Source organism: Aythya marila, assembly GCF_965140915.1.
Source record: "Aythya marila genome assembly, chromosome: W".
Lineage (NCBI taxonomy): Eukaryota > Metazoa > Chordata > Aves > Anseriformes > Anatidae > Aythya > Aythya marila.
This window is the reverse complement of record NC_139081.1, coordinates 17,427,393-17,499,481: the sequence shown is the minus strand read 5'-3', so window position 1 is coordinate 17,499,481 and position 72,089 is coordinate 17,427,393. Positions and strand designations below refer to the sequence as shown.

General features: G+C 45.7%; 1 protein-coding gene across 1 annotated transcript; it reads right to left on the bottom strand.

The window, feature by feature from the left end:
• Nucleotides 1–39,230: 39,230 nt before the first annotated feature.
• LOC309889413 (immediate early response 3-interacting protein 1-like) lies at nucleotides 39,231–54,042 on the bottom strand. The gene is made up of 3 exons (XM_082782228.1): nucleotides 53,915–54,042; nucleotides 43,557–43,658; nucleotides 39,231–39,551 (listed from the first exon to the last, which is right to left on the bottom strand). Exons 1-3 carry the CDS (start codon nucleotides 54,003–54,005, stop codon nucleotides 39,496–39,498), a joined length of 249 nt encoding a protein of 82 aa, XP_082638354.1. The 5' UTR covers nucleotides 54,006–54,042; the 3' UTR covers nucleotides 39,231–39,495.
• Between the last annotated feature and the right edge of the window lie 18,047 nt (nucleotides 54,043–72,089).

Here is a 72,089-nt window from a genome sequence, read left to right as displayed (position 1 = left end):
TCCTACCTCTTTACAATAGGCACACTGTTCAGCCTGCAAGGGGAGTCGCATCATCCTTCCCCCCCCCTTCCCCTGCCTCGAAAAGGAATGCATATTTAGAATCTGTCCAAATATTTATTTTCCTTCCTGCTGCTAGTTCCAGTGCTCGCGTAAGAGCAATTATCTCTGCTTTCTGGGCGGACGCCCCAGGGGGTAATGGTTTGGCCTCGATTATCTGTTGAGCAGTTGTAACAGCGTATCCTGCCTTACGTTGTCCTTGTTTTACAAAGCTGCTCCCATCAGTATACCAAGATTCATCAGCATCTTCTAAAGGTTCTTCCTTAAGATAGGGTCAACTAGAATACACAGCCTCCACTGTTTCATCCACTGGTTCATCCAGAGTTCCGCTAAGGAAAGAAGCTGGATTTACGACGTTAGTGACCACAATTTCCACATCATCTTGTTCCACTAATATTGCTTGATATTTTAAAAATCTCTGTGGTGAAAGCCAATGGTTTCCTTTTTGTTCCAAAACTGTTGAGACCGTATGGGAGACTAACACTGTCATTTTCTGTCCCATTGTAAACTTCCGAGCTTCTTGTATATTGATAACAACAGCTGCAACAGCTCGAAGGCATCCGGGCCATCCTTTACTTACTTCATCTAATTGTTTAGAGAAGTAAGCTACTGCTCGTTTATAGGGACCCAATCTTTGTGCTAGTACTCCCAAAGCTATCCCTTGTCTCTCATGAGAAAACAACCAAAAGGGTTTCGAGAGATCCGGTAATCCCAAAGCCGGAGCTTGCATCAATTCTCGTTTAAGTTGTTTAAAGGCGTTTCGTGCTTCTCCAGTCCAGACTAACTTTGACTGGTTACTCTTTATCAATTCATATAGAGGCTTTACCATTAGTCCATAATTATAAATCCAAAGGCGACACCAACCTGTCATTCCTAAAAAGGTTCGTAGCTCCTTTACCGTTTGGGGTTCTGGAGACCGGCAAATGACTTCCTTACGTTCAGTTCCTAGTTCTCGCTGACCTCCCGAAATTTCAAATCCCAAGTAGGTCACGTGTTGTTGAACCAGCTGGACTTTCTGTTGAGAGACTCGATATCCATTTAAACCCAGAAAATTAAGGAGACTTATAGTCCATTGAATACAACTCTCTTTAGTCTTGGTAGCTATTAAGAGATCATCTACGTATTGTAACAAAGCCCCTTCAGTGTCTGGAGGTATCCAAGTTTTAAGTTCCTTTGCTAATTGGTTTCCAAAAATGGTGGGGCTATTCTTGAATCCTTGAGGTAGCACTGTCCATGTAAGCTGTGTCTTTCTGCCTGAGTCGGGGTTTTTCCCATTCAAAGGCAAATAGGTTTTGGCTTTCAGTGGCTAAGGATAGGCAGAAGAAGGCGTCTTTTAAATCCAGTACGGTAAACCAGACTTGACTATTCTTTAATTTAGTCAGCAAAGTATAAGGGTTTGCCACTACTGGATGTATATCCTCGGTGATCTTATTTATGGCCCTCAGATCCTGAACTAGCCTATAGCTTTTTCCATCTGCCTTTTTAATTGGCAATATGGGTGTTTTGTATTCTGATTCGCATTCAATCAATAATCCATACTGTATAAATTTATCAATTATCTCTTTAATTCCTTTCCTATCTTCTATCCTCAAAGGATATTGCTTAACCTTAACGGGTTTCTCTCCTGGCTTTAATTTAATAATTATTGGGGTCACATTTTTAGCTCTTCCAGGAACTTCAGTGGCCCAAACTCCTGGATATACTCGATTTATGATCTCTAAGGGTATTTCATTTTTAGGGTCTGTTTATATTAGTGCCAGGCTTAACACATTTATTAGTTGTTCTTCTCCTATCCTTAATTCCATTTTCCCTTTTTCAAAGATAATTTCTGCTTCTAATTGTTCTAACAAATCTCGACCTAATAGAGATTTTGGAGATCCAGGTAGGTATAAAAATCTATGTATCCCCATTTGTTTTCCCAATTTATATTTCAATGGTTTTAAGAAAAAGGCTTTTTCTTGTTGGCCAGTGGCTCCCATCACAGTCACAAAGTCTTTATCTTCTGGTATTAGTTCCTGGTTCAGCACTGAATAAGAAGCTCCTGTGTCTATTGAAAATTCCATCTCCTGTTCCAATTTCCCTAGCTTAATTTTAACCAGTGGATCTGCTAGGGTAGAGTCCCCCGGTCTCCCTCATTGGTTCATAACCATTACTAGCTTGTTTCCCTCTTGCCGCTTCGGGCATTCCTTTTTCCAATGTCCTACCTCTTTACAATAGGCACACTGTTCAGCCCGCAAGGGGGGTTGCATCATCCTTCCCCCCCTTCCCCTGCCTCAAAAAGGTTCTTCCTGCTTTCGTAGGGCTGCAATCGTCTCACCTAACTTTTGTCTTTCATTGCCCTCGCGATTTCTAAACACCCTCCAGGCTTCTTCTACTAATCTTTCTAAATCCCTTACGTCTGGTTCTTTCATTTTCTGAAGCTTTTGTCTAATATCTTCTGCCAATTGACCCAAAAATAGAGATACTAACTGAATCTACCCCCCTCTGAGGAAGGGTCTATAGTGGTAAACTTCTGCATTGCCGCCCTCAGCCTTTCAAGAAATTCGGACGGGGTTTCTGAGGTCCCCTGTTTTATTGTATATAGTCTTGACCAATTCACAGACTTTGGTATCGCATTTTCTAAAGCAATCCTAATCCATTCTTGATATCATTTTAGCATCCTATAATCATTCTCATCATTATAATCCCAATTAGGGTCCGCCCTAGGCACATGTACTTCCACTGTGCCAGGCAGGGCTCCCGAGGCTACCTGGATTTGTACCTGCGTTCTAGCAGCTTTAACTATTAACTGTTTCTCAGTTTCTGATAATGCAGCCAACATTATCTCTATATCCTTCCAATCCGGGTTTAAGTTTTTCACAATCAATTCAAATCTTTTAGCCACCGCCTCTGGATCATCTTGATACCCTTTCGCCACCTCTTTCCAAGAGTCTAGTTCATTAGTTGTGAAGGGTACTTTAATTCTAGCAGGTCCATTAGCTCCCATAGCCTGCCACAGAGGGGCTTGGATTATTGGTCCTATTTTACTCTGTGTATGAGCAGTTATCGGAGTAAACCCCTTAGAGTTTATGTCATTTTCAACTCCTTCAACTTCTATTCAAGTACCTACATCACCATTTATAGGTGGTGAAACATAATCTTCCATCCTTTCTTCTGGCTCCTTTAATTTTAAACATCTCTGCCCAATGCTACATGCCGAACAAAACCTCCTTATCTTCACCGCTCCATCCCTCCTCATATCCTTTTCTATTGATAAGATTAAAAGGGTCTTGTGGGGCCAGATAAATGCCACACTCCTTCTGCCATTCTGTGTGGTTTCTCAGAGTAAAAAACATATCTGCATATGAGACTTCATCCCACTTTCCTTCCCTCCTTAAAAAACCCTACTATTATCACCAAGAATATAGCCAAAATCACAGTAACAATAACCAGAGTTAAATACCACATTCCATGAGTCAGAAAACCGAAAGAGGCAACACAATTCCAGATGAACCTTAAAGCGAGCTCTTCCCTTAAGGTCCCCAAACATATACTTATGGTGCTAACCACAAAGTATATACCAAATACTGCCTTGCAGAAGATCACCTTCCGACCTACAGACAGTTCCAAATGACCGGTCTACCAGACAAACAAACCAGAATAAAGAATATACTCACTTACAATGATGGGGTCCTTGTCTGCCTCCACAGTGATCCGGTGAGTCGAGGAGTCCCTCCAGGAAATCCCAGGGGTATCCTAGGGAGTCCTGTCCCCAGCGGGTCCTGCAGTCCGGCAGAGAGGTTGTCCCACCTGGGTCGCCAGATTGATTCAAAGATCGAAGCTGAAATTTCTTTAAGTGGTATATTCTTTATTGCAGTGCTAGACGCACGGGGGATCTCTCCACCTATTGTGCATGTTTGAAGTAACAAACTATCTCATATTTATACAGCAAAACAATGAATATTCTATTAACACCTATACATATTCATTACCTAAACACGCCTAGTCTCGCTTCGTATGCTAATTAGCTTATCAGTCCTTGCGCTTGCCCAAAGCCTTCCAAGAATTGTGGGCCGGGGTCTTCGGGATGTGGGCAGTGGTCTTTGGGAGGAAGACCGTAGGTCTTCCTTGTGATGCACTTTTCACCTTTTGCTTAAAAAATGCCAGGTAGGATGAATCAGTTGTTTTCCAAGCTGAGTTGGCTTTTGGCCTAACTGAGGGTCGGCAGATAACGGGATGTCTCAGTTAACAAGACGTAACAGAAGGTTGACTCAAGTTATCTCAAGTCTCAGCCTGACTGAGGGTCGACAGATAACGGGATGCTTTAATTAACAAGAAGCTTCAACATAACAAAAGGTCGACAGGTAACAAGATGTCGTATATTTTGTTCTCATTAATTTTTAACCACAAGATTTATTCTATCCTAAAGTGAGTCTATACAATATCACCAGGTATGAGTCCACCCTTTCTCAGCCGTTCTTACTGTCGTCTCAGTAGTCAGGAGCACTTGGAACAGTCCGTCCCACTCAGGTTGCAGTTTCGATTCTCTCAATGTTCACATCAGAACCCAATCTCCTTCTCGGAATGGATGGATCAGGGCTACCGAGGGTGGGTTTGAGCTAACAGTCCACGGGTCCTGAGAGATGACAAAGAGGACGACAGCCTGAGTATATAGTTCTTAAGAAAAGCATCTTTTGTCTCAAATTGAGGTAATTCATTCCCTTTGTACAGCAATCCAAATAATATTTCACATGGTGAAACTCCCACATCGTTTCTTGGTGCAGTTTGAATTCAGAGAAGTGCCAAAGGTAAGCGCTTTGTTTGGGGAAGCCGAGTTTCCAGAACTTAGTCAATTGCTTCCTTACTGTCTGGTCCTCTCCACCCTTGCAGAAGAGGAAGGATGCCAAGGAGTGTGAAGTTTCCACTTGATTCCTAGAGTCCACATTAGCCCTTGCAATATTTCTGACATAAAGTGATTTCCTCGATCAGAGTCGGTATTTTCAACAATTCCATACCTGGTAGTTATTTGTTCTAGAATTATTTTAGTTACCATGTTCGCAGCAGCAGATACTGAAGGGAAAGCTTCCACCCACCCTGACAAATGATCTACTGAGACTAATAAGCATTTAAATCTACCTACTCTAAGGAGTTCTGTAAAATCTACCTGTACATTTTGGAAGCGTTGAATTCCTGGTTCTCGCCCCCTTTGGGCTGACTGTGGATAATTTTCCTATTTACCTTTTGACATACTACACAACTCCTGCGTACTCGTTCAGCCAGAGCATATATATATATTCCTACACATACATATTTCCATAGCACAGCGTCACACACTGCTTGAATTCCCCAATGACCCTCTTGATGCAAAACAGTTAATATTTGCCTCGTTAGCACTTTCTTTAGCATTTCTCTCCCTTCAGGGAGTATCTATTTTCCTTTGGAGTTTGTGACTCCTAATTCCTTAGAAACCTCTTTCTCTTAAAACTTTTTAGTTCTTTTTAGTTTTGGGTAGGGGTAGCTCAACAATTCCCTGAATCCCCTCTGGATTTATTCTTCATTCCCCCTCAGACACTAGATGCCCTAAATACTTGACTACTCTTTCTACAAATTTAATTTTAATTTCCAATATTTTCAATCCCTGTTTTCCCAGAAAGCTGAATAGCTTGTTAGTGGCTTCCTTCACAGATGTTTTCTCCTGTCCTGACAATAAAAGATCATCCACATATTGTAACAGTAACACCTCCTGTAACTTGATTATCTCCAACCCAACCAACACATCCTGTTGAGCAGACAATTGTGATAACTACCTGCTGCAAGATAACAATTGCAGTAACTGAAATGCCCAAATAAGGAAAGGACGATCAATCCGCAACGCAGAGGAAGACTATGACCTTCATCCCCGTGACCACCAGAGAGCCCGTGACGACCCCCTAGCAACTGGTTGCGCAACCGCAGAAGAAACCAGGATGTGCCACTCAACCCGGGACCACTAGACAATAAAAGGGGACCCTGGCAGGGGTAAGATGTGCGTCTTGGTGGAGCAGAGACTCCCGGCGCACCCAGCGCTGTTTGCTTACCTCTATTCATTTAATAAATTGTAAACTTTGATTGTAACCCTATTTGGGACTCAGTCATTTATAACAATATGAAGGAGTTCGATCTGCTTCGGAGGTGGTCGATACTGAAGCTGGTCCTGCGGATGGACAAGAGCCAAGGAGCAACTGAGTCTGCGCAAAGACAAGATGTCAACCATCAGTGATGAGGAAGAGTCATCAGTGATGAGGAAGAGTCATCAACCATCAGTGATGAGGAAGAGTCATCTCCTGGAAGAGCCAGGAGACGCTCTGCTCGGCTGTGGGATTGACTGCGGAGTGGACGCTCCTAGGTGCATCCGGAGTATTTTCCTCGGAGGAGCCTCCACTCTCAGCCGCTCACCGCGGAAGCAGACAAAGACCTCCTGTTTATGGAAACTTATGGAGTTTATGGAAATGACTCCTTGGAACTAAATTTAATAAAAATTAGTTCGAAGAAGTCATTTCCATAAACTCCTCCCCTCTGCGCTTGCGCGGTGCCTTCTGGTGGTGGGCGCTGAGGGTCGTGAGGATGAAGTAAGATGTCTTCATCAGGGTTGAACTTTTCACATTGTCTCCTTGCGCATGCTCTCTGAGCCCCTGGTCACAATCTGGGCCATAAGGTTGCTTTGGTCCGGTTCTCTGGGTCTGAGGGGCCCCTGTTATCTCAAGGCCTTGCATGTTTTACATCCTCTTTTAAGAACAGTCCTCCTTATCTCTGAGCCCTTTTTCACAGTCCAAACCATATGGTTGGTTCGATCTGGTTCTTGGGGTCCCAGGGGCTCCTGTTATCTGGAGGCCTAAGCACAGCACAGGCACATCGCAAATGTAGCACATATTAAGCAATGAGTGTTGCCTACTGTCGTGGTTTAACCCGGCCGGCAGCTAAACACCACGCAGCCGTTCGCTCACCCTCCCCCCTCCCTCTCTGGGATGGGGGAGAGAAATGGAAAATGAAGCCCGTGAGTTGAGATAAAGACAGTTTAATAAGACAGGAAAATAATAATAACAAAATAATAATAACAATAATAATAATAATAATACAATGGTGATAATGGGAAAATTATAATAATATGTACAAACAAGTGATGCACAATGCAATTGCTCACCACCCGCTGACCGATGCCCAGCCTAACCCCGAGCAGTCCGTCCCCCTCCCCCCGGCTAGCCACCCCTATATATTGTTTAGCATGACGTCAGATGGGATGGAATACCCCTTTGGCTAGTTTGGGTCACCTGTCCTGGGTCTGTCCCCTCCCAGCTCTTACTGCACCCCCAGCCTGCCTGTTGGCAGGACAGAGCAAAAGGCTGAGGTGTCCTTGGCTTGGCATAAGCACTGCTCTGCAACAATTAAAACATCGGGGTGTTATCAGCACTCTTCTCATCCTAAACCAAAACACAGCATTCCACCAGCTACCAGGAAGAAAATTAATTCTGTTCTAACTGAAACCAGGACATCTATCCACCCCTTATTCCATACCATTTATGTCATGCTCAGGTTACACTCTTTTCCATACATTCTAATTAGTCACCTATAGTAGTCATGGTAGTGATAACATACAGTATTATATAGTAATTAACATGGTACAATTCAGTTCATGGGCTATTCTCACCCAGTATTAAATCTCCTTGAGGTACACACCGGACCTCTCCGTTCTTTTGCATCACCCACCAAGTGTATCCAGGTCGCTGAGCGAAAACAATTCCACGAATGGGTTTGCCTTTTCCTGAGGCAGAAGTAGCCCAGACTGTTTTACCCAGCATATTTCTTACATGCACTACAGGAACTTTATCCCCTTCTACAGTATGTAACAGGTTTGATTGGGCAGGTCTAGCTCGGTTGGCAGATCCCCTAGTATTGACTAACCAGGTGGCCTTCGCCAAATGCGTATCCCAATTTTTGAATGTCCCAGCGCCCATTGCTTTCAATGTAGTCTTTAACAGTCCATTGTATCGTTCAACTTTCCCGGAGGCTGGTGCATGATAGGGGATGTGATACACCCACTCAATACCATGTTCTTTGGCGCAAGTGTCTATAAGGTTGTTTCGGAAATGAGTCCCATTGTCTGACTCTATTCTTTCTGGGGTACCATGTCGCCATAGGACTTGCTTTTCAAGGCCCAGGATAGTGTTCCGGGCGGTGGCATGAGGCACAGGATATGTTTCCAGCCATCCGGTGGTTGCTTCCACCATTGTAAGTACGTGGCGCTTGCCATTGCGAGTTTGAGGGAGTGTGATGTAATCAATCTGCCAGGCCTCTCCATATTTATATTTCAGCCATCGTCCTCCATACCAAAGAGGCTTTGACCGTTTGGCTTGCTTGATTGCAGCACATGTTTCACAGTCATGAATAACCTGTGCTATAGCGTCCATGGTCAGGTCCACCCCTCGATCACGATTCCATCTGTATGTTGCATCTCTACCTTGATGGCCTGAGGTGTCATGGGCCCATCGAGCTATAAATAATTCACCTTTATGCTGCCAATCCAGGTCCACCTGAGCTACTTCAATCTTAGCAGCCTGATCCACCTGCTGGTTGTTTTGATGTTCTTCAGTAGCCCGATTCTTGGGCACATGAGCATCTACATGGTGTACCTTTACATCGAGGTTCTCTACTCGAGCAGCAATATCTTGCCACAATGCAGCAGCCCAGATGGGTTTGCCCCTGCGCTGCCAGTTGTTCTGCTTCCATTGCTGTAACCATCCCCACATGGCATTTGCTACCATCCATGAATCCGTAGAGAGAGAGAGAACTGGCCACTTTTCTCGTTCAGCAATGTCTAAAGCCAGCTGAGTGGCCTTCATTTCTGCAAACTGACTCGATTCACCTTCTCCCTCAGCAGCTTCTGCAACTCGTGGTGTAGGACTCCATACAGCAGCCTTCCATCTCCGATGCTTCCCCGCAATACGACAGGACCCATCAGTGAACAGAGCATATTTCTTCTCATTTTCTGGTAACTGGTTGTACAGTGGGGCTTCTTCAGCACGGACCACCTCCTCCTCTGATGATATCCCAAAGTATTTGCCTTCTGGCAAGTCCATAATCACTTCCAATATTCCTGGGCGACTGGGGTTTCCTATTCGAGCCCGCTGAGTAATCAGTGCAACCCACTTGCTCCAGGTAGCATCAGTTGCATGATGCGTAGAAGAGACCCTTCCCTTGAACATCCAGCCTAGTACCAGCAATCGGGGTGCTAGGAGGAGCTGCGCTTCAGTACCGACCACCTCCGAAGCAGATCGAACTCCTTCATATGCTGCCAATATCTCCTTTTCAGTTGGAGTATAGCGAGCCTCAGTCCTCTGTATCCCCGACTCCAAAACCCCAGGGGCCGACCTCGAGTTTCCCCAGGTTCTTTCTGCCAGAGGCTCCAGGTGGGGCCGTTCTCCCCGGCTGCGGTGTAGAGCACATTCTTTACATCTGGTCCTGTTCGAACTGGCCCAAGGGCTACTGCATGGACTATTTCCTGCTTGATTTGTTCAAAGGCTTGTCGTTGTTCAGGGCCCCATTCAAACTCATTCTTCTTACGGGTTACTTGGTAGAGCGGGTTTACAATCAGACTGTAATTTGGGATGTGCATTCTCCAAAACCCCACAACACCTAGGAAAGTCCGTGTTTCTTTTTTGCTAGTTGGTGGAGACATAGCTGTTATTTTGTTGATCACATCCATTGGGATTTGACGACGTCCATCTTGCCATTTTATTCCTAAAAACTGGATCTCTCGTGCAGGTCCTTTAACTTTATTTTGGTTTATGGCAAAACCGTCTTTCAGAAGGATTTGGACTATTTTCTTCCCTTTCTCGAAAACTTCCTCTGCTGTGTCACCCCACACAATAATGTCATCGATGTACTGCAGGTGTTCAGGAGCTTCCCCCTGCTCCAGCGCAGACTGGATCAGTCCATGGCAAATGGTAGGGCTGTGTTTCCACCCCTGGGGCAGCCGATTCCAAGTATATTGGACTCCCCTCCAAGTGAAGGTAAATTGTGGCCTGCACTCTGCTGCTAGAGGGATGGAGAAAAATGCATTAGTGATATCAATTGTGGCGTACCACTTGGCTGCCTTCGATTCAAGTTCGTACTGAAGTTCCAGCATGTCCGGCACTGCAGCACTCAGTGGTGGCGTCACTTCGTTCAGGCCACGATAGTCCACTGTTAGTCTCCACTCACCATTAGACTTTCGCACTGGCCATATGGGACTATTGAAAGGTGAATGAGTCTTGCTGATCACTCTTTGGCTCTCCAATTGACGAATTAGCTTATGGATGGGAATCAGGGAGTCTCGGTTGGTGCGATATTGCTGCCGGTGCACAGTTGTGGTAGTAATTGGCACTTGCCATTGGCACTTCGACCCTCAGCAACCCCACAACAGAGGGGTCCTCTGAGAGACCAGGCAAGGTAGATAAGTGTTTAATGCCCTCTGTCTCTACGGCAGCTATACCAAAAGCCCACCGGAACCCTTTTGGGTCCTTGAAATATCCTCTTCTAAGATAGTCTATGCCAAGGATACATGGAGCATCTGGGCCAGTCACAATGCGGTGCTTTTCCCACTCATTCCCAGTCAGACTCACTTCAGCCTCCAATACAGTCAACTGCTGAGATCCCCCTGTCACTCCACAAATACAGATGGGCTCTGGTCCTTTATAGCTCGATGGCATTATAGTACATTGTGCACCGGTGTCTACTAAAGCCTTATACTTCTGTGCGTCTGACGTGCCAGGCCATCAAATCCACACAGTCCAATAAACTCGATTGTCCCTTTCCTCCCCCTGGCTGGAGGCAGGGCCCCCCTAATCCTGGTCAGAATCTTCTTCGTTTCTGTGTTTGAAGGACTGTCTGCTGGAAGTTGGAGCAGCAAACTTTTCAGAGAATCCCTTTTTCCTGATTGTTTTCTTTTGCAACTCACGTACCCGTGCCTCTAGGGTCGCGGTAGATTTTCCATCCCATTTTCTCATGTCCTCTCCATGGTCTCGTAAGTAAAACCACAGGGTGGCACGGGGTGAGTACCCACCATATCGTCTTCCTTGTGTGGATGAACGCCTACCCCTGATAGCTGAGACACTGCTTTGTACAGGTGCGGAGGAGAATAATCTCTCTTCAAGTTGGTGAACCTTTTCAGAAAGTTTCTCCACAGCTGAGATGCAGGCCTGTAAGGAAGAGGAGAGACTTTCTTCGTACTGCCGGAGTTGTTTAGCCACTTCATCCACTGTGGGTTCCTCATCCTCTTTCCAGGCCATTATTGCCAATGAGCTGGCATATGATGATGGTGCACTCTGTACAAACTTCCGCCACATGGGTCGTGTACACCTGACTTCATCTGGATCTTTGGATGTTTGTCTGAGGTCTGGATCCTCATAAATCACCTCCCGTACGGCTAATTCCCTCAGGTACTGGATTCCCTTCTCCATAGTGGTCCACTTGCCTGGTAGACATAAAAGTTCTTCCTTGAAGGGATACCTTTCCCTCACAGCTGACAGGAGACGCCTCTAGAGGCTGTGAGATTGTGCTCCATCTGCAATTGCTTTGTCAATGCCTGCGTCTCTAGCAAGGGATCCCAGTCGCTTGGCTTCCCTGCCTTCTAATTCCACACAATTGGCTCCAGTGTCCCAGCATCGGAGCAGCCAGGTGACAAGCTGCTCACCTATACAGCGACCAAAATCTTTTCGCACATCTCATAACTCACGCTCGTTTAGGCTTCGGGTAGTTACTGTTGATTTTTCGGCATCCTCATCTTCCTCCTCCTGAACCCTTGATGGCCCAGCGTCGTCGTCGTCGTCTCCGTCGTCTCTATACCTAGATTTGGCAGAAGACTCTCTGCGTTCTAAACGACCTGAATCTCTATACCATTTTTTCACCTTCTCTACAGGGGCAGCTTGCACTGCTACTGCTCGTTTCTCTGACCTTGTTACAGGGTCTGTCACAGAGGTTGGAATACCCTCTGCAGGGTCAACTTGCACTGCTACAGCTCGTTTCTCTGACCCAGCCACAGGAACTGGAGCGGCTGCAGGAGCTGGAGCAGCTGCAGGAACCGGAGCTGGAGCAGCTGCAGGAGCTGGAACTGGTGCGGCTGCAGGAGCTGGGACTGGAGCGGCTGCAGGAGCTGGGACTGGAGCGGCTGCAGAGTCCACCGTAGGGGTCACAGTGGCCGTTGGATCTGTCACGGGACTTGGAGAGGCCGCAGGGTCTGTTACTAAGTTGATAGCAGTATCCATGGCAGCTCGATAGGCATGAGCCAGGCCCCAGCATGTTACAATGATTTGTGTTACTTTGGAACTGCCAGAATCATGACACCTTTTTTTCAAGCATTCTGCCAGTTTTTTAGGATTTTGCAGTTGTTCAGGGGTGAATTTCCAAAACACTGGGGGTGCCAACTGCTCTAGATGCCTGCCCATATCCTCCCATACTCCCTGCCACCCACAACTATACTGCCTCCGGGCAGATCTCCGGATGAGCTTCCTAAGTAGTTGTTCAGTTCCCAGTTCAAACTTGGAATGGAATCGATCTAAGAGGATTATGGGAGGGGGCTTTATGGGCAGTGATTGGTTTGCGAAAATAAGGATGGTTGTATTGGGGATATGTGGAGGATTGTTAATAATTCCATGTTTAATACCTTGTATTACCAGACTAATACACTCGGTTATACAAGGAATGCAAATATCTGCGGTACCTGTTGACCCAGAACCAGGGAAAGAGAAAACCCATTCCCTGATGATAATAAAAATAAACAAAGATCCAAAATTGGTATCAATTGGTATCAATTCGGCAAGTATTGACTTGATTAGAAAGGAAAACACGAATCAATGCCATGAAAAAGGAGATGGGGGATTGTGAAATATGTTCATCTGATTCGTCTCAGTATGGAACAATGCTAGGGCCGCATGGTATGATGAATGTGACCTTCTGTGTTACATACCCTTGTATAACCACAAGTCTAAGAAATACAGAGTGGTTAATGTATATAATTCTTGTATCTTGCAAAGGAATGTTTGAGCAATTCGTGTCAATAGAGAGCTCGAAGGGAAATGTATTTGTAGGCTTTTCCTTGAAGTCTCTGATATCTGGGGGGTTTCAGAATAACTGCTAACTATTATGACTATTGCATGGGACACTATGCAAGTCTCTGATATCTGGCCAGGAGATTAAGGAGACGGGGAGAGCTGAAGAACAACTAAAAGACAAAGCTTGCAGGGGATGCTGCACAAGTCTCTGACATACAGCCAAGTTGGACAAAGGAGAAGGACAAGAGGGAGGAAGACTATGAGCCTTCAGCACGAGAGACCCCCAGAGGGACCACTGGAGACTGATACGCATGCTCCAGTAGGAGGGTTTGGATTCCGGAAGCTAATTATGATAACCCTGTTTTTTCTAGAAGTAGTACTGAATATGTATTAGCCTAGGAGCATAAAAATCAGCTGCTTGATGTAACTGGCGTGCGTCTTGGTGGAGCAGAGACTCCCGGCGCAACCAGCGCTGTTTGCTTACCTCTATTCCTTTAATAAATTGTAAACTTTGATTATAGTCCTATTTTGAAGACTGAGCCATTTATATCAATGACTTACAAGCAGCTCCCCTCTCCCTCAGGAGCCCAGGTCACCAGCTCAGATACAGACATCTACACTGTAGGTATCTGCATTTAATCAGGTTCACCTTAACATTCTGCACACTGCAAATCCCAAGGGACTTAATTAGCTGAGCAGTAAAGGACAAGGCATATGGACATGACATAAGGCTCAAGAAGAGAATGCAGCCAGTAGTTAATGCTTCCTTTAGACCAAAGGAGACTGACACCAGCAGCAGTTTACTCACCACTTAGTCTACAGACAAACAGCGTTCTAGATGTAAAACAGACCAGATGAAGTCCATAGCCCAACATCCTGTAATGGCCGCTCCTGAACACAAGATGCTTCAGAAACAATTGCATTTCCTTCCCTCTAAGCTGCGGGCCCTGAAGAGTCAGCTTTGAACACAGCAGCAGTCTTTCCTCTTGAAGCACTGCTAACTCGTTTCACCTTGATGACAACTAAGGCTGCACTTTTGTAGGTTGATTACAGAATGAAAGCTATGAAACCTGGGGCCAGACTGCCTGAAGTTCACAGTTAAAGCCCCAAATGCACAAAGGTTCTCTCAGACACAGGGGAATACACCACAATCCTCACTATGTAATGGCAATACCGCTCCCAGCCTCTTCTCCCCACATGGAAGGATTTCCTTGCACTGTAGGGATGCAGCACAAGACAGCCACCCTTCAAAAAGTCACAAGGAGAGGCTGACTTCCCAAAATGCCTCATTCATCATCTTGTAGTGAAAGTGCTCAGGAGACAGTCTTATGACCACTGCATGCAATGGGGTCATCAGTGGCTATCCCTGGAAAATCAAAACATGGTACCAATGGTTATTCTGAGTGAAGTGAATCTTGGTCATACTTAGCAATGCACAGCCAGCGAGTGCAACAAGAGCAATTTAATCACTTTACAGCAAAAATGAGCATTTTCTGTCACAGACATCTTGTAGATGAGATTTATCTATGTTAGAAACAAGGTAAGTCTCTGTGGAAAAGGTGTTGATGTACACAGACTGTACCATCCTTCACAAAGCACACATCTGTGTCTAGATGGTCAGTGACTGTCTAGCAATGATTCTCCCACTGCCCCCACCGAGATGCTGCAGACTATAAACCACTTTTTTCACTGAACAACTTTTTGTGAGAGTCTCTCTCTCTCTTTCCACATACATTCATAGGCATTGCAAGACAGTAAAGCAGGAACATTAGTGAGTTCCACCCAGTTCTCTCACGTTTGCCATTTGCCGAGGCGATCGGCTCCGGGGCAGACGCGTTCTGCAGCGGAGCGGGGGATCGGGCCAGGCAGGGCTAATTTTTTCCGGCATCGAGCCTACTTGAGGGAGCCGCCAGGACCCGGCAGCCCTCGTGAGGGAGGCTGACGAGGCGAAGGCGGAGCCAGCAGCGCCCCCTCCCCAGCCGTTCAAAAGCAGCCCCTAGGGAGCGCGAGCGACCAGGAGCGCGGCGACCAGGGCGTGGCGCGTCAGAAGGGAGTAGCGCGGCAGTTAGCGCAGGCAGGGCGCGCAGGCAGGGCAGAGCGCTCCCCCTACACACAAACAACACCTCCTTAACAACAGCCGTAACTAGGTGATAATGGTCGCCACCAGGCACGGCGTGCACTCCAGAAAGTCGGTACACACGCAGACCGACTACCCGTTAAAAAATGCCGCAGTTCAGGTCACCGGATGCAAGGAGTGTCTGAGCCTGTTGCTGCCATCGGCGGGAGGCAGAGAAACTGCGTGCGTGAGGTGCGAGCAGGTGGATGACCTGGTCCGCATGGTGGCGGAGCTCAAGGAGGAGGTGGAGAGGTTGAGGGCCATCAGGGAGTGTGAGCGGGAGATAGACTTCTGGAGTAACTCCCTGCAGGGCCTCAAGGGGAGGTGCCGAGGTGAGACTCCTCAAATGGGGGCGGACCCCCTGCCCTGTCCCCGTCGGGCAGAGGGAGGGGATCTGGGAGCTGAGGAGGAATGGAAACAGGTCCCTGCTCGACATCGCAGGCGATGCCCTCCCCTTCCGGCCCCACCTTCCCAGGTGCCCTTACACAACAGGTTTGAGGCCCTAGAGATTGAGAGGCCGGTGTGTGAGGAAGAGGTAGCAAATGTTCCCAGGAGGATGCCTGGGGCGAGGAGGTCGACTCCGCGCCTCAGGACTGCCTCCACCAAGAAAGACAGGAGGGTTATTGTTGTTGGTGACTCGATTCTTAGGGGAACAGAGGGCCCTATTTGTCGGCCTGACCCTACCCGTAGGGAAGTCTGCTGTCTCCCTGGGGCCAGGGTCAGGGACGTTGCCAGGAAGCTTCCTAACCTGGTACGCCCCTCTGACTATTACCCCCTTTTGATAGTCCAGGCGGGCAGTGATAACATCGAAGAGAGAAGCCTCAAGGCTATCAAAAGGGACTTTAGGGGACTGGGTCGGTTAGTGGATGGAGCGGGAGTGCAGGTGGTGTTTTCGTCCATCCCTATGGTGGCAGGGAGGGGTACAGAGAGGACACGGAAAGCCCACCTGTTAAACACGTGGCTCTGGGACTGGTGCCAACGCAGAAATCTTGGGTTTTTTGATCATGGGGCACTTTACTCAGCACCTGGCCTGATGGCCGCAGATGGGTCCCTATCTTTTAGGGGAAAAAGGATCCTGGGCCAGGAGCTGGCAGGGCTCATTGAGAGGGCTTTAAACTAGGTAGGAAGGGGGATGGGGCTGAAGCAAGGATTGTTGGGGCTGTGCCAGGGGGAACAATGGCAAGGCCGGAGGATAAGGCAATGGCCCAGCTGAAGTGCATCTACACCAATGCACGCAGCATGGGTAACAAACAGGAGGAGCTGGAAGCCATCGTGCGGCAGGCAGGCTACGACTTGGTTGCCATCACGGAGACATGGTGGGACCAGTCTCATGACTGGAGTGCTGCAATGCCTGGCTATAAGCTCTATAGAAGGGACAGGCAGCATAGAAGGGGTGGTGGTGTGGCTCTCTATATTAGAGAGTCTTTCGAGGTTGTAGAACTCGAGGCTGGGAATGACAAGGTCGAGTCCCTTTGGGTTAGGATCGGCAGGGACAACAAGGCTAGTGTCCTGGTCGGGGTCTGCTATAGACCGCCGAACCAGGATGAGGAGACGGATGAGGAATTCTACAGGCAGCTGACAGAGGTTGCAAAATCATCAGCTCTTGTACTCGTGGGGGACTTCAACTTCCCTGACATATCCTGGAAGCACAACACAGCCCAGAGAAAGCAGTCTAGGAGGTTTCTGGAGAGCGTGGAAGATAGCTTCCTGACGCAGCTGGTTAGTGAGCCTACCAGGGGAGGTGCCCCGCTAGACCTTCTCTTCACAAACAGAGAAGGACTGGTGGAGGACGTGGTCGTCGGGAGCTGTCTCGGGCAGAGTGACCACGCAATGGTGGAGTTCACTATTCTTGGCGAGGCCAGGAAGGGGACCAGTAAAACCGCTGTATTGGACTTCCGGAGGGCTGACTTTGAGCTGCTCAGGACACTAGTTGGTGGAGTCCCTTGGGAGGCGGTTCTGAAGGGCAGAGGGGTCCAGGAAGGCTGGGCGCTCTTCAAGAGGGAAGTCTTAATGGCGCAGGAACGGTCTGTCCCCACGTGCCCAAAGACGAGCTGGCGGGGAAGAAGACCGGCCTGGCTCAACAGAGAATTGTGGCTTGATCTTAGGAGGAAAAAGAGGGTTTATAATCTTTGGAAAAGTGGGAAGGCCACTAAGGAGGACTTTAAAGAAGTAGCGAGGCTGTGCAGGGACAAAATTAGGAAGGCCAAAGCTCATCTGGAGCTCAATCTGGCTACTGCCGTTAAAGATAACAAAAAATGTTTCTATAAATACATCAACACAAAAAGGAGGACTAAGGAGAATCTCCATCCTTTACTGGATGCGGGGGGAAACTTAGTTACAAGAGATGAGGAAAAGGCAGAGGTGCTCAATGCCTTCTTTGCCTCAGTCTTTAGCGGCAATACCGGATGTTCTCTGGATACTCAGTACCCTGAGCTGGTGGAAGGGGATGGGGAGCAGGATGTGGCCCTCATTATCCATGAAGAACTGGTTGGTGACCTGCTACGGCACTTAGATGTGCACAAGTCGATGGGGCCGGATGGGATCCACCCAAGGGTACTGAGGGAACTGGCAGAGGAGCTGGCCAAGCCACTATCCATCATTTATCAGCAGTCCTGGCTATCGGGGGAGGTCCCAATCGACTGGCGGCTAGCAAATGTGACGCCCATCTACAAGAAGGGCCGGAGGGCAGACCCAGGAAACTACAGGCCTGTCAGTTTGACCTCAGTGCCAGGAAAGCTCATAGAGCAGATCCTCCTGAGAGTCATCATGCAGCACTTGCAGGGGAAGCAGGCGATCAGGCCCAGTCAGCATGGCTTTATGAAAGGCAGGTCATGCCTGACGAACCTGATCTCCTTCTATGACAGAGTGACGCGCTGGGTGGATGAGGGAAAGGCTGTGGATGTGGTCTACCTTGACTTCAGCAAGGCTTTTGACACCGTCTCCCACAGCATTCTCCTCAAGAAACTGGCTGCTCTTGGCTTGGACTGGCGCACGCTTCGTTGGGTTAGAAACTGGCTGGATAGCCGGGCCCAAAGAGTCGTGGTGAATGGAGCCAAGTCCAGTTGGAGGCCAGTCACTAGTGGCGTCCCCCAGGGCTCGGTGCTGGGGCCGGTCCTCTTTAATATCTTCATCGATGATCTGGACGAGGGCATCGAGTGCACCCTCAGTAAGTTCACAGATGACACCAAGTTAGGTGCGTGTGTCGATCTGCTTGAGGGTAGGAAAGCTCTGCAGGAGGATCTGGATAGGCTGCACCGATGGGCTGAGGTCAACTGCATGAAGTTCAACAAGGCCAAGTGCCGGGTCCTGCACCTGGGGCGCAATAACCCCAAGCAGAGCTACAGGCTGGGAGAGGAATGGTTGGAGAGCTGCCAGGCAGAGAAGGACCTGGGAGTGATGGTGGATAGTCGGCTGAATATGAGCCAGCAGTGTGCTCAGGTGGCCAAGAAGGCCAACGGCATCCTGGCTTGTATCAGGAACAGTGTGACCAGCAGGGCTAGGGAGGTGATCGTCCCCCTGTACTCAGCTCTGGTGAGGCCGCACCTCGAGTACTGTGTTCAGTTTTGGGCCCCTCGCTACAAGAAGGACATGGAGGTGCTTGAGCGGGTGCAGAGAAGGGCGACAAAGCTGGTGAGGGGCCTGGAGAACAAGTCCTACGAGGAGCGGCTGAGGGAGCTGGGCTTGTTCAGCCTGGAGAAGAGGAGGCTCAGGGGCGACCTTATCGCTCTTTATAGGTACCTCAAGGGAGGCTGTAGTGAGGTGGGGGTTGGCCTGTTCTCCCACGTGCCTGGTGACAGGACGAGGGGGAATGGGCTTAAGTTGAGCCAGGGGAGTTTTAGGTTAGATGTTAGGAAGAACTTCTTCACTGAAAGGGTTGTGAGGCACTGGAACAGGCTGCCCAAGGAAGTGGTGGAGTCACCATCCCTGGAGGTCTTTAAAAGACGTTTAGATGTAGAGCTTAGGGAAATGGTTTAGTGGGGACTGTTAGCGTTAGGTCAGAGGTTGGACTCGATGACCTTGAGGTCTCTTCCAACCTAGAAAATTCTGTGATTCTGTGATTCTGTTCCTCTGGTCACTTAAGATACAAAGCCTGACCATTGTTCTATCTTGTCTGGTTATGGTAGCAAAGATGGTGTTGCAGCATGGCCTAGCACAGTTGTCTCACCAGGTTAGTTTTGGCTCTTCTGGAAGGTTCTGGAAGGCCTGTTTTTAATGCAGGCCAGTCCCCTTGAGAACAGCTTGCACCTCCTGTGTCCCTCACTAGGGGAGCATGATTGTTTTACATAGAAGTGTCTCCTCTGAAGGAACTAGATACAACCCTAAAAAGCCTGTGAAGAACTAAACCAGCAGTGAAAGAGTATCTGCAGAGTAGTATCTACAGGAGAAACTTAACCTGCTGTAAATAAATCTCTCATACTCTTGTAATAGCTGCATTTCTGCTAACACTTTTGGTCTTCCTTCACACAGCATATCCCCTACACCTTTACTATGACAGCTAAAGCTCCCAGGTCTCCAGAGAGTGTCATCACAGCCTCCTGGCTGATGTCTCATGCCACATGGCTTTCAGTTAGCTCAGACAGCAAAACGTTACATGCAGAGATGTCGTGGGGATTTGCGACACCACCCAAAAGCATCTGGCTCCATTAACTACGAATGGATTACATTCATCTATCTGTGACCAAATTTACAGAGAGATTATCCAAGACTAATTCAATAGCAGTCACTAACAGGAATTTAAAACATTCTTCAGCATACTTAAATGTTTCAAGAGCAGCACTGAGAGAGTGTGAGCCAAACTGTTTGCAGAAAAAAAAGAAACAAAACTATAACAGATCCAAGCAATGCAGAAAATGCCACCAATGTATTCTTCTGATATCTTTGCTGTTTTATACAGAATTAACATCAGCTACTGTGAAACTGATGGAAAGATCAGAAATATATAAGAGATTAAACTGATTTAACTTCAGTAAAATCAGCTGCCATCTCATCTGTTTCTGACCCAAGAAAGCCTTCCTGAGAACACAAGCACAGAATATTGCTGGGGGCCTATTTCTCTGGATACAATATCAGGTGGAACAGATTATCAGGCGTTATAGCTTTCACAGCACACAGAGGCTTTTCCCTTGAATACCTATCTGTCCAAAGATTACTGAATAGAGCATGGTACTAAAATTTAACAGGAAATGTTCAATTTTATGCATGTCTTGCTCCTAGAAAGAGTAGAACCTACTTAACACAACAGTGAGGATTTCAGTTCATAAGGCAAGAGGCAGGGAGCAATGGCAAGTCAGCTGCATTTTCACTGCCTAGATGCTCTAGATGAAAGACTACTCACAATCCAATATACTGATTCCAACTCTGAGCACATTAGATGTGTGAATTTCTTCACTACTCTTGAAATGAAGATGTAGTTAAATCAAGGACTAACTGTTCTAGTTTCAGGCACCTGCCTGAGGTATCCAGAATGGATCACCTTCTGCTGCCCTTATTGCTGTGGGAGGGAAATGGGCACATCTGAAAGGAAAGCAGCTTCTAACTGGGTCTTTAGAGGTGACTATCTGGGGAAGTCAGGGTGACAAAGCACCCATTTAGGTGTTACAGTTATGAAGTGAGAGATAGGTGGTCAATACAAGGTTTTACATTTAATAATCATCTATTAAGAGAGAAGTAGCCTCCAGTATGTGCCCACACATCAGCTTCTCAGCAATTTGTGTCACTGCTGGCCTAACAATAAATGCAGGACGCTTTGATATTGAACTTTCCCTAAGAAAGATCTCCACAAGACAGTAGGACAAAACATGCTGCAGCAGCATAGGACCAACATCAGACACGTGAACTACTAGAAGTACTAGTTCTTTATAGACATAATCTCTCTACGATAGCTGAGGGAAATCTGGTTTCCAATAAATCATCACATTATTGCTTTAAAACATTTCAACATTGGTAGGCGCAATAAATCTCCAATGATCTAATGATAAATATTACTTTCTACGCTGGAAATTAATAAAAAAAGGATCAAGTTCTTTCTGAATTCCTGCCTATTCTCACTACTCCTCAAGAAGCTATCACAACCGCAACTTCAAACTACTTAATGTTAAATTTAATAGAAGAAAGGATCGGGAGAGTCCATGATTCAGGCTTCATCGTGGCTAGCAAAATGCAGATGGCTGTCATTCCACAAAACAGAGTTCAGAATGTTTCCTTATTCAGCACCTTCTCCCATGTTGTTCTCCATGCACCTCACCTGTGAAGTCAGGAAGGGCCTTCTTGTCTACCAGGAGGAGAGGCTGCACCTGCTTCTGCTCCAGAAGATTTCTGATTGCTGTCAGAGATGTGAAGATTTCATTTTCAGCAATGTCAAAGCCCAGTTTCGTCAGCCTCTCCAGGAGGTCTCTCTTGCACTCCTTCATTGTGTTGGTCACAAACCAAATCATAACTGGAGCGCTGCGCAACCTCATGGATGAAGAGCAAAGACAAATTTGCCACAGAACGCTTTACATTCACACACTTCTTATGGCTCTTTGGGACTGAAAAAGGAACGTTCGTCTAAAGGCTGCACATGAAAAAATTGTATACATCCTAAACTATTGGTGCCAGGCTCAAAAGAAACAAGGCTGTTAGCTTCTGTGTGGAACGGAGGGCAATGTGAAACAGATAGCAAGAATTACAGCTACCTAGAACAAGATCAAGACATCCCTGCTTTGCTTCTACCAGGAAAAGGCTGGAGGAAAATGGTTATTATAAACTCCATCTTCACAGCAATATCAAGCACATCTACAATTAACTGCAACTAGTTTGAAAAGCTTTTTAATTCAAACAAGGTAATAAATAAATCAGGCCTGTGTCCTGGATCAACAGCATCCTAAAATAAAATAAATTGACAAAAGAAGCTTGCTGCTACGTTAACATACAAAACTCCACACGCTGGGTGAATTTCACAGCAGCTATAGCTCACTCAGAAGTTGCAGGATGCTCTAGGAGCTTGTGTTATCTTCATGGTGATTTTATGTCAGCTTTTGCAGCCATTTCTTCCTTTCCTGAGGAACAATGATCCTCACATAAAACCACGTTATTGCCCTACCCTGATAGTACATACTACTTAACAGCCGAATAATTTTAAGTGACAATTTCAGTGGCATCTTCTTTAATTATTCCCCTACCATCACTTTCTCTGTTGCTATAGAAACAAACACTGGCACCAGGACTGCATGGAGAACATCAGGATAAAGTTGGTCAACGCTGAAGACTTTCTTGCACCTGCCACTTCTTTTTCATTTGTTCTGATGTGCAGAAAGATGCACTGACCTTTCACAAGTATAAACTGACAAAAAAAAAAAAAAAGCCCGTGTTTGCTAATAAAGTTAAAATTATTATTATTTACTTTAACCTCAATACTAAAAGGTAACCCTAAAAATGGAATCTATCCATTTGTTCCCTAAGCAAGCCACAGGCCAATCATTTCAGCTTCTCTTTAAGAAGGACAGTGACATGGATGAACAGAAAAGAACATAAGAAAATATTTTTTTCGAACCTCTAAGCAAAAAGTCCTGGCTGTTCTTTGCAATGAAATGACATCTGCTCTGCATACCTGTGAGAGTTGGCTGAGGCTGACAAATGGCACCAGATGCTCCCTACACCTTATCCCTTCCCTAATTCCCTCCCTTGCCAAAACTAGGGCAGAGCCTGCCTGGGCACAGCTCAGTAAGAATCGAGCAGAAGCGCAGCAGGACACAGAGAAGAATCAGTGGATTTATAAAAGTTTGTCTTCTCATTCTGCAGAAGCCATTTCCTCTGTCCTGCCTGCTGCCTGGGGGTTTGGAGGTGAGCAGAGCCCAGGAGAGATACTGAGTTGCTCTTGACGGCATTACCACTTTACAATAGATCTATAAATACACAAAGCACACAAAAGTATGTACACACACATGGATTTCTGAGAATGCTGACTCTCATCTGGCACAAGTTCTCTCTGCAGCACAAATCACCAGGCAGACAGGATCCAGTGAATGAACGAGTAACAAAGGAACATCCAGCACTTCACTAGTTTTCAGTTCCTTGAAATTTTACATCTTTAAAAAATAAATATTGCCACAAAATTATCTGTGAAAAGTAAGGCAGTTTCCTAATACCTCTGAGCTTTCCATTCAAACAACAGTCTAACTTCAGGAGTCCATACAATTTCAGTAAAAATTTCCCATGCTTAACTCAGCCCTATTCCTCTCTCCTGACTAATTCTTATTGCTCCCCACACACACACCATGGCAGCACACATCTCTGTGTTACCTTTCTTCATCATTTGCAAGCTTAATCCTCCAGGTAAACAGCTTCAGAAAAGAGTACAAAGATCCTTGGGGTTCCACAGCCTACTTTGCAACTGACTAGGCTAAATTATTTTACTACACCTCAGTTTCTTTAGACATCCCTTTAATGAGAAGAAAAATAGGTACTGTCCTGGTTTCAGTTAGGACAGAGTTAATTTTCTTCATAGTAGCTGGTAGAATGCTATGTTTTGGCTTAGGATGAAAAGAGTGCTGATAACACCCCGAAGTTTTAATTGTTGCAGAGCAGTGCTTACAACAAGTCAAGGACATCTCAGCTTCTTGCTCTGTCCTGCCAACGGATTCTGACCAGGACTAGAGGGGCCCTGCCTCCACAGAAGTATAAGGCTTTAGTAGACACCAGTGCACAGTGTACTGTAATGCCATCGAGCTATAAAGGGCCAGAGCCCATCTGTATTTATGGGGTGACAGGGGGATCTCAGCAGTTAACTGTATTGGAGGCTGAAGTGAGTCTGACTGGGAATGAGCGAAAAAAGCACCACATTGCATTGTGACTGGCCCAGATGCTCCATGTATCCCTGGCATAGACTTAGAAGTGGATATTTCAAGGACCCAAAAGGATTCCGATGGGCTTTTGGCATAGCTGCCTTAGAGACAGAGGGCATTAAACAATTATCTACCTTGCCCAGTCTCTCAGAGGACCCCTCTGTTGTGGGGTTGCTGAGGGTCGAAGAACAGCAAGTGCCAATCACTACCACAACTGTGTACCGGCGGCAATATCGCACCAACCGAGACTCCCTGATTCCCATCCATAAGCTAATTCGTCAATTGGAGAGCCAAGGAGTGATCAGCAAGACTCATTCACCTTTCAATAGTCCCATATGGCCAGTGCAAAAGTCTAATGGTGAGTGGAGACTAACATTGGACTATCGTGGCCTGAACGAAGTGACGCCACCACTGAGTGCTGCAGTGCCGGACATGCTGGAACTCCAGTACGAACTTGAATCGAAGGCAGCCAAGTGGTACACCACAATTGATATCGCTAATGCATTTTTCTCCATCCCTCTAGCAGCAGAGTGCAGGCCACAATTTACCTTCACTTGGAGGGGAGTCCAATAAACTTGGAATCGGCTGCCCCGGGGGTGGAAACACAGCCCTACCATTTGCCATGGACTGATCCAGTCTGCGCTGGAGCAGGGGGAAGCTCCTGAACACCTGCAGTACATCGATGACATCATTGTGTGGGGTGACACAGCAGAGGAAGTTTTCGAGAAAGGGAAGAAAATAGTCCAAATCCTTCTGAAGGCTGGTTTTGCCATAAAACAAAATAAAGTCAAAGGACCTGCACGAGAGATCCAGTTTTTAGGAATAAAATGGCAAGATGGACGTCGTCAAATCCCAATGGATGTGATCAACAAAATAACAGCTATGTCTCCACCAACTAGCAAAAAAGAAACACGGACTTTCCTAGGTGTTGTGGGGTTTTGGAGAATGCACATCCCAAATTACAGTCTGATTGTAAACCCGCTCTACCAAGTAACTCGTAAGAAGAATGAGTTTGAATGGGGCCCTGAACAACGACAAGCCTTTGAACAAATCAAGCAGGAAATAGTCCATGCAGTAGCCCTTGGGCCAGTTCGAACAGGACCAGATGTAAAGAATGTGCTCTACACCGCAGCCGGGGAGAACGGCCCCACCTGGAGCCTCTGGCAGAAAGAACCTGGGGAAACTCGAGGTCGGCCCCTGGGGTTTTGGAGTCAGGGATACAGAGGATCTGAGGCCCACTACACTCCAACTGAAAAGGAGATATTGGCAGCATATGAAGGAGTTCGATCTGCTTCGGAGGTGGTCGGTACTGAAGCGCAGCTCCTCCTAGCACCCCGATTGCTGGTACTAGGCTGGATGTTCAAGGGAAGGGTCTCTTCTACGCATCATGCAACTGATGCTACCTGGAGCAAGTGGGTTGCACTGATTACTCAGCGGGCTCGAATAGGAAACCCCAGTCGCCCAGGAATCTTGGAGGTGATTATGGACTGGCCAGAAGGCAAATACTTTGGGATATCATCAGAGGAGGAGGTGGTCCGTGCTGAAGAAGCCCCACTGTACAACCAGTTGCCAGAGAATGAGAAGAAATATGCCCTGTTCACTGATGGGTCCTGTCGTATTGTGGGAAAGCATCGGAGATGGAAGGCTGCTGTATGGAGTCCTACACCACGAGTTGCAGAAGCTGCTGAGGGAGAAGGTGACTCGAGTCAGTTTGCAGAAGTGAAGGCCACTCAGCTGGCTTTAGACATTGCTGAACGAGAAAAATGGCCAGTTCTCTATATCTCTACGGATTCATGGATGGTAGCAAATGCCATGTGGGGATGGTTACAGCAATGGAAGCAGAACAACTGGCAGCGCAGGGGCAAACCCATCTGGGCTGCTGCATTGTGGCAAGATATTGCTGCTCGAGTAGAGAACCTCGATGTAAAGGTACACCATGTAGATGCTCATGTGCCCAAGAATCGGGCTACTGAAGAACATCAAAACAACCAGCAGGTGGATCAGGCTGCTAAGATTGAAGTAGCTCAGGTGGACCTGGATTGGCAGCATAAAGGTGAATTATTTATAGCCCGATGGGCCCATGACACCTCAGGCCATCAAGGTAGAGATGCAACATACAGATGGAATCGTGATCGAGGGGTGGACCTGACCATGGACGCTATAGCACAGGTTATTCATGACTGTGAAACATGTGCTGCAATCAAGCAAGCCAAACGGTCAAAGCCTCTTTGGTATGGAGGACGATGGCTGAAATATAAATATGGAGAGGCCTGGCAGATTGATCACATCACACTCCCTCAAACTCGCAATGGCAAGCGCCACGTACTTACAATGGTGGAAGCAACCACCGGATGGCTGGAAACATATCCTGTGCCTCATGCCACCGCCCGGAACACTATCCTGGGCCTTGAAAAGCAAGTCCTATGGCGACATGGCACCCCAGAAAGAATAGAGTCAGACAATGGGACTCATTTCCGAAACAACCTTATAGACACTTGCGCCAAAGAACATGGTATTGAGTGGGTGTATCACATCCCCTATCATGCACCAGCCTCCGGGAAAGTTGAACGATACAATGGACTGTTAAAGACTACATTGAAAGCAATGGGCGCTGGGACATTCAAAAATTGGGATACGCATTTGGCGAAGGCCACCTGGTTAGTCAATACTAGGGGATCTGCCAACCGAGCTGGACCTGCCCAATCAAACCTGTTACATGCTGTAGAAGGGGATAAAGTTCCTGCAGTGCATGTAAGAAATATGCTGGGTAAAACAGTCTGGGCTACTCCTGCCTCAGGAAAAGGCAAACCCATTCATGGAATTGCTTTTGCTCAGGGACCTGGATACACTTGGTGGGTGATGCACAAGAATGGAGAGGTCTGGTGTGTACCTCAAGGGGATTTAATACTGGGTGAGAATAGCCCATGAATTGAATTGTATCATGTTACTTACTATATACTACTGTATGTCATCACTACCATGATTACTGTACCCTAGATGAAAATGGTGATTAATTAGAATGTATGGGAAAGAGTGTAACTTGAGCATGACATAAATGGTATGGAATAAGTTGTGGATAGTTGTCCTGGTTTCAGTTAGAACAGAATTAATTTTCTTCCTAGTAGCTGGTAGGGTGCTATGTTTTGGCTTAGGATGAGAAGAGTGCTGATAACACCCCGATGTTTTAATTGTTGCAGAGCAGTGCTTACACCAAGCCAATGACATCTCAGCTTCTTACTCTGTCCTGCCAACGGGCAGGCTGGGGGTGCAGCAGGAGCTGGGAGGGGACAGACCCAGGACAGCTGACCCAAACTAGCCAAAGGGGTATTCCATCCCATCTGACATCATGCTAAACAATATATAGGGGTGGCTAGCTGGGGGAGGGGGCCAGACTGCTCGGGGTTAGGCTGGGCATCGGTCAGCAGGTGGTGAGCAATTGCATTGTGCATCACTTGTTTCATGCACATTATTATTAGTAGTAGTAGTAGTATCATAGTTGTTGTTATTATTATTATTGTTGTTGTTATTTTCCTGTCTTATTAAACTGTCTTTATCTCAACTCACAGGCTTCACCTTCCCGTTTCTCTCCCCCATCCCAGAAAGGGAGGGGGGAGGGTGAGCGAACGGCTGTGTGGTGTTTAGCTGCCGGCTGGGTTAAACCACGACAGGTACTTAACTGTCCTGTTTATGAACACGTTGAAATTCCCACATAAGATGAACTGCATTATCAAACATTTCTCCAACTAGCAGAAATAAACTTAAAAATAAATCAAATCCACAGCTGAAAGAGCACATGAAATGAGGTCTCTGCAAAAAATGCCTCAGTCACCAGGCCATAATGTTCTCCCTGTTATTCCAATTTAGCTCACCACAGGTTTAAGGGCTCAGACATTGTAGCAGGTTCCTGCAGCTAAACAAAGCACTGAGCATCAGGTGAGCTGAAGTGACTAGAATGGGGTAATTCAGGTTAACACCTTCCACTTCAGGCTAAGGCTGCAATCCCATGATTGAATGAATTAGCTGTTTTTGAAGTCTTTTTTTTTTTTCTTTCTAGAAAAGACTTAGAAAGGACCTAGATAGCAACCTAGGAAAGCTGCAGGGGCTCAGGTGGTACATGGTGGCATGTCACTGTCTATGCCCTCTGCTGAGTTCTCCTGGTGTTGTAAATGAAAGCAGAATTTGGCCACACATTTGCTTATCCATACCAGCGTAAAAAGGCAGAATCTTCAGGCCTGTTTACTTAAAGAAATGTCTTTGTGCAAGCAGCACTGACACAACCTATCAGAGGAAATCAAAAACGGTAGCTTGCCTTTTAAGAGCTTCCTGCATGCCTGGCACAGCTGAGTCTTCAACGTGAAGTGTGCCACTGAGATCCACCAAGACAGCTTTCAGTGCATGCTGAGCCGCCATCCTTCCTTCCCCAGGGAAAAGGCAAATAAATGAAACAACAGAAAACTGGTTAGCAGACAATGGATAATAAAAATAAGGAACTCAGTTAAGCGCCTTATTTGTGCCAAGCCCGGTATTACCCAGAACATTACTTGTAGTATTAAATGGGCCCCTTTAGACATAATAAAATACATAATTGATGGGGGTGGTATTTTCCCAAAGATGTTATATATGGAAATCAGGTGCCATTTGTTTTTTAAGTGCCTTTATTTGTACGTGTCAAAAATTCTCTAAATAACTAAGACTGTTGGGAAGAGGATCATTAGGTCTGGTATTGCTGGTTCAAGGCCTCAGCAAGCACATTTTGGCAAGTCCCAGCAACACCAATGGTGTTGTTCAAGTAAAATACAATACCACTAAGCAATGATAAATGGCTCTGACTATAAAGCTCAAAATGCTCTGAAAAAGCGGGTCCTGATAATTTTATTTTTGCAAACTGGATCTGCAGCAATCCAGCCCGCAGCGCAATTCAGGTGTCCTAATTCATAGGCTATGCAGTGGCTGACTACCTGCGTTCCAGCAAGGATTTTGCAGACTACTGCTGGCCTGGAAGTTCTCAGGGCTCCAGGACACTCAGCACCCAGAGGGGTTACTCCCTCCTCTTGCAGAGGGGGCACTCGAGCAGCTTTTCTGTCACACAAATGGGTGCACAAGAATTGGCCTCAAATAGAGGCCAGCCCTCGAAGTATAAAGGCACAGGGGAAGAAAACAGTGAGGTTAAGTGCAAGTCACCTGGCTAAAAGCTGTCTTCAGAAACTACTGTTTTATAGGTATGTTGCAAGTGCTGTTTATTTTTCCACACACAAGTTTTCCAAGCCTTCCTTAGCAAATATCCAATACAGAATCTTTTTTCCTGCTTGTTGCACAGTAACACCCATCCAATCTGTCATCATTGCATGTCCTTCTGATTTTCTGTTGGGCTGTTGTGGTTACAGGCACAACATGTAGCACGTATGTACTTTTTATAACACTTAAAATAGCCAGCACCATGACCAGAACTTGCCTTACTACATTTAAGTTTCTGTTGTGACATTTTTATCTTTGCAGATGGATTTATCAGCGATCAAGATCACATGAGCTCGATGTCTAAGGTACAAGACACACGCACAGAACTTTATGAGGTGCCACCTTTGTTATTCCTGCCAGTTCCCCACAATAAGAAAAAAATGCTTATTTTATAGTATGCCTGTGGCTACACAGGCCAAGGTTACGTATCAATGATAAGAAGCTGACACAACTTCTACAGGAGCATCCTCAGTTGCATGGGAAGAGGGTCTCTTCTCCAAGTTAAACATTTGTGCAGGTAAAGTGCTTGAATGGAACAGAATTTCAAAAAATCGCCAAATGGCCGAGGTTGGCAGGGACCTCTGGAGATCACCCAGATCCTGCCCAGCAGGATCACCCAGAGCACGTTGCACAGGATGGCATCCAGGTGGGTGTTGAATATCTCCAGAGAAGGAGACCCCACAACCTCCCTGAGCAGCCTGTCCCAGTGTTCTGTCACATCCTAGTAAAGAAATGCCCCCTCATATCCAGCCGGAACCTCCTGTGCTTCAGTTTATGCCCGTTGCCTCTCGTCCGGTCACTGGGCAGCACTGAGAAGAGACTGGCTCCATCCTTCTGACACCCTCCCCTTGTAAATTTATACACACTGATGGTTGTTTTTTTGCACAACTGCATGTTATCACTGTGACAGAAGAAAATAGATGGTGCAATTGAGAGAGGGAGTGAGGAGAATCTTATCAAGTAGAGATAGAGCACTGATGGCATTGAACTAGGCTGCTACTTAGTGCCTTTGCATTGTCTATGGCGCATTGTACAAATTAACTAAACAAGCCTTGGGCCCCTTACCAAGGTCAGCCTCCTAATAAGAGTGTGAGCCTATCTTAAGAAACTGGTAGAAACTGGTCCTGCAGATGGACAAGAGCCAAGGAGCAACTGAGTCTGCGCAAAGACAAGAGGTTAACTAGCAGTGATGAGGAAGAGTCAACCTTCATCCCCACGACCCCCGACAACCACCACCAGGAGACACTGCGCAAGCACAGATGGGAGGAGTTTATGGAATTGACTCCTTGGAACTAATTTTAATATGAAGCGGGGACAGGTTATGAATATGCATAGGCGAATTGTAAAACTTCATGCATAAGTAACTCTTTACTGCATAGAACCAAGGCAAGTTGCCACATCAGGTGCACACGACCTTGGCGGGACTACCCCCCCGTGCTGCCCAGTGCTGAATAAACATACCTACTTTACAGTCTTACTGATCGTGGAGTCCGTTTTCCGCAAGTCACAATTGCATGAATCCCAGAGCCACCAGTGAGAGCTGGCCCCTTTAGGATGCCAGCCATGTTGCCAAGGTCAGGAGGACACAATCACCACCCACCCCACTTCCACAGAGGTAATACCGCCTCACTCCGCGGCTTTACAAAGGGCAGCTGGGTCGGTCCACTCTCCGGAAGGGGTCTCCGTGATTAAAGCTCCCCCCTTCTGTGCCCTGCGTAGTTCCGTCCGTCCCGTTGTTGCTCTGAGAGGGCGGGCGCACTCGGCCGGGGGTGGAGCAGAGCGAGGGTACCCCGAGCTCCCCCCACCCTCCACCAACCTGGCTCCGTAAGCCTAGCGCCCCGCGGGGCCCTAGCGGAATGGGGCTACCAACCCCTGCGCCGCCTCGGCGGGAGGCAGCGGCGCTGAGGGGCGGCCTCGCTCTGCCCTCAGGGGCTCCCGGCAGGCACCACGTAAGACAGCCCGGTCCTTGCCGCCGTTGCCTCTCCTCAACGCAGCGGCTGAGGGGCGGTTGCCGGGCTCTCTGTGTATATATAGTTATATATTTATTTATACATATATTGTCTGTGCCCGAGTTAAAGCCTTCCTGAGGGATTATTTCACTCTTTAAAAAAAAAAAAAAAGAGTGAAAAGGGTTTTTGTTGTTGTTGTTTTTTCCACTCTTATTTCTTTTACGCTCTTTTCAGCAGTGTCCAGCGACAGGATGAGAGGCAGTGTGCCCACTGCCTCTCGTCCAGTGGTTGCAGTGATTGGCAACCCTGCACAGAACAGGGGGGTTGAAACTAGATGATCCTTAAGGTCCTTTTCAACTCAGGCCATTCTATGGCACACAGTGTGTAGAAAGAAAACTTAGGTACATTCAATCACATTTGAAGCTGTATGTGGCGTTGTGAGTAGGATTACTTAAGGGATGAGGGCATAGCTGTGAACTAAATTATGTATATTGACGGTTTTGTGTTGTGGTTGTACATCAAAATCCATGCTATCACTGTAAAATCACAACACTGCAGTGTAAGGTGTCACAGAATCACAGACACAGAATTGTAGGGGTTTGAAGGGACCCCAAGAGATCATCGGGTCTAACCCCCCTGCTAAAGCAGGTTCCCTAGAACAGGCTGCTCAGGTAGGTGTCCAGACGGGCCTTGAATATCTCCAGAGAAGGAGACTCCACAACCTCCCTGGGCAGTCTGTTCCCTCACAGTGAAGAAGCTCTTTCACATGTTGGTGCAGAACTTCCTGTGATCCATTTTGTGGCCATTGCTCCTTGTCCTGTCCCCACAAGCCACTGAAAAGAGGTTGGCCAAATTCCTCTGTCTCCCATATGTAAGATATTTGTAAACATGTATAAGATCCCCTCTCAGTCTTCTCTTCTCAAGGCTGAACAGACCAAGATCTCTCAGCCTTTCTTCATAGGGAAGATGCTCCAGGCCCTGTATCATCTTTGTGGCCCTCCGCTGGACTCTTTCCAGGAGATCTCTGTCTTTTTTTGTACCAGGGAGCCCAGAACTAGACACAGTACTCCAGGTGAGGCTTGACCAGGGCAGAGTAGAGGGGGAGGATCACCTCCCTTGACCTGCTGGCCACGCTCCTTTTAATGCACACCAGGATCCCATTGGCCCTCTTGGCCACGAGGGCACAGTGATGGCTCATGGTCAACCTGTCGTCCACCAGGACCCCCAGGTCCTTCTCCTCGGAGCTCCTCTCCAGCAGGTCGTTCCCCAGCCTGTACTGATACATGCGGTTGTTCCTTCCCAGGTGCAGGACTCTACACTTCCTCTTATTAAACCTCATTTGGTTTCTATCTGCCCATCTCTCCAGCTGGTCCAGGTCTTGCTGAATGGCAGCACAGCCTTCTGGCGTGTCAGCCACTCCTCCCAGCTTTGTGTCATCAGTGTACTTGCTGAGGGCAGACACTATTCCCTCATCAAGGTCGTCGATGAAGATGTTGAACAAGACCGGACCCAGCACTGACCCCTGGGGAACACTGCTAGTCACAGACGGACTCTGCACTGCCGATCACCACCCTCTGAGCTCGGCCAGTCAGCCAGTTCTCAACCCACCTTACTGTCCACTCCTCTATCCCACACTTTCTCAGCTTTGCTAGAAGGATGTCATGGGAGACAGTATCAAAAGCCTTGCTGAAGTCAAGGTAGATGACATCCACTGCTCTCCCCTAATCTACTCAGCTGGTGATGCCATCATAGAAGGCAACAAGGTTGGTCGAGCATGACTTCCCCTTGGTGAATCCATGCTGACTACTCCTCATAACCTTCTTCTCTTCCAATCACTGGGAGATGGCCTCCAGAACAAGCTGTTCTAACACCTTTCCAGGGACAGAGGTGAGACTGACTGGCCTGTAGTTTCCCAGATCCTCCTTGCCGTTTTTGAAGACCGGAGTGACATTGGCTATCCTCCAGTCTTCAGGCACCTCTTCTGTTCTCCAAGACCTTTCAAAGATGATAGAGAGCGGTTTGGCGATCACCTCCACTAACTCCCTCAGCACATGTGGATGCATCCTGTTGGGGCCCATGGATTTGTGTGTGTTGACCCCACTCAGACACTCCTGAACCACTCCCTCGTCAATCAGAGGGGAGCTGTCCACTTCCCAGACTCCTCCCTCCAGGATCCAGGAGTCCCGGGGAGGACTCTTTGAAGCAAAGACTGGAGCAAAGAAAGTATTCGGTATCTCCACCTTCTCACTGTCTCCCGTTACCAGGACACCCCCCTCGTTCAGCAAGGGACCCACATCATCCCTAGTCTTCCTTTTACTGTTTACGTACTTAAAAAAAAAAACAAAAACAAACAAACAAACAAAAAAAACAAAAAACAAACAAACAAAGAAAACAACTTCTTAGCATCCTTTCTCTCTTTTGCAAGCTTCACCTCCAGGTGGGTTTTAGCCTTCCTTGTCGCGTCCCTGCAGGCCCTGACAACACTCCTATACTCCTCCCAAGAGGACAAGCCCTTTTTCCACATGTCATAGACCTTCCTCTTCCTTTTGATCTTGTCGATGAGCTCCTTGCTCATCCACGCAGGTTTCCTGCCCCCCTTCCCTGATTTCCTGCTCTTCGGGATGCACCAATCCTGAGCTTGGAAGAAGTGCTAGTTAAATGTAGCCCAGCTCTCACATGCACTCTTGCCTTCTAGCAACCTAGCTCATGAGATACCCCCAAGTAGGTCCCAGAAGAGGTCGAAGTTGGCTCTCCAAAAGTCCAGGGTTGCAATCCTGCTTTTAGCCTTACTTCTTCCACCAAGTTCCATCTTGAAGTCCACCATCTCATGGTTGCTGCATCCCAAGCTGCCCCCAACCTTCACATCCCTAACAAGCCCATCCCTGTTGGTAAGAACAAGGTCCAGAAGCACCCCCTGCCTCGTTGGTTCCTCCACTACCTGCATCAGAAAATTGTCTTCAATGCATTGTAGGAACTGTTTGGACTGCGCGTGCCTGGCCAAGTTGCTTACCCAACAGATGTCTGGATAATTCAAGTCCCCCATGAGAACAAGCACCTGGGATTGTGAGGCTACTTCCAGCTGCTTGCAGAAGGCCTCGTCAACCTCCTCCTCTAGATCTGGTGACCTGTAGTACACCCCCACAACAGTGTCCCCCATATACCAGCCCACCCCTTAATTCTCACCCACAAGCTCTCCACTTGTCCTTCACCTTCCCCCAGGTGGAGCTGGGTATATTCTAGTTGTTCCCTCACATAAAGGGCAACCCCACCCCCTCACTTCCCCAGCCTTTCTTTCCTAAAAAGGTCATAGCCCTCCATTACAACGTTCCAGTCATGCGAGCTGTCCCACCACATCTCTGTGATTGCAATGAGATAGTGGCCCCACAATTGTACACAGATCTTGAGCTCATCCTGTTTATTTCCCATGCTCCATGCATTGGTATACAGGCATTTTAGGGAAGCAGCAGGCACAGTTACCCCTGGAGGGATGCAAGAAGAAGATTCTGGATGGGGTATCAGGAATATTACCTTCTCTGAGGAGCCCTCGGACAATCCTATGGGACAACTCGGAGGAGGACATTTGTTGTCGACGGAAGGAAGACAAGCGCACTCAATATGAGTGATCAGCAAGCTCCATTTTATTGCCCGAATAGCCTAACTTTTATAGTGAACTTAACAGGGGCAGACAGTGTCTCACACAAGATCATTGGTCAAAAGAACTCAGACAAACAGTTACAAGAAAACAACCCCACCTGCAAGAAAACAACCCCCTTGTGATTAGCAGTCACATAGACCTTGTCCTTGAAGCCAGCTGCTGGTAACAGTATTTTTCTGAGTTCCTTAATTGGGCGATATGATAGTCATTGCCGTGGGAGCTTCTCACAGTTACTCTGGTAGCTTGGTTTGCTCAGCTACAGCAGGCCATGGGATTCTTACTGTCTCAGCTGCTTTATGTCTACGTGACCTATTTCAATTAACCATTCCTCTACAGGAGATTTTTCCCTACTATCTTCATCAGTGACAGCAGTGACAACTTCACCCAGCCCTTCTCCGTCACTTTTAGCTCCCCTCCCTTCCCCTGTCAAATCTAGTTTAAAGCCCTGGTAATTATCCCAGAGAGCTTGCTCCTCAACACACTTGTGCCCCACTTGCTGAGTTGGAGTTGGTCAGCAGCCCACATACCTGGCTTCTCAAAGTGCTGCCCAAGATTAAAATACCCAAAAGCCTTGGTCCAGACACCACCCCCTCACCCAGTCATTTACCTGTCCCGTTCTCCTTCTTTCTGGGTCCTGGTCACCCATGGGGAGAACAGATGAGAATACTGCCTGCACCCCTGATCCCTTCAACAACCTTCCCAGGGATGCAAAGTCCTTTTTAATATTACTAATTTTTCTTGTTGCAGCTTCCCGGGACCCAGCCTGAATGACATCAAGGGGATAGTAATCCTCCGGTTTAATGAGCTGTGGCAGAGCCTTCCTAACGTCTCTGACACGCGCTCCAGGAAGACAGCACACCTCTCTGGAGAGGTTATCCGGGCAGTAAATGGGAGCCTCAGTGCCCCCCAGCAAGGTGTCTCCAATCACTAAGACTCTCCACCCTTTTTTTGTGGCACTGGTTTTGATGCAGTGCTCCACTCGGCCCCGATCCCTGTGCTTGGTACTTCCCTCATTCTTGACATGCTTCTTGGGGCCTGGGTTCCAACTACTGTCCAGACCATCATCCTTTTCCTTTTCCTGCCCAAGAGCCTCAAGTCTATTACCCAGGGACACCGTGGGGGTTGGGGGCAGACGCCTCCTTCTGCTTCGAGCTGAGACAAGGGTCCAGCCCCTTTCCTCTCATAGGCAGTTGAGCCCTCTGTCCTGCAGGTGAGCAGCTGGATCGGCTACTACCCCTTGCAGGGTAATGTCACAGGCAAACTGAATGTAAGACTCCTTTGTGAGCGTACAAACCCATTGCCTTCCTACCGTTCCCTTCACCTATTGCCATGCCCTCCAAAACCTTTACAGGCGCACAGAACCAGTCCATTATCCTTGCCTGTAGTTGTACTAAAGACTCAGAAGAGTCCCCCAAGGTTCATTTTAAATCCAGCCAGCCATGCTAGGAACCACCAAACTGCGCTCTGGTGCTGTGAAAGCTTCTTCTGTTTCCAAATGCTTCCTAGAAACGATCTGGCAATTACTCTGTGGTGGGAAGTCACAGTCTTCATCCTGCTCTGTTCTGGTTATTGTCAGTTCTGTGCCAGGTACGAGTGAGAACGCTCTTTGTGCTTTGAAGTGACTACTGGAGTGCAGGCCCCTTTGCAAGCGTAGCTCCTTGCCAGGTGGAGACTATCCTCTGTGTTCCTGTTAGTGAAGAACCTGAGCCCCGGCCAGGTTTGAGGGCAGTTACAGCACAGTCACCTGTTAGAGGTGGAAAACTCAGGTATTGCAAGTAGGAGGCTAATACAAAAGAAAAAAAAAAAAGTGAGGAAGTGCTTTGCCTGGGTTAAACCTCCTGTTACAGTAGGCACTTCAGCTCAAAGCCACACAAGGAGGCAGTGTAGTTATTCCCCTGCTGTAGCTCTCTACAATCCTTCCTTCCCTGCCCATTTGCTGTCTACCTTCTTGCCCTCTTTTATTCTCATTACCTGGAGATCTGATTTCCAGCTGCTGTCCCACTTTGTATCACTGTTTTGCAGCTGGCAGGTAAAACTGTCCCAGTTTTGCCTCAAGTGAAGGATTCCTGCTGCACAGAGCTACTGCTTCTTCCTACTGCATGCATGAAATAGATTTTGAAATGCTCCCTGGGCTGTAAGGCATGTGTTGAGGCTTCAGCTTTCCTGAGAGGACAGGAGGAAGGCGGAAATCAGTTTTTACCCATCTTTAAAGCTGCTGCTTGTAATCTTTTATTTTCATAAGAACTTGTGTTTTCAGTCAAATCAGATGAAGAGGAAATGATGTGCAGGCAGTGCCTCAGACCAGCTCAGTGTTCCAAACCAATGCATCAGCAATAGATAAATCTGCCACTGCTTTTCTATCACTGGCCAGCGCACCTTCAACAATCAGTAGCCAAAGCACTGAAGTGCAACACAGCACAGTTCAAACACTGGTTATCCACGTTTTATTTGTTCCACATAAGTACTATCCAGTTAACATGAAAAGACAGATTTATGAAAATAGGTGATCCAGACTATACCCTAGTCAGCTCTGAATTACACAAAGATTACTTTGAGGAATACTTTATAACAGATCTACCTACCCTAGAACCTAGCATGACCCTGTTCTGCCTCTGGGCAGTTACCCTAGCTCGTTGGCTTTGCTACATCAGACCAAAATACAACTTCATAGCAAAGCTGGTATGAATAAGTGCCATGGTGATAAGAAAAAAAGTATTTAATGCAACAGTAACTTTGGTACCTGGAGCAGGATGAAGTTGAGTTTTGAGATACTTCCACTGTACACGGATATAGAGTGAATTATGAAAGAGAGTGCTTAACTTCGAAATTCAAAATTTATTTACAGGTTTTCACTAAAAAAAGGAAACAAACTCTCCTTCTGGATATAGTCTGCTCTGCAAAACACTGGAATTAGAGATCATTAAGTTCATTTACACATTTTACAGATTTATCTTTGTATACAACAATGTACGCTTTAGTCATCAAGACATCAGAAGAAGAGATGATAAACTAAGCTGTTTTAAAATAATGAAACTGGCAGGTTTCCTTTGGCTTTCTCCACTTGAAAAATAAGCTAAAACAATTTAAGACACTTTAGCAAAGTTGAACAGAAAAGACAAAAAGTCTAACTTTTCTAAAAAGGTATCTGAGGATCAGTAATCTTAAACCCAGCCTTGCTATTTAACACAGGACCTAACCCAGCAGCCATAACTGAGGCAAGATCCTTGCCAAAGGCCTTAACAATATTCTCTGTGAAAGAACTACAAGATGATACCCATAGTTTCAGTGAGTTGTTAAATGAACAAAGGCAGATGGAGAGGGGGAGAAGCAGCAGCAGCAATTGTCAAGTCTGCAAATTTGCCTTTTTTAAAAAAATAAAATGTTATTATTATTATTATTATTATTAATAAAATTTGAAAAGGAAACATTCTCCCACATTACCCAGAAAGTCATAATACAAATGGTTCCCCACTTCCAACACACTACTTACTCACCATGCAGGTTTAACACACTTAGAAAAAAAAATAAAAGGCAATGCCTGACAGAACAATAACAAATGCTAAACACTACTACCATCTGCTAAATAAACACAGAATTGCCTCAGTTTACATACAGATTTTTAGATTTTGCATAGCAGTCACACCTATTTTCATCTGCTTCACACCAAACATTACCTATTTGAAAAGGCTATTGAACACCAAGAGAAAAATCCCAGTCTCAATCAAACCAAGAACACTCTGCTTCCAATTTGAATAGAATCAGAAATTTACCCATCTGGTTTTATCTCCCTCGCTATCACGAGACTTCAATAATTTTTAACATGCTTGGAGCCTAATCCATATTCCCTTAAATCATAGAATATCCCGAGTTGGAAGGGACCCACAAGGATCATTGAATCCAGCTCCTGGCACCGCACAGGTCTACCCAAAAGTTTAGACCATGTGACTAAGTGCACACTCCAAATGCTTCTTAAACTCCAACAGGCTTGGTGCAGTGACTACTTCCCTGGGGAGCCTGTTCCAGTGTGTGACCACCCTCTCAGTGAAGAACCTCTTCCTGATGTCCAGCCTGAACCTCCCCTGTCGCAGCTTGACACCATTCCCGCAGGTCTTATCACTGGTCACTAAAGAGAATAAATTGGCACCTGCCCCTCCACTCCCCCTCATGAGGAAGCTGTAGACCACAATGAGGTCTGTGGTAAATAGTACTGTGGTAGTAACTGAAATAAAAATCACTTTTTTTTTAATTTAGGAATAATTTGGGAAGTATATTGAAGGAAATTCATCCCTGAGTAACAAGACATTTAAAAACCGCATCCTATTGATACTCATTGCAACACGTTACGACGCATTCTCTAACAGTCAACGCGATTAACAGGCAGCAACAGAACTTGTCACAGTCCAGTATATTTGCAGCACTGTTGCATTAATCCCATTATCTTGTTTAATGAAACTGAAAGTGAACATTAGGAAATAGGATAAATAGAAATAGTGTCTTTATTATTTTAAGTTGAATGTCAAACTGGCAGCTAAACCATGCTGGATCCCAGAAAACTCAGAGCAGTGACAGCTAGCAACTTGCTTCTTTGGATGTCCAAAAGATTTTGCAACAGGTATCTTCAACCAAACAACAGGAGGAGCACAATGGTAATGGAGTTCACTGCTATTAATGGCACTGCAGAGAAAGAACAAGAGTAATTGGAGACCACCTTCTAAGGAGCAGAAGTTTAAAAAATACACCTCATTTTCTTATGCAGGATCAAGATTAGTGTAAGGAATTCAGGATCACAGCCTAGGGTTCTAAAAGCTAGTAGGAAGCAACAGTACAAATATTTATTGCCTCTTAACTTTGGCTCAAACATCCCTTTCTCCAAATGTCTGTTTCTGTCCCTGTTTTTACTACAGTTTAGAAAAAATGTACCAGTTTTTACTTGTCTTGCCCACCACAAAGTAAGATTTGTTCCTTGCTGTTTATAAAATACATACTTGCACTTATAAAATGAATTTTGATATGCTTTATAGTGAAAAACTATTGGTAACTTATAAGTTAAGAACGTTCCCCCTCCCCATCCATCTAAGCATGGGCTTACCTTTAAGAATCCCAAGAATTACATTTCCCTCACCTGGTACTTCACATAAAACTGCACTGAGCCAATGTGAACCTGTTCCATACTAAGCTTCCTCCCAGACCCCAGGAAAAGGTAAGATGCCACAGTGGCACCTTACAGATGCAGATGTCCAAATCGGCCCTGCCTGAAAAGCAGGGAACATTTTACGCTTCAACAAACTTAGAGCATAAGCACTGCACACTGCAACATGCACCTTCCTATAGAATCCATGCATGAACCCAAAAGAAGGACAGACTGGATGATAAGCAGAGAGGAAGGAATTAGCCATAGATCTGTTGCTGTTGGGATTTTAGAGAGGGCAGAACGATGGAAATGAAAGGAGCTGTTGTGGCAGAAGAGAGGAGTGGGGAACTCGAAAATGGATGTAGAAGGCCATCTGGCCCATCTGGCTTTGTCGCAGGTGGAGATGTTTGTGTGGCCTCAGCCCGAGCTTCTCACATCCTGGCCAGGTGTGCCAAGCCCGTGCTCACTGGGTGGAGGGGGAAGAAGTTCTGCACATTGGTCCACCATCATTTTAGAAGTGTTGGAGCTGTCAGTGTGCTTTATTAGGAGCCTACCTGACTGCATCCATTTGAGGGGTATAGACGAACAATGTCGCAGCTAGGGTTGGGCTAGAGTGTGATGCCTGGCCTTTGGCCGTGCCAAGATTAGATGATGTAGGGAAACATGCAGTCAAACTCAAGGCAGCTGGGGAGGTTTATTACCTTAAGAGAAACATTCAGTTTTTTGATGTCAGATTAAATTCTGTCTCTAGGACTTGTCCCCTCTATGCTTTGATTCCCAATCTGCAAAATGTCTAATAGCATAAAGTTCCAATATCACTAGGAAGTTGTAAAGATCATTCACATTAGAGATGGTGAAATATTCAGAGGTCATAAACGGATCTAAAATAAACATTATTTTGAACTGTGATCTGAATGTCTTTTGGCTTTCCTTTTCAGTATGTTCCATGATGCTGAAGAAGGCTTTCACACCACCTTAGTTTCCAAGGAAGAAGGTGCTTTACTTTCCTGTTTGTTTTCATTAGCATTTAAAATCAGTTTTGCAGTGTTTATTTGTGTGACAACAGCAGTGAGAGGCTCTAGGTAATAGCAATGTTATCAAATGTTAGCAAATGTACAAGATTTAACAGATACAGCTTTGTGAATGAGCTCAAAAGGAAGGAAGGAATTAGCCATAGATCTGTTGCTGTTGGGATTTTAGAGAGGGCAGAACGATGGAAATGAAAGGAGCTGTTGTGGCAGAAGAGAGGAGTGGGGAACTCGAAAATGGATGTAGAAGGGGAAATCTAAGCCAGATTTCAGACCATTAATTTTTGAAATAAACCCAAGAGCCAAAAAGGATGGAAACTGAAATTGAAAAGGGTGGAAGTGGATGGAGAGTGCTGGCAAGAGAAGCAGTAAGATATGGGATCCTGCAATGACTTTACTGCAAAAAAGTGAATAATATCTGAAATGACAGTGCTGTGGTCTAGCAGTGTGGGGCTACACTATTCCATCCTTAGATCCATAGGGCTGGGTTTCAGCATCAGCTCTGTGAAGCAGTTTGGGATTGTCCTTTGGTAGATAAACACCCATGAGTTAATTAACTGAGCTGCAAGATTTTTGAAGAAAAACTAGTTGACAGGAATGCCCTCCTAACTCACAGATGGTCAGTCACCCCTCTCAGTCCATGGTTTGCAGCAGAAGGACCTGTGTGCAACCTGTGACAACCTGGGGTCCTTTTGCAAAAGGTTGCATTTCCTAAAGCTGCTTGTTGGCAAAACTCACCTGTGGTTTCCATCTGCTTTTCAAGGTTCATCACTGATTACTTATAACATTATCATAGTGTCTCTCAGTGGCAGTCTGTTACTGTTGGTTGTGATCAGCATAGCAGTGAAAGTTCTCCTGAGGTGAGTGGCAGCAGGGGAGGACCCAGGGTCACCAAGGAAATGTGTGCAGTGAGGAATTCCTGCAGGAGCCAAGTATAATCAGGGGAGCCCATGGAAAGAGCCTGCCAAAACCCATTGCGTCTTGGGGTCCTCGGTTACACAAATTCTTTCTCCATCAGCCTTACAGTGGGGTGCATTAACGGTGGCTAGAGAACTGCTAGGGCACTTGTTTGGGTAACACCATTTTAGGGAAATGACATTTGGTTTTGTTTTATATCTGAACCAAATTCTTTGACCTCTCCCCAGATTTTATATATGTATATGTATATTGAAAATTTATTAAGGAATATTAAGAGACCCAAGCCCCTAATTTCTCACTACTGACAACATTTTCATTTTTGGAAGAACAACCAGAAATCACAAGATAAGAGACATTCCTTGAGATGTGTATTTCTATAATGAGGAAATAGGTAATATATTTTGAGAAATCCCTTCAAATAAAAATTTTGTTCAGCTTTAGTTTGAATGCAACTAGCCAAATGGAGAAGAGGATAAGACCCTTTTAATGTTAAAGGACGAAAAGATAAGAGGCAGTGTAAAAGGACACCTCCATAATTAATTAAATCAGCTCTATCACCAGCACCCCAGCTATCAGTTCTGTACTGCTGTTAGCTATATCCTGTTATTAATTGGTTTGGCTTCAAATACAAATGGCTCTTTGCGGGAAAGGAATTCACAGATGGCTTTGCACTGTTTCACACGTCCCTGAATTAGAGATAATGAGGAAATAAGTGGTAGAAACAAAAACATGAGCAAGGTCGAGATAAATTAACCTGGCTACAGTGTTAAAGATGGCCAATTGCTGGCTGGCTTGAGGCGCATGTCTGAGGGTCTCTAACCAATTGTATGACAGATTCGGGCGTGTGGGCAGCGCATGGGGCTACGGGGAAAGTATATGTAGTGGAGGAAAATGGCAATAAAGGTCTTCTGTTCAAGAGCCATCAGGAGTCCATGTCTTTCATCCCTTCAGCTCTTCATGCTTAATCTAATACCTAATGATTTGTTTCATCCCATTTCTGTCGCACCAGGCACTGCACCTCACATTACTCCTCCAAAGACCTTGGTACACATGCAGTGGTCCTGGAAAATACTGCAGTGATGAACAAAAGCTCTGATAAGATTTCAACAGTGGATTTGACTGGCCCGGTGTGTGTAAGTTACATTTCTGACAGGCACACTGTATCCACAGAGTTCGCCAACTCTGAAGAGACAATTTCCATTTTTGTGTTACTGTTCTTCTCCTTCTCTGTCTCGATAACACCCCTGGATTCACCACCAGAGCAGTGACAGCCCCCAGCTTGTCTCGTCAGCAGCTTTCTTCTGGAGAGAAAAGTGCACAAAGGGCTCAGGGGTGTATGCTGGTGTGTGATGGACGGATGTGCCCCACTTCCCTTCCACCACCATAGCTTTGGACTGTGAACTCGTACCACACCAGTATTAGAAAAAGAAGGAAACTGGGATTTTTTCTGGAAGTGGAGAAAAAAGAAGGACAGACTGGATGACAAGCAGAGAGAGCAGCTGTTTGGTAAAAGAAAGAGACACATGCCGGCATTATGTCATTAAAGCACAGAAACAAAACTTCACAGATGAGAGTTTAAACAAACGATCATCATCATCTTACCTCTCATAACGGTTCGTACAGATTGAACGAGGTTCATTAGCTGTGCTTTAATTCCTGGTGCGTCTCCAAATCCTCCAATCCCTTGATCACTTGCCCAGCCAACTGTGTCACATGAAAATAGGCAGCCATGTTAACAACAACAAAAAAACGAAGCCATTCAACAAACGCTATCAGCGATATTAACGAGTGATCTACCTTGAGTATGGTTGAGTTTATCACTAACATTAGAAAAGCAAACTACAAACCAATTAGCTTCATTTCAGATTCTATTGCTTGAAACAATATACCACAAACTGTTAAACATCTTAATGAACGCAACGGTAACAAGAGATCAATGTTTCTGCAAAGGAAACCCTTACCTTTTTAATATACTACTATTCTCTGCATGACAGAGAACCAAGTGAGTTTATTTGGACTTTAGAAAAGCATCCGCCAAAATAATATTAAAAAGATTGCCTACATCTGCTCACAGGCCTTTACCAGAAGATAAAAGAACAAGTAATTGCTGGGTATGAAGCAACACTTCAGAAACGAGCTACACGATGGAAACAGAACAAATTCCAAACTGGGACGATGATTTTCTGAAGTGCTACAGAAATGACTCAAACTTTTTGGGTGGCAGCTCAGCAACTGAGCCAGTGTTGACAAACATTGTGATGGGAATGAACATTTAGAGATGGGCTATCTGTGGCTGGCCTGCCTGTCAAAGAACAACAGAGCTGAGTGCCACTGGAAACAGCCTGAATTGGCTTTGCTTAGTGTGTAGTGATGTTTAAAGGCAAACAGTGTCAGGATGCACAAGGAGTCACTAAGAAAACATCAGAAGGTTTAAAATGGCTTTCTCTAAATCATGCAGACTGCCTGCAGGGACATTTTTAATTCTCTGAGCACAGACAAACATAAAGCAAGCAGTGAGGCAGGTTTCATACTTCGGTATGAAATGCCACCACACCAACAGGAGTGGAAAACACAAAACCCCAGGAAAACACAAAAACAGGAGGGCATGAGAAGCCTTCCCTGCCAAGGCAGTGGGGAGATGAGCTACAAGGAGACAGAGCACAGCACCATCCCCCAGCAATAGGACTGCGTATTTTTGGTCCCGCTGCTCACAACCCTTACACATTTGGGGATGAGCAGGGCAGACATAGGAGGGACTGACCCTGTGCAGAGCTGCACGGTGCAACCTGTGAATTTCTTTCCTCCAGAGACAGCTTGGGAGCGATTTCCTTCTCTTTCACCCCTTTTTCCTTCCTTGTCTCTCTTGCTCTGCTAGCACCAGGCTGGGTGCTGTGCTCCCACCTGGATAAGCCTGCGGTTATTCCCAAGACTCACGCAGGCTTGGTGAGGGGCTTGACCCCTCCATCATCCCACACGTCTTGGGGTTCCTGGAGCTCCAGGAAAGGACAAGTAAAACCAAAGCCCCAGCTGAGTCCCACCAGGGGGCAGGCGGAAGGGCCAAGAAATGTCACTCCTGCCCAAATTCCCGCTTCGGCCTGACTTAGAGCAACCAGGACTCTGAGTGAGGAGTCACAAAATGGAAAACCTCATCAGGAAACCTTGGATGAGAGGTCATCTCCATCTCAGGTCATCTCCTGGGACACCGAACATCTTGGCTGTCTGGGGCTTTTCTGTGCTTTATGGTTGGTTTCTGTTGATTGTTTATTTTTGCTCCTAAAGGCCGGTGATGCCCAGCCTTGGGTGCAGTGGGAAGCAGAGCGTGACCCCACAGAGGTCCCTTCCAGCGAGTGGTGCAAGGCACAGGAAACTGACTTGCGAAAAACGGACTCCACAATCAGTAAGATTGTAAAGTAGGTATGTTTATTCAGTGCTGGGCTGGGTAGTCCCAGCTTTGGGGGGGCAGTCCCGCCAAAGTCGTGCGCACCTGACGCGGCAACTTGCCTTGGTTCTATGCAGTAGAGTTACATATGCATGAAGTTTCACAATACGGCTGTACATATTCATAACCTGTCCCCGCTTCGTATTAAAGTTAGTTCCAAGGAGTCAATTCCATAAACTCCTCCCATCTGCACTTGCGCAGTGTCTCCTGGTGGTGGCCCTCGGGGGTCGTGGGGATGAAGATTGATGACCCTTCCTCATCACTGATGGTTGACATCTTGTCTTTGTGCAGACTCAGTTGCTCCTTGGCTCTTGTCCATCTGCAGGACCAGTTTCTGCCAGTTTCTTAAGATAGGCTCACACTCTTATTAGGAGGCTGACCTTGGTAAGGGGCCCAAGGCTTCTTGCTTTAGTTAATTTGCACAATGCACCATAGACAATGCAAAGGCACTAAGTAGCAGCCTAGTTTAATGCCATCGGTGCTCTATCTCTACTTGATAAGATTCTCCTCACTCCCTCTCTCAGTCCCCCCTTTTCTAAAAAGTTAGTAAATTCTTTCACTATTTCTAGGTTCAATACAGTGTTGGTTGGACACGTTATCCACATCCCCTCCTCCCAATCCATTGCTGCCAGTGTGCTGGCAGGTGATGAGGGTGCAGCCCGTACAAACTTCCGCCACATGGATGTTGTGCATTGGACTTCATCAGGGTCTTTAGGTGTCTGGGCATTGTTTAAATCACTATAAAGCATCTCCAGCACAGCTAATTCCTGCGGCTGCTGGAGGCCCTTATCCATAGTGGTCCATTTGCCTACTTGGTATACAATATCTTCCTTGTGGAGATACCTTTCTTTCACAGCCGTTAGGATTCGCCTCCAGAGGCTGAGAACTTGTGCCTCTCTCCCAATTACTCTATCAATGAGCCTTTCTCTAGAGAGGGATCCCAGCTGCTTGGCTTCATTGCCTTCTAGCTGTTGGCTATTGGCCCCAGTGTCCCAGCATCGAAGCAGCCAGGTGAGGATGTGCTCACCTGGATGACGATTGAAATCCTTTCGTATTTCTCACAGCTCACTCAAGGATAGAGATCGAGTAGTTTCTGATTCATCTATGATTTCAGTCTCTTCTCCCTGATGTTGCCGTGATGATGCTGCTTTAGAGCTGCCTGCCTTTTCCTCTTCTCCCTCATCCTTAGGAGGAGCTTCTTCCCTTGCTAAATGACCTGATCTCCGTTTCCACGGTTTTGTCTTTACTATAGGGGCGACTGATACCATAGATGGTTGGTCCTCTGGGGTGGTCATAGTGTGTGCTATCTCATCATCAAATTCAGGAACTTCCCTATCCCCTTGAGGGTGCTGGGCAATGTTAATTGACATTTGATAGGTGTAAGCCAGACCCCAGCAGAGTGCAGCAAGCTGGTGGAGTTCTCTAGTATTGCCAGGGTCAGGGCATACATCTTTCAAACATTCTACCAGTTTTCTTGGATTTTGCACTTGTTCAGGGGTGAAGTTAAGAACCATTGGAGGAGAAAACCGTGATAGGTACCTGCCCAAATCCCCCCACACACCTTGCCCCCCACAACTACTTTGTCTGGGGACAGGTCCTTGGATAATATTCTTAATAAACTGCTTTACCTTGGGGAAGAAGACAAACACTAGAACTAGTAATAGGAGGATAATATCCGACCAAGGGTATCCAAAATACTCAAAGGCTGCTGTAATTAGCCCACAGGGAGAAAAGTAGAAGGCACCACCCCCGATATTATTCACTGATTGACTGCTAGGGGCAAAAAAGAAGATGCTGTAATTCTTAATATTTCCAAAAAGATAATCTCCAGGAGACCAGGAAGATAACAGTGCAGGGCCTGAGTACCAGACAAAACTGAAGGCCAGCATGTTACAGCACAACATGATAAAGAAACCAAGCACAGACTTCAACACTTTCTCCGATCGGATGTAAAGGAAAAAAGAGAACAGGGAATGGACTACATACAACATAGTCACACAGAAAAATATTAACAGAAAACCGAACATTGTGACTACCAGTATGTTAGTTGTAAATACTTCAACCAATGCTATTGTTTTCTTAACCCTCGAGCCCCACGTTGGGCGCCAAAAAAGACTGTGGTGGTTTTACTCAGGTGGGCAGCCAAGCTCCACCACAACCGCTCTCTCACTCCCCCTCTCCTCAAAGAGGAAGGGGGAGAAAATACAACACAGAGAACTCAAGGTTTGAGATGAGAAAGGTTTAATTAAAGGGAAAGGGAATGGGGAGAAAAAAGAAACAAAAGAAACAATAAGTCCGCGCGGAAGCACAGAGAGAGGGGAAAAAAAAATTATTTTCTACTTCCCATCAACGAGCGATATTCGGCCACGTCCTGGGAAGCAGGGCCTCAAAACGCGTAGTGGTTGTTCAGGAGGAACAGTCCCCTCCCCCATGAGAGCCCCCCCCTTTTTATTGCTGAATGTGACATCAGGTGTTATGGAGCATCCCTTTGGTTGGTTTAGGTCAGCTGCCCTGGCGATGTCCCCTCCCCATCACTTGCCCACCCCCAGCCTGCTGGCTCTTGGGGGCTTGGAAGGAGTCCTGATGCTGTGCCAGCACTATGCAGCAATAGACACAACACTGGAGTGATATCAGTGCTGTTCCAGCTATGAGTGCAGAGCACAGCACTGTGTGGGCTGCTGCAGGGAAAAGGTGACTCCAGCTCAGACAGACCCAACACAAGGGCTAAGACAGCCCCCGATACAATGACCCTTCCAATTTAAGGGTAAGCTTTTCTAGCACGCCCATCTCTACATAGCCAATAGAATCCTTTTTGTAGCTTGCAAATTTGCGCGAGAGAATTGAGGCTATGAGATTCTGAGTTCGTATCCTTTTTATCAGCACATATTGTGACACCTACACCATAATCTCAAGTTTTAGTAAGATTAAAAGTTACATGTTAACATTTTCGCATGGGAGTAGTTCAGATCTCTCCCCTAGATGTTCGCAATCATCCTTGCCAAATGGACATGTTCCATTTCTTGCGTGCGCAAAGGTCAATGTCCAACTCATACTGGGTATGCCCCATATGGGGAATTCTAGGTTGCCTCTAGGCAGCAGTGTGCACACCCAACAGTCAGAAAGGTTGAAACTATCACTCACTGCCTGGGTGAGTTTCACATAGGTATTGTGCACCCACTGTTCAGTTTCCTTGACCAACGATACCATTAAGACTGTGAGAAACGTAACCTTCCAGGTCACACCTGAGTAATGTTCCATGGGGTCTTGGGTGCCTTTTTCACTCTGGTGTGATGGATCCAGGCATTCTGCTCCTTGATTCTGATCTCTGTGACCTGGAACGGTCCTTCCCACTGAGGTTCCAAGGTCTTCTCTGCAAGACACTTTACATGTACATAACCTCCAGCTTGTCTATTGTGCAGTGGTCCATCTAACCCTCTACCCGGAGTCCCACTCACATGCTTTCCAATTTCATTAAGCTGTTTACCTAAGACCACCATATAGGAGGTCATGGGTTCATCCCCAGCTTGCATGGATATTCCTCTTTGTATTCCATAGGGTCATCCATATAAGATTTCAAAGGAGCTTAGCCCTTCCTTTGCCCTTGGTATATGCAAAAGGGCTAAAGGAATAGACTGAGGCCAGACCAAACTTGATTCTTGTCCCAATTTCACAATTTTCTGTTTGATTAAGTGGTTCATTTTTCTACTTGGCCACTCGACTGAGGGCAATATGTGGTATGAAGTTGCCAGTCTATACCCAAATGGCAGCTAATTTGTTGTACCACTTTTGCCCCTGTCAGAGGATATAGTTGCTGAAACTGCAAAATGAGGTTTTATTTCTTGTAATTACCTCCAGAGCCTTGGCTGTTCTGGTCAGGAATGCTTCTGGCCATCCTGAAAAGGTGTCAGTTAATACCGACAAATACTGATACCCCCTTTTCTTGGGAGTTCAAAAAAAAATAATTTACCGCTGTTTGGAGCTTGATTACTTTTATACCTGTCTAACAATGGTATACAAATTAGGCCCTATCCATTTGCTATTTAAAAACTCTTACACTACTTCAGCTCCCCAGCATGCTTTATTATGTTCTCCAATTACCATTCAATTTAATATGGTATCACAATTCTCCCATCAGAAAATTAACTCTGTCCTAACTGAAACCAGGACAGTTATTTATGTTAAACCTGTAGGTAAGATTTTCCGTTTACATCTTAGAGTATTCTACTCATTTTCGAAAGCTTTTGTTAATGCCTGGTTTTCTGTTCCTGATACTAATGCCAAAATTTGACTCTCAGATGCCCGTTCTGCTACCCCTTTGGCTCCTGCATCAGCCATTCTATTTTCCCTTTCAATATCAGTATCCCCTCCTTGATGTAGGCAGGTATACTGCAATATCTCTTCTGCATGTTTAATTGAGGAAGATAAAAGTCCTCTCTCCTTCCAAATTGCCCCGTGTGCATGCACCACACCAAAGGCATATTTCAAATCTGTCCAAATGTTTGCCAGCTCAAAAGCTCTTATCAAGGCAATGATTTCCACCTTTTGGGCTGATGTTTGTTACCGCATATCCTGTGAGGCGAAATTCCTGGCGGATGAAGCTGCTGCCATCTATATACCAATCCTCCGCATCTTCTAGGGGTGTATCCTTTAAGTCTGGTCAGCTGGAGTATACCGTGTCCGTGGTCTTGATGCAATCATGAATGGGTAATCTGGAAACTCTGTTACTAAGGAAAGAGGCTGCTGGGTTCACAGTATTAGTGCCGAAAAAAAAAAAAAAATTAGTAAATTAATAGTCCATTATACACATTCCTTTTCTTCTTCAGTGGCTATCATTTGTGTGTTGCAACAATGTCCCCTTTTCCCAAAGGGGTCTTTCAAGCTTCAAGATCACAGTGCCAAATATGGTGGGGCTATTCTTGAACCCCTGTGGTAACACCGTCCAAGTAAGCTGAGTTTCCCATCCTCTATTAGGATTTTCCCATTCAAAGGCAAAGAGTTTCTGGCTTTCAGTTGCCACAGGAAGGCAGAAAAAGGCAGCCTGTAAATCTAGTACCGTGAACCAAACTTGTCTGTTTTTCCCATTTTGTAATTCCAATCATTTTTCCCCAATTTAAATTTCAAGCATTGCAAAAAGAAAAACAACAAAAACAACAACAAAAACAACAAAAAAAAAAAAACACCTTTTCCTGTTGGCCAGTTGTTCCTCTTACATTTACAGACTACTTAACACGGAAAGAAGCTCCCTTAACCAACAAAAAATTCCAGCCTCTCTCTTCGTTTCCTAGTTTTTCTTCAACTAGTGGACCTGCTAGGGTAGATGCCCCAGGTCCCCGTCATTCCTGACTGTTGTAAATTTATTTTGCAGCCTAGGACAATTTCTTTCTGATATCAGGGGCCATTTGCCCTAGAAAGAGGCTAGCCAATTGCCTCTGTTTGTATTCTGAAGCTAGGTCCAAATTCTTTTTGTTTTGTTTTGTTTTCCATTGCATTTTGAAGTTGGTCCAAAAATTCCATAGGGGTTTCTTTTGGACCTTGTTGGAGCAGATTCTCAATTCCCAATTTAACCAGATTTTGGTATTTACATAACCGTTCATTATTTCCGGGGTGATTAGGGTCTCAGTGGGGGGTCGGTCAGGGGAATGCAATCGTTAATAGTTCCCTGAGCGGTCCCACTGGCAATCTGAGCTCACACATGAACTCAAGGTTGTTTTAAGAGTTAACTGCTTTTCTGTTTCCGTGACAACTCTCTGGGACCCATCATGGTCCCTCTGCCCCAGAGGGCTCACACCCGTGATTTTGAGATCTCGGCCTCGGGTTGAGGCAGAACTATTAACATTCCTACATCCTCTTTCCCTGCTCATTCAACTTCAAACAGCTCTGTCAAATACTACATGCCACACCTTTAACACCTTCGACAACCCTTTTAACCCTTCCTTTATCTTTCTCCAGCCTGTGCTTTTGTCATGCCAACACCAAAGGCTCAGTCAGGGGCCAACTTAATTCCACGCCTTTTCCATCCAAGATGCTGACAACATTTCATCCTATTTCCCTTCTCTCCTCAAAACCAACATTATTTGCAAGATAGTGTTATAGTCGATTGGTCCATAAAGTGGCCGTTTAGCTTATGTAGTGGCCAACATTGATTGCAATACTTAATGAAAGTCCTCTTGCTTTCTGTGCCCCCAGTTCTAACAATATCCTTCCAACGTGCCAATATGCACCCAAGGAGGCTTTCTTTAAAACGTCTTTGTTTTGGATATTACCCATTTCCTTGATTTCCCATTCATTCCCTTTTATTTATTTATATTAGTTACTGTCCCTTGTTTCAATTTCCACGCAAACCTTTTTACTGCGGGTTTTTACTATCTTTTCCTAATCTTCTTCCCAAATGTCCCAGTTCTCTGGGATTAAACTCTTCCTTCCGCATACAAACTTTACTATTTCATATTGTTAATGAGCCCTGTTCCAATCATAAATCCACAGGGCTTCAGGAAAACACCTGAAGCACTCAGCCTTCTGTCTTCTAGACAAACAATACCACCTTTTCCACAAAACTTTCATTTCAACAGGACTGAATTTCAAACCGAATGACAATTTTTCTCATGCACTTTGTTAGTAAGCCCACACAAAACAAGGAATCACTTCTGCATATCTGTCAATATGGGGGTTAAAAAAAGTATTGAGGCCTAAATAAATTTGCTCTCCCCCTTCTTACCAAATTCTCAGAGCTCAAGCCCGAACCACTAAAGAAGTGACTCTCCATTCTACCGCTTTGATAATCAGTCAGCCCCCCTCCTATTTATTTATTTAATAAATATATGCATTTATGTATTTAAGAACAAAAATAGGATTACAAGATGCACTGCCAGGCCCGTATATCGGGCACCACCAGCCAACACTTGGATAAAACACCACTTCTTTTCGGTCTGTCATGCGTTTTGTTCGTCTCTGGCCGATCCCCTCACGGAGAATATGGAATCGCGGATCGGAACTCTGCATTCGCTTTGCAGCGATGCTGCATCTCACTCACACAGCACAATCATGCAATCACACAGAGAGGCCCCTTGCACTTCTCGTTCATACCACAAGAATATATCACTTAAAACAATAACCAAACTGGTTTGTATCGTCTCTGACCGTGTTCCTCGTGGAGTAATTCACTTCACAACAATACTTTGTCTCAAACACATACGCTTACACAAATGCTTTCAACATGAGATACCCAGCCATCCCCAAATAAGATATACAATTATTACCACTCCAATTAATATCCCTCCAGCAGCTGCAAATATCATCCAGATAACCTTGTCACAATTGTGAGAGGCCCGCTTACCCTTCTCCTGCTTCTTATAGCCGTTAGCAGGTCCGTCCTGGCTCCCAAAACTGGGATGCAGCAGTAACCTCGGATTTGCTCAATCTACTCCCAAGATCGCTAGTGGCCGCTCTACCGGTCAGCCTGTAGAGTACCCTCCTCCCATATGGGGACTGTGCTGCACGCCAGATGTCTCTGTGTGATTTACCAGCTGCCCTGTCCACGCGTACGACTTACAGGCCCTTCCTCTACTGTAAAACATACCTTTTGTCTGTGGCTTCAGGAGGTTTTTGTCTGCTTCCGCAGTGTGCGGCTGATAGTGGAGGCTCCTCCGAGGAAAATACTCGGGGTGCACCTAGGGGCGTCCACTCTGCAGTCAATCCCACAGCCGAGCAGAGTGTCTCCTGGCTGGCTCACCAAACTGACTTGAGGAAAACAGACTCCACAATCAATAAGACTGTAAAGTAGGTATGTTTATTCGGCGCTGGGCAGCACAGGGGGTAGTCCCGCCAAAGTCGTGCACACCTGACGCGGCAACTTGCCTCGGTTCTATGCAGTAAAGAGTTACATATGCATGAAGTTTCACAATACGGCTGTACATATTCATAACCTGTCCCCGCTTCGTATTAAAGTTAGTTCCAAGGAGTCAATTCCATAAACTCCTCCCATCTGCACTTGCGCAGTGTCTCCTGGTGGTGGCCCTCGGGGGTCGTGGGGATGAAGATTGATGACTCTTCCTCATCACTGATGGTTGACATCTTGTCTTTGCGCAGACTCAGTTGCTCCTTGGCTCTTGTCCATCTGCAGGACCAGTTTCTGCCAGTTTCTTAAGATAGGCTCACACTCTTATTAGGAGACTGGCCTTGGTAAGGGGCCCAAGGCTTCTTGCTTTAGTTAATTTGCACAATGCACCATAATTAGCAAAGACACTAAGTAGCATCCTAATTTAATGTGGTCAGCGCTCTATCACTACTTGATAAGATTCTCCTAACTCCCTCTCTCAAAACAGCTCAGAAACATACAGGGGAGAAGGGGAAGGAAACAACAAGAAGGGAATAGAAAAAGGGGACACAAAGCAGTGACAGGAGCCCAGCCGCCATCTTCAGAGACGGGGCCCGGGACCGTGGCGGGGGGGGGGGGGGGGGGAGGGGGACAGGACGGGGCCCGGGGCTGGCGGCGCTGAGGGCGGGCAGGGTAGCGGCGACTCACCGTTGCGGAGGAAGCGCTCCTCGTGCAGCACGGCGACAGCGTTGACGACGAGCAGCCCGGCCTGCAGCAGCGAGTACAGCGTGAACGCCATGACACCGCCGCGACGCGCCAAAAGGAGGGAGTGGCGCTCGAGTGGGACGTTGAAGGATAAGGAGGCCCCGATGGGGCGGACACAAAATGGCGGCCCCGCCCTACCGTTGCCATAGCGGCAAACGGGTGGCTGTGGGGGGAACGGGGCCCGCTCCGCAGCCTGAGTGAATCATGGAGTCATTAGGGTTGGAAAAGCCCTCCAAAATCGTCTAGTCCAACTATCAACCTACTGAAACATGGGATTAGAAGTTAGAGAGCGATTGATTAAGAATGAATATATGCTACATTTGCGATGTCCTGTGCCTGTGCTGCGCTTAGGCCTCCAGATAATAGGAGCCCCTCGGACCCTGAGAACCAGATCAAAACACCTTATGGCCCAGATTGTGACTGTGATATATGAAGTAATAATTCATGTCAAGAAGATGGTTGATGTTAATAAAGAAGGGGGAGATGTAGGAGTGTGGCCATGGGGGTCGACAGTCCCCATGGTTGATGATAACATCAGACTCTTAACGATGAGGCCATCATGAAACATGGGATCAGAAATTAGAGAGCGATTGATTAAGAATGAATATGTAGGTGTCCTGGTTTCAGTTAGAACAGAATTAATTTTCTTCCTGGTAGCTGGTGGAATGCTGTGTTTTGGCTTAGGATGAGAAGAGTGCTGATAACACCCCGATGTTTTAATTGTTGCAGAGCAGTGCTTATACCAAGCCAAGGACACCTCAGCCTTTCGCTCTGTCCTGCCAACAGGCAGGCTGGGGGTGCAGTAAGAGCTGGGAGGGGACAGACCCAGGACAGGTGACCCAAACTAGCCAAAGGGGTATTCCATACCATCTGACATCATGCTAAACAATATATAGGGGTGGCTAGCCGGGGGAGGGGGCCGGACTGCTCGGAGTTAGGCTGGGCATCGGTCAGCGGGTGGTGAGCAATTGCATTGTGCATCACTTGTTTGTACATATTAGTAGTAGTAGTACTATTATCATCATTGTATTGTTATTATTATTATTATTTTCCTGTCTTATTAAACTGTCTTTATCTCAACTCACGGGCTTCACTTTCCATTTCTCTCCCCCGTCCCAGAGAGGGAGGGGGGAGGGTGAGCGAATGGCTGTGTGGTGTTTAGCTGCCGGCCGGGTTAAACCACGACAGACGTGCAATTTTCTTCATTTCCTTTACAAGTTCATTTACAGCTTTTCTTTCTGTTGTGGTTTAACCCAGCTGGCAGCTAAACACCACATGGCCGTTCGCTCACCTCCCCCCCTCCCTCTCTGGGATGGGGGAGAAACAGGAAAGTGAAGCCATCCGCTGTCCGATGCCCAGCCTAACCCCGAGCAGTCCGGCCCTCCTCCCAGCTCTTGCAACCCCAGCCTGCCCGTTGGCAGGACAGTGAGAAGCTGAGACGTCCTTGGCTTGGTGTAAGCACTGCTCTGCAACAATTAAAACATCAGCATGTTATCAGTACTCTTCTCATCCTAAGCCAAAACATAGCATTCTATCAGCTACTAGGAAGAAACACCCTCATCATCAATCTTTGAACAACCATTACTAAAGTTAAATTTTCCTCCTTCTTGTGCTAGTAAATAATCCAAAGCTAAGCGATTTTGATACAAAACAGTTTTCATCTTGGTATTTTGCTTTGCAATTAATCCAAGTGCATCTCTGGTTTTATTTACAACTATTTCTATTACAGCTTGTAACCTAATTATTCTATTAAGCATATATATTGGGGTCCTATAGCCCCAGGATCTGTCTTCTGCCCACATAGCTGGATCATAATAGGCAAACACCTTCAATCAAGGGGTTGGGCCCGCTTTCAGGGTCGATTCAGGCTTGTGTTACCATTCAGCCTGTTGGGGTGATCCAGCTCCTGGAAAACAAATCACAATTTTATATGGGTTTAAAAAAAGAGGTTCTTATGTTATTTTCTCGGGACAACCTGACCTTAGTGTGGGAGAAGTCCAGTCGAGGCCCTCTCACTCAGCAGTCAATACCCATAGGGGTTGCCTCCCTCGGTAGACCATACACACCGCAGTGGAGGGTCCTGCCCCGGTCTTGCCTTCTCCCTTTCCTCCCTTCAGGCTTGTCCTCTTTATCTGGTGCCCTTAATTCATGCAGAGCCTCGTTGCCAGAATATTAGTTCTTCTTTAGCTTTAGTTTCAGTTCCCCAGGAGCAGACTCAACCCTCCAAGTTTTGGTAGTTACTGGTCCTTTTATTCTGGATGCGTGGGTCCAACCCCTTTCTGCTGTTCTCACAGCTGTTTCAGTAGTCAGTAAAACAAGGTACAGTCCCTCCCATCGGGGGTTCAGTGATTCTTCCCTCCAGGTTTTTTTTTATTAAGACCTTGTCTCTTGGTTGTATCTTATGAATAGCAAATCCTAAAGGTGGTGTTTGAGCCATCATTCCAATTTCTCTTAGCTCTTGTAATCTCCTTCCAATAGTAATTATATATTTCTGGATGCTATGATCCTCAACTACATTGTTCCCTAGAGGCATCCCTTGAGAAGAAGGCATACCATATAACATTTCATATGGTGATAATCCAGTCTCACTGTGTGGTTTAGTTCTTATGTTTAGAAGTGCCAATGGTAAGCATTTTGTCTAGGGCATTTGTGTCTCGATTATTAATTTAGCCAATTGTTGTTTTATTGTTTGATTCAATCTTTCTACTTTCCCTGAGCTTTGTGGGTGCCACGGAGTATGGTATTCCCACTGAATATCTAATGATTGACGTAATAATTTTATTATTTTAGAAGTAAAGTGTGTGCCTTGATCAGAATCAATGTACTGGATTATCCCATATCTAGGTATCAGGTGTTCTAATAGAATTTTTACCACCATTTGTGCCATAGCTCATGCTACGGGATAAGCTTCTACCCATTGTGTTAAATGATCTACTATTACCAATAGATATTTTATCCTCCCTACCTTGGGCAATTCAGTGAAATCAACTTGTACTTTCTCAAAAGGCCTATAAGCTGTTTTTCTCCCTCCCGTGGCTGCTTGTCAGTGGCTGCTTGTCAAAACACTTTCTTATTTATCTTCTGACAAGTTAAGCAACGTTGTGTAATTTGCTTTGCTATTTCAAAAAAAAAAAAAAACAACAATACAACCAAATTGTTTTAGTAAATGATCACTTCACACCTTTGTACCCCAATGTGTCTGTGCATGCAAATGTTCCAATATTTGCTTCGCATAAGCTTTTGGCAATCTCTCTCGCCTGTCTGGCAGTGTCCATTTTCCTTGTTCTAACTTAGCCCCTATTTTCTCCAGTTTAGTTTGTTTGTTTTGTTTTGTTTTCCATTGCATTTTGAAGTTGGTCCAAAAATTCCATAGGGGTTTCTTTTGGACCTTGTTGGAACAGATTCTCAATTCCCAATTTAACCAGATTTTGGTATTTACCATTTATTATTTCCGGGGTGACTATAGTCTCAGCGTGGGGTCGGTCAGGGGAATGCAGTTGTCAACAGTTCCCTGAGAGGTCCCACTGGCAATCTGAGCTCACACATGAACTCAGGTTGTTTTAAGAGTTAGCTGCTTTTCTGTTTCGGTGACAACTCTCTAGATCTCGGCCTCGGGTTGAGGCGGAACTATGAACATTCCTACATCCTCTTTTCCTGCTCATTCAACTTCAAACAGCTCTGTCAAATACTACATGCCACACCTTTAACACCTTCAACAACTCTTTTAACCCTTCCTTTGATGAAGGTCACATTCATCATACCATGCAGCCCTAGCATTGTTCCATATTGACACGAATCAGATGAACACATTTCACAGCATCGTTCGTTTTCCCTCCACTAGTGCTTAAAGTAGGACAGATGAACTGTTGATTTGTTGAGTTATTGGCTACGGAGTGTTTCTCACAATTTGGGGGCTCGTCCGGGATCCAGTCACCTACTGGGGAGTCCCACCGCTGCAGCAGCAGGAAGGCATGCCCCGCTGATTTCAGCGGTCCTGTGCATCGGGGGTGGCGGTTCTGCGGAAAGCTGACAGAGGGCCCGAGACTGGTTAAAGAGGCAGGATCCATGAAGTAGTGGGGAAAGGAAGAAGGTAGGCACTCTGGGTTTTTAAGAATCGATCCGGTAACTCTGTGCACAGACCAAGGTAAGAAATATTAAATATTGCCTTGGGGGTCGGGTGATCTGGTGTATGGTAAGCCCTTGCACGGGGAAGTGCTGGCACTACACCAGGGGAATCTGGTGTACAGTAATCCTTGCACGGGGAAGTGCTTGGAAGTACACCAGGGAATCTGGTAAACTCAGGTGTGTGGTAACGCTTGCACGGGGAAGTGCTTGGCGGTACACCCCCATTTTTCAGTACATTGGTGTGTGGTACACTGCAGAAGGGAAATTTCTGTAGCACATACTGGCGAGGGTTAGGAAAAATGGGAAAATATGAGTTCCTGGGGGAGTGCCTACTAATAGTTCTTCCTGAAGAATGATAAGAAATTGGAAACATAATCCCAAAATTAGAGGGATTGTAAAAGAAAAGTAATTAAAAAAAAAAAAAAGGTTAAATATTGTGTATCAGTCTGGACAAAAGAACCAATTAAGGAAACAGCAGTATTTTGGCCAAAATACGGGTCTGATGAAAATTCAGGCTTTAAATTTATGTGTAAACAATAAGATTCCTTTTTCAGAGAAGGAGCCAAGTTATGCTCCCTATAATCTTAACATTGAACTGGTGGCAGTGATTCAAAGATCGAAGCCAAAATTCCTTTAAGTGGTATATTCTTTATTGCAGCGCTGGATGCACGGGGGATCTCTCCACCTATCGTGCATACTCAAAACAAAAAGCAGTCTTGAATTTATACAATCAATCTATCAATATTCTACAAGCACCTATACATATGCATTACCTATCCCCGCCTTCCCTCGCTTCTCATGCTAATTAGTCTTTTGGCACCTTGCGCCTGCGCAGAGCCTTCCAAGAATTGTGGGCAGGGGTCTTTGGGACGTGGGCAGGGGTCTTTGGGAGGAAGACCCCGAGTCTTCCTCACAGTGTACTTTTCACCTTTGGTCAGGAATCTGCTGAATTGGCAGGTTTCTTAATTGCGAGAGCTGGTTGTTGCCAATTCTTCCGTTTGTTGTATCTTTATAATGAATTCCAATGTCCAGTTTTGAGATTTATAGTCCTTACGTTTGTTTCTCTGTCCGTCTGCCGCTTCCTTATCATGAGTTTCAGTGTCTTGTTTCGAGATATACAGTCCATGTCTGGGGATTGTCCTTGCCTCCCCAATGCCTCCCCAATGCCTCCTTATTCAGCAGCAGCAGTCACTCCAGGAAAGGAGACAGGGACTGTAATTAACACTGTCCCTAAAGAAGTATCATACTCTAGGCTCTGGCAAGAATTAGAACAAGGTAGAAGATATGTTGAGAATTTTGCCTTCCCTGATACTAACAGTACTAACACTAACTGTGTATCCTCTTAGGTGAACTACCCCTCCTCCTTACAAGCAGAGAGGTTAGGACTTTTAAGAAGGAGAGGAAGTCTTTATTCAAGGACCCCAACAGCCTAGCTGAACAATTAGACCAGTTCCTACGACCTGATTTATACTCTTGGGGGAGGGAATTATGTCTATAAGTATGTTGTTTACAGGGAAAGAAATGGGAATGATCAGGAGGAGAGCTGCTATACAAGAATGGGAAAGAGCTCATCCTCCAGGACCAGGGGTAATACCGGCAGGGCAGAAATACCCACTTGCCAATCCTGGCTGGAATAATAATAGTGTGCAACACAGAAATCATATGAGAGACTTGGGGGTCAGAATGAGAAAGTACTTGGGGATGAGACCTGAGGACCCAGTATCCCAAGGGCTCTTGAAAGTTCATTGTGTGATTAAAGCCTGGCAAAATACGCAGAAAATGCTTCAGAAGGTGGGAGGATGTAGTGAACAGTCACTGGGGGACCCTCCTGCGGGAGGCCCTGGAGGTGTGTGTCTGGAGGGGAGATAAGAAGGAAAAAAAAAAAAAAAAGAGAGAGCGAAACTAATGGTATTGACAGTGCAGCAGGTAGTGAGGCAGAGGGTTGGAGAAAGATGAATAAAATTTTAAGGGGGAGTCAGGGCCAGGATGGAAAGGGGAGGAAGAGAGATGAAGGAATGGCAGGCAAAGAAGGCTGCCTGTGTTGTGGCCCGAGTCCTAGCAGGGACAGGCTTTGATAAGATGTTTTAAGTGTGGCCAGGCTGGCCACTTCGAATAGGAATATCTGGAGTGGAAGAAGGAGGAAAGAAGGAAAATGAGGTGAAATATGCTATATTGATATGTTGTTTCAGTATCTTGGAGGGAAAAGGTATGGAATTAAGTTGGACCCTGACTGAGCCTTTGGTGCTGGTATTAGGAAAGTACAGGCTGGAAAAAGATAAAGGAAGTGTTAAAAGGGTTGCTGAAGGTGTTAAAGGTGTGGCATGTAATATTTAACAGAGCTGTTTGAAGTTGAATGAGCAGGAAAAGAGGATGTAGGCATTATCTAAGTAACAGTCTAGAAGTTTTGGGATATTTGCATATTTGCTGTCGTGTTTGGTCAGTTTCCCAAGCATCGGGGAGGGGGGAACAGCCTGCTCCACCAGGGGCCTCTCCAGCGGCCGCAGGGGGGCTTCGGCTCCAGCGCCTGGAGCACCTCCTCCCCCTCCTTCTGCACTGACTTAGGTGTCTGCGGGGGGGGGGGGGGGGGGGGGGGTTCTCGCTCTCCCAACTGCTGTTGAGCAGCAGGTTTTTGTTTGTTTCTTTGTTTGTTTGTTTTCGTGGATGTGCTCTCACAGAGGCACGGACTGTATTGCTCATGGCTTGGCTCTGGGCAGCACTGGGCCCCTTTGGGGCCAGATGAAATTGTCCCTTATCTGCCACGGGGAGGTTTCTGGGTTTTTCTCACGGGGGCTGCCACTGCAGTTTCTCACCCCTACACCCCTCACACCCCCCCGAACCTTGCCATCAAACCCAATCCACTGGGGAACAGCTAGGTCATTACTGACTTGTAAAGTATCAGGGATTAAATTAACTAATGAAACCCTAAAAAGTGATGGGGGTAGAAGGGGCTGGGATAACAGTGCCACTTTTGGGGGATACCAAGCTGAGACTAGGGGATAAAATGATCACTGGGTAATTATTGTATGTACCCAAGGCAGGGACTAACTTGTTGGGAAGGGATTTGATGATTAAATTGGGCATTCAAATAGTAAATTGTTAGACTGGAATAACAGTGTTATGAATGGAGTGCTCTCTGGCCCTGAGAGCAAACATACATGTATATTCACCTCTGACTGGAAAGACCCTGAAATGGGGGCGGAAGCAACAATATAGGTGGACAATTTTACCTCAGAGGTTTACAGGGCCACCTATCTATTTGGGTAAGTTCTAAAAAAAGATTTTGGAGCAATTACAACCTCCCAAGGAGGTATTAATGTTAACAAATATGTGGATCGTTTTCTATTGTCAGGACAGGAGAAAAGAGTTGTGAAGAAAGCTACTAACAAGCTATTCAGCTTTCTGGGAAAGCAGGGCTTGGGAGTATTAAAAAAAAAAAAAATTACAATATGGAGAAAGAGAAGTCAGGTATTTAAGGCATCTAATGTCTGAAGGAAAACAAAGAATAAATGCAGAGAGGATTCAGGGAATTGTTGAAAATTAAGAAAGAACTAAAAAGTTTTAAAAGAAAGATTTTTTTAAGGAATCAGGAGCCATGAAGTCTGAAGGAAAATCGATACTCCCTGATGGGAGAGAAATGCTGAATAAAGTGATAATGAGGCAAATATTAACTGGTTTACATCAGAAGAGTCATTGGGAGGTGCAAGCAATGTGTGATGTTGTGCTAAGAAAGTATGTCTGTATAGGAATATACACTTTAGGGAAGCACATATGTAGAGGATGTACCATATGCCAAAAGGTAAATAAAAAGGTCTTCTGTAACCTATCTAGAGGGGGACGGGAGCCAGGGGTTTGACCTTTCCAAAGTATACAGGTAAACTTTACTGAGTTACTTGTTTGTTCTAATTGACCACGTGACTAGATGGGTGTAAGCTTTACTGCAAGGGTTAAAGCAGGCCTTAGAGATTGAGTGGGATTTTCACAGCCCCTGGTACCCCTCCTCTTCTGGGAAGGTGGATCGAATGAATCAGACATTAAAGAAGCAATTAACTAAACTAGTGTTAGAAACCCAACTTCCTTGGGTAAAATGCTTACTCCTACAGGTTTAAACAGCACCAAGAAAGGATATAGGAATTTCACCATATGAGATGCTGTTCAGCTTGCCCTATCTGGGCAGAAGGGATGAGATACCACAATTCAAAACAAGAGAGTTTTCTTAAGAACTGCATTCTGGGGTTGTCCTCTTTGTCATCTCTCAGGACCTGTGGGTTGTTGGCTCAAACCCCACCTTTGGAATTCCCCATTCACCACCATCACCAGGAAACCGGGTCCTGAATCAGACCTGGAAAGAGTCAACTCCGGCCTGAATGGGAAGGACAATTACTGACCACTGAAACAGCCGTAAGAACTGCGGAAAAAGGTTGGACTCACTATACTCGAGTGAAGGCATCCATCGACGCTAGTACCTGGGAAGCTGTTCCTACAACAGACTTGTTGGAAGTTGAAATCGAAGAGAAAAATCTCATAGTGGACTCTGAGCAGGATAAGAGCTTACAATTGTAAACTAACCTTTTATTTTCACAGGTAACTAACGAGTGTGACTTGTGATTGAGAGAAAGGACAGACCTATAGCGAACTGCAGTGCTCCCAAGGGGGGGTTGTTATAGTAGTACTGTACATCTTATTTTTGTATCGATAATTACTTGGAAACCTAAGGTTTAAAAATAATGACAGGGAAAAATCGATTACTAATTTTGTTTTTAGTGATTCTAGGCCTCAGAGAAGGCCTCGGTCAATTGGTAACTTGGAAAAGGCATGACCAGATAATAGCAAAAACGGGATACCCCATCAAAATATGGGTGACTGTGACAGAGGGTTATGTACCACAAGCCGTCACGTTTGATGCTTGCGAGGTGTTAGCTTGTGGAGATTTAAATGCCCAATGACAATTGAGCAGAAAGAACAAATAACTGGGAGAGACCCAACAGCCAGATTGAGAATAGCTGTATGGAAACAATCCTTTATTGCCATCAGAGAAAGGGAGAAACTCAAGGAGAAAACAGGAGAGTAAACAGGAGGCCCTCTGAAATGTGGCAGTTCAAACATTTGAGATTCAAACAGGGTATGGGGATGTGAATGCCTGGATAGAATGGGTCAAATATACCGTCCAGAGTCTTAACTGTAGCTACTGCTATGCTTGTGCCTCGGGATGACCGATTGCCCAGATAGTGCCCTTCCCATGGGGGTGAACCGAAGACTCCCAAGGGATGCGATGTATGATTGCATTGTACCAAGAAAAGACTGCCTGGGGAAATGAGGCCTGTAAGTCTCTCTTTGCTGTTTCTTGCATGATAACAATATCGCGGTTCCCCCTGCATTCTCTACAGCTATAGGTAACCATACAGCTTGCCTCTCACGGCAGGGTGTGAGTGCTACCTGGCATCTGGGAGAATTTGCCTTGTGCTACCAAGGACTTGATGGGAAACTGCTCAAGACTAGAGATCCCCAGGGCAGATCTCTGGTGGTACGGTGGAGGGAAGATCTTACGGTCCACCCTACCATCTAATTGGGAAGGCACTTGTGCACTTGTTCAATCAGCTATACCCTTCACCCTGGCATTTGAAAGAGAAACATCACAAATACCCAGAAGTAAAGGAGGCTTAGGAATATCATTTGATGATAGAGTATACATAGATTCTATTGGGGTACCTAGAGGAGTTCCGGATGAACATAAAGCCAGAAATTAAATTGCTGCAGGGTTTGAGTTACTGTTCTGGTGGGTAACAATCAATAAAAATGTGGATTGGATTAATTATTTCTATTATAATCAGCAGAGATTCATCAATTATACCAAGGATGCGATGAGAGGAATCGCTGAACAACTAGATGCCATCAGCAAAATGGCTTGGGAAAACAGGATAGCATTAGATATGATGCTCGTGGAGAAGGGTGGTGTATGCATGATGCTGGGCAACCATTGTTGTACTTTTATCCCTAACAATACTGCCCCGGATGGCACAGTAACAAGAGCATTGCAAGGGCTTACCACCCTTGCCAATGAATTGGCAGAAAATTCAGGAGCAGACACTTCCATCACAGGATGGTTGAAATCTTGGTTTGGTAAATGGAAAGGGATGGTAATGTCCATATTTACATCCATCCTTGATTGTAGTAGCAGGAGTTTTGACAGCTATTGGCTGTTGCATTATCCCCTGTGTAAGGGGACTTGTCCAGTGGTTAATTGAAACCGCATTATTGAAACAAATGACCATAGATCCACCACCCTACTCAGATAAAATGATGATATTAGAGGAAATGGAGAGCAAAGAAAGTGAAGAAGAGGAAGATATTTACCAAATTACACTTAAAATAAATAAATAAAGAAAAATAAAAAGAGTTTTTGCAAAAATCAACAGTTTATAAAAAAAGAAAAGGGGGGAATTGTGGGAATAGAAATGTTGTTTTTGCAGAGTTACATTGTTTAGAAGGAGGGAATGTGGTACTGAGATATGCTTACAGTGATAAGAAAGTTTAGCAGGCGACCTTGTAAAATGCAGACAACCAGACTCCTTAGGACAATTAGGTGAAAATCACGGTGTCAAGTCAAGTCAGATAAGTGAAGAAACATTACCACTTCAAGCAGTAAAAATGTCAAAAGAAATTTGAAATTTAACAGGCCGGCGACTGAAGGCCATGCATTGTTTGTGAAGCATCAGATAGATTGTGAACCTGGATTACCCACTCAGTGGGGAAACAGGGGAGGGTCCTGCCATCAAAAGGTATATAAACTGTGTTTTGGAACTAGTAGATGCGCTCTCTCCTGCTTGTGGGGCGCCCGCCATTGCAATCGCGAATAAATTACTACTTCACTGAGATCCTCGCCTGAGCCTAAGTTATTGGCTACGGAGTGTTTCTCACAATAGTGTTGCTTTTTTTTTTTTTTTTTCTCTCTCTCTCTTGAGGGCAGGCTCCCCTTTTATACCCTTCTCTCCACAGCAGTTCTTTTCAAAACAACTTTTTTATTGGTCAAACAACTTTGAATGTAACAACAACAGCAAACACACAGAAACATCCATGCCTTATCGGCTGGAGAACAAGACACCAGCTAGAGAACAAGAAACCCTGAGACTGCATGGAGTCTCCTGAATCACCCTTCTTTGTTCCCTCTAGACTCTTTTATATTCCTGATGGCCTCATCGTTAAGAGTCTAATGTTATCTCAATCATGGGGCTTTCCAACCCCCGCGGCCACATTCCCAAATCTCCCCCTTCTTTATTAATATCAACCATTTTCTTGACACGAATTACCACTCCATATATAACATTTCTGCAACTTGTACTCCAAAGGTTCACAAAAATAAGTTTTTTCAGTTGTACCCTTTTACTCTAACATAATCATTCCGTAAAGGCATTAATGCTTGATTTAGAACTGAATACGTTGCCCCGTATCAATAAGAAATTTCACTTCTGTTCCTCTCCTAACTTCATTATAACCAGTGGAGGATCCGCTAGGGTAGATTCCCCAGGTCCCCATTATTCCTGTTGAAATCAGGGGCCAATTACCCTAGGAAAATGCTAGTCAATTTGTCCTCCGAAGCCAGGTCCAAACCGTTTTTTTTTTCTTCCCCATTACATTTCGGGGTTGGTCCAAAAATTCCACAGGGGTTTCTTTTAGACCTTGTTGGAAGCATATTCTCAGTTCCCAATTCGTCCAGATTTTAGTATTTACTTAACCGTTCATAATTTTCAGGATGATTAGGGTCTTAGTGGGGGTCGGTCAGGGAAATGCAATTGTCCACAGTTCCCTGAGCGATCCCATCGACAATCTGAGCTCACACATGAACTCAGGTTGTTTTAAGAGTTAACTGCTTTTCTGTTTCTGTGACAATTCTCTGGGACCCATCATGATCCCTTTGCCCCAGAGGGCTAACACCCAAGATTTTAAGGTCTCAGCCCCGGGCTGAGGCAGAACTGTTAACATTGCTACATCCTCTTTCCCTGCTCATTCAACTTCAAACACCTTTAACGCTTTCAATAACCCTTTTAACACTTCCTTTATCTTTTTCCAGCCTGTACTTTTCTAATGCCAACATCAAAGGCGCAGTCAGGGACCAACTCAATTCCATACCTTTTCCCTCCAAGATGCTGAAACAACATCAGTATACAACATTCCATCCTATTTTCCTTCTCAAAAACAACATTGACTGTAGCAAAGTATTATAGTTTAAAGCTCCATTAAAAGGCCACTTTTTCCACATTCCAGCTTATAAAGCAGCCACCATTGATTACAACATTTTATCAGAGTTTTCTTATCTTCACTTCCAACCGGAGCCCCTCCTATATCCTTCCAATGACTCAAAATACAACCCAGCGTACTTTTCTTAGGAATTTCACTGCTTACTCGCCCCCCCATTTTCCAGTTTACACTTTCAGAATACATGTATCACTTACAAAAATGCAGGCACGCAGGTATCTTTCAATAGCGATGTCACAAAACTACTATTATTTCCAGAAGATATTGCCAAAGTCGTAATAACAATAATCAAATTCCACATGCGATAGGTCAGAAAACCGAAATATGTAACACTGTAACGATATCTTTCTTATAACAACGTCATGAAACTACTATTATCACCAAGAAAATAGCCAAAATCGCAGCAACAATAACCAGAGTTAAATACCACACTCTATGAGTCAGAAAACCAAAATAGGCAACACAATTCCAGATGGACCTTAAAGCGAGCTTTTTCCTTAAGTTCCCCAAATATACTTATGGTGCTTACCACAAAGTATATACCAAATACTGCCTTGCAGAAGATCACCTTCTGACTTACAGACAGTTCCAGATACAATTCCAGATGGACCTTAAGGTCCCCAAATATACTTGTGGTACTAACCACAAAGTATATCCCAAATACTGCCTTGCAGATCACATTCCGACTTACAGACAGTTCCAAATGACCGGTCTACCGGAAAACCAAACCAGAATAAAGAATATACTCACTTACAATGATGGGGTCTTTGTCTGCCTCCGCAGTGATCCAGTGAGTCGAGGAGTCCCTCCGGGAAATCCCGGGGGTACCCTAGGGAGTCCTGTCCCCAGCGGGTCCTGTGGTCCGGCAGAGAGGTTGTCCCATCTGGGTCACCAAATTGATTTAAAGATCAAAACCGAAATTTCCTTAAGTGGTATATTCTTTATTGCAGCGCTAGACGCATGGGGGATCTTTCCGCCTATCGTGCATGTTCGAAGTGACAAACTATCTCATATTTATACAGCGAAACAATGAATATTCTATTAGTGCCTATACATATTCATTACCTAACCCCGCCTACTCTCGCTTCGTATGCTAATTAGCTTATCAGTCCTTGTGCTTGCCCAAAGCCTTCCAAGAATTGTGGGCCGGGGTCTTCGGGATGTGGGCAGTGGTCTTTGGGAGAAAGGCCGTAGGTCTTCCTCGTGATGCACTTTTCACCTTTTGCTTAATCAGTTGTTTTCCAAGCTGTAAAAATGCTGAGTTGGCTTTCGGTTTAACTGCGGCTCAGCAGATAACAGGATGTCTCAATTAACAAGACATAACAGTTGACTCAAGTTATCTCAAGTCTCAGCCTGACTGAGGGTTAACAGATAACGGGATGTTTTCAAATAACAAGATGTTTCAACATAACAGAAGGTCAACAGATAACAAGATGTCGTTTACTTTGTTCTCGCTAACTTTTAACCACAAGTTTTATTCTATCCTAAAGTGAGTTTATACAATATCACTGTGCCCTAGATGTGCCTTTTCCTTTCCACTGACAACGAGGAGCTCAGGCTGAATAATTGCCTGTTAGGCAACTACTTGGTTGAAACCCAAATTTAGGCTAGGTAAATCTAACCCAAAACTAGATACACGGAGTGAGGCCCTTCTGTACGCACTGTTATAAATGAGGTCTGAACTCAATCTGAATTTTGTAATATTTATAAAACAAATATTTCTAAAAGGTATAAAAGGCAAGTAAACAGCGCTGGGTGTGCGGGGAGTCTACGCTCCATCAACACGCACACAGAAACATCAAACATTCTAAATATACAGAACATTGCTTTACATACTAAACGCAAGTATGCCTATACATACGTAAAATCAGGAAAGGTAACAAACAATCCTGTAAGTTCCATAACTTACTAAAATCGAGTACGCCTATACATATTCACGATCAGAAAAGGTAACAAACAATTTTCCATTCCTTTTCTTGATTACTAACAAGTCTCCATTTTCCATTCCTTTTGAACAATATATCTTGCTTTAAGTTGTCAAGCAACTCGGTCTTCAGGCCTTATGTATCCCATTCTTCCCAGATCGAAGAAAAGCATATCCATCTCCTTTTCAAGGCCAATAGGGCCTGGGTCAAAAGGCACGTCCAGGTCAGCAGGGGGTGTAACAGCAAAAGCCTTCAATGGCTGTAGCAGCAGAGGGGCCCATGGCATAGCAGTTGGATCAGTAAAGGAGCCCGCAGATCCCTCACTATCTGGCAAGCCACATGTTTGTGATTGTGGCTCCACGTGGCTCTTTAAGGCCTCAGAGATTGCTTGCCAGGTGCCGAGCAATCCCACTGCAACCTTGCCATTTTTAGTTGCAGAGTTCCACACCTTGACCTCAGTTTGGTCCCATATTTCAGGCTCATAAACTGTCTGATTGTTAAGAAGGAGAATGAGCTGTAAGGTTACCAGGACAGTCTTTGTTCCTAAGGACGTATGATTCCCCATAACGCAAAACTGCTTACCAGCGAGAGGCAGTTGTGTGCGTGGGTCCACTTCTCTCAGCTCAAGCTTCTCTCCAGCTCCAGTGCGCCTGTTTCCAGCGACTTTCTGTATGAGCTTCTCTGAGCAGTTTGCTGAGTTTGGCCGAACCTATCTTCATGAGGCGATCAATGTGCCTGTTCCTGTCCTGGTCTCCATTCTGCCAGCCTGTTCCTCTTCACTTCTTTTTCTTGCTTCTTTATTGATGTAACTTCGTCGCGCTGCCTTTTTTTTTTTTTTTTAATCTTGAAGGCAGTTTCCCATCTTATACCCTTCTCCCCACAGCAGTTCTTTTCAAAACAACTTTTCATTGGTCAAACAACTTTGAATGTAACAACAACAGCAAACACACAGAAACATCCATGCCTTATCGGCTGGAGAACAAGACACCAGCTAGAGAACAAGAAACCCTGAGACTGCATGGAGTCTCCTGAATCACCCTTCTTTATTTCCTCTAAACTCTTTTATATTCCTGATGGCCTCATCATTAAGAGTCTAATGTTATCTCAACCACGGGGCTTTCAAACCCCCATGGCCACATTCCCAAATCTCCCCCTTCTTAATATCAACCATTTTCTCCACACGAATTACCACTCCATATATAACAATCAGATAGATTGTGAACCTGGATTACTCACCCAGTGGGGAAACAAGGGAGGTTCCTGTCATCAAAAAGTATATAAACTGTGTTTTGAAACTAGTAGATGCATTCTCTCCTGCTTGTGTGGTGCCCACCATTGCAATCGCGAATAAATTACTGCTTCACTGAGATCCTCGCCTGAGCCTAAGTTATTGGCTACGGAGTGTTTCTCACATGGGGAATCATACGTCCTTAGTAACAAGGACTGTCCTGGTAACCTTGCATCTTGTTCTCATTATTAACAATTGGACAGTTTATGATCCTGAAATATGGGACCAAACTGAGGTGAAGGTGTGGGACTCTGCAACTAAAAATGGCAAGGTTGCAGTGGGATTGCTCGGCACCTGGCGAGCAATCTCTGAGGCCTTAAAGAGCCACGTGGAGCCACAATCACAAACGTTTGGCTTGCCAGATAGTGAGGGAGCTGCAGGCTCCTTTACTGATCCGACTGCTACGCCATCGGCCCCCCCACCGCTACTGCCATCTAAGGCTTTTGCTGTTACGCCCCCTGCTGACCTGGACGTGCCTTTTGACCCAGGCCCTATTGGCCTTGAAAAGGAGATGGATATGCTTTTCTTCGATCCGGGAAGAACGGGATACATAAGGCCTGAAGACCGAGTTGCTTGACAACTTAAAGCGAGACATATTGTTCAAAAGGAATGGAAAATGGAGACTTGTTTGTAGTCAAGAAAAGGCATGGAAAATGCAGACTGTTAAGTCATGGAACTGACTTATGAAGTCAGTATCCTCTTATGAAGGTTCCAGTGGGACAAGGACAAATACTTGATGTGAACTCCCTTACCAGCAGAGAGGTTAGGAATTTTAAGAAGGAAATGAAGTCTTTAACTGAGGGCCTGGCAGAACAGTCAAATCCATTTCTAAGGCCTAATTTGTATTTGGGGGTGGGAGAAGAATGTCAATCTTGATTATGTTATTCACTGAAGAAGAATGTTTGGGGGGGGGGGGGATGATTCAGCGGGCAGCTATGCAAGAATGGGAAAGAACTAACACCCCCCCCCCCCTCAGACCAGGAGTAATACCAATATTTCTGCTCTATCTGCTTATCTAACTGGGATAATAACAACCCACAACACAGAAATCATATGAGAGACTCAGGGCCAGAATTAGAAAGTCCTCAGGGATGAATCCTGAGGACCCAGTGGCCCAAGGGTTATTTAAAGTTCATTTTGCGATTAAAGCCTGGCCAGATATGCAGGAAAAGCTCCAGAAGGTGGGAGGCTGGAGTGAACAGTGTAGGTAGTATGAAGGTGCATGCCAGGAGGAGAGGAAAAAGTGCCTTGAATAGGTTGTGAACTTGTAGTACTCAGACAATGAGGAAACAGGAGAAATCAGGTGTTGGGTAATAGGGAATATAAGGTTATGATAAACTTTTACTATGCGCGCCTGTTTGCAGGATGCCTGCTGTCCTGGTTTTAGCTAGGATAGAGTTAATTTTCCTCCTAGTAGCTGGTAGGGTGCTATGTTTTGGATTAGGATGAAAAGAGTGCTGATAACACCTCAATGTTTTAATTGTTGCAGAGCAGTGCTTACACCAAGCCAAGGACATTTCAGCTTCTCACTCTGTCCTGCCAGCGGGCAGGCTGGGGGTGCAGCAAGAGCTGGGAGGGGACAGACCCAGGACAGCTGACCCAAACTGGCCAAAGGGGTATTCTATAGCATCTGACGTCATGCTAAGCAATATATAGAAGTTGCTGGCCAGGGTCGGGGGGCAGCTGCTCAGGGATAGGCATCAGTCAGGTGGTGGTGAGCAATTACACTGTGCATCACTTGTTTATGCACAGTAATAGTAGGAGTACTATTATCATCATCTTGTTGTTGTCGTTCATTTATTAAGACAGAAAATAATAATAATGTCTTTATCTCAACTCACAGGTGTCATTTTCCTGATTCTCTCCCCCATCCCAGAGAGGGAGGGGGTAGGGTGAACAAGCGGCTGTTTGGTGCTTAGCTACTGGCTAGGTTAAACCACAACACCCGCCCTTGCAATCATGAATAAAATAGCTTCACAGAAGGTCCTGTCTGAATAAAATTGAGATCTTTCTCACATGTGTAGTGGGTTCATGTGGCAAGGTTTTGGTAGCAGGGGGCCATAGGGGTGGCTTCTGTGAGAACAATCTAGAAGCTGCCCCATGTTAGGTAAGGGCCCTGCTGCTGACTAGAGCCGAGCCAGTAAGTGTTATTGTTTGTGCCTTTGTGAGAGCACATTTTTGTTTTTCCCGTCTTAAAATGCTGTGCCACACAGCAGCTGGGAGAGTGAGAGGAATGCGGAACAGCCTTGCAGGCGCCAAGGTCAGTGAAGAAGGAGGGGGAGAGGTGCTCCAGGCGCCGGAGCAGAAGTCCCCTGCGGCCTGTGGTGAGGACCATGGTGAAGCAGGCTGTCCTCCTGCAGCCCATGAAGGACACCATGGTAGAGCAGGTGGACCTTCCCTGAAGGAGGCAGGGGCCTGTGGAGGACCCCTGCTGGAGCAGATTCTGGACCGGACCTGACCTGTAGCCCATGGAAAGGAGACCACGCAGGAGCAGGTGACCTGGCAGGAGCTGCTGCCCGTGGGGGATCCA

Excerpts from the sequence above, each read along its gene's own strand:
- LOC309889413 (XM_082782228.1), bottom strand. The coding sequence starts at position 54,005 with ATGGCGTTCACGCTGTACTCGCTGCTGCAGGCCGGGCTGCTCGTCGTC. Across the intron at positions 43,659-53,914 it reads GGAGCGCTTCCTCCGCAACG|TTGGCTGGGCAAGTGATCAA; the intron begins GTGAGTCGCCGC and ends CATGTGACACAG. Across the intron at positions 39,552-43,556 it reads TGTACGAACCGTTATGAGAG|TGCCATTAATAGCAGTGAAC; the intron begins GTAAGATGATGA and ends CTTTCTCTGCAG.